Source organism: Lithobates pipiens, unplaced genomic scaffold, assembly GCF_037356315.1.
Source record: "Lithobates pipiens isolate NorthernLeopardFrog02 unplaced genomic scaffold, aLitPip1_a1.2 Scaffold_25, whole genome shotgun sequence".
NCBI classification, from domain to species: domain Eukaryota; kingdom Metazoa; phylum Chordata; class Amphibia; order Anura; family Ranidae; genus Lithobates; species Lithobates pipiens.
In genome coordinates, this window is record NW_027507787.1 from 133,581,223 (window position 1) to 133,653,311 (window position 72,089).

General features: G+C 44.9%; 1 long non-coding RNA gene across 1 annotated transcript; it reads left to right on the forward strand.

Annotated features, from left to right (window-relative positions):
- Positions 1 to 6,279: 6,279 nt before the first annotated feature.
- On the forward strand, positions 6,280 to 57,631 carry LOC143929938 (uncharacterized). The gene is made up of 3 exons (XR_013262655.1): positions 6,280 to 6,496; positions 54,868 to 54,946; positions 56,583 to 57,631. It is a non-coding gene; the product is annotated as an uncharacterized LOC143929938 (long non-coding RNA).
- The last annotated feature ends 14,458 nt before the right edge of the window (positions 57,632 to 72,089 follow it).

The following is a 72,089-nucleotide window of genomic DNA, read 5'->3' on the forward strand; positions in this document are numbered from 1 at the left end:
TGTATATTATTTAGTCTGTAGTAAAGTTATAGCTTCCACAAACGATGGTATATATATTTGAAAATTGATCAATCATTCCTTGAGGCCCTTAAAATGTCAGGATGGTACAAATACCCCCCAAAATGACACCTTTTTGCAAAGTAGACAGTCTGAGGCATTTAGTAAGAGACATGGCAAGTATTTTTTTAAAGTGAATTTTTTTTGTCACAATTTTTTGGAATATCAAGAAATGAAATGTGTTTTTTTTTTCAAATTTTTTTCTTACATACCGTCACCAGCGCTGTACAACATCATGATATGACTGGATGTGACTGATAAATGAAGATCATTGTACTTGCAATGCTTTCAACTGTCATAAATGGGTAAAGTTCATGACAGCTGTGAATATTAGTGATCTGTGATTGGCTACAGCTAATCACATGGCGGTCCACACATGGGACAACTATGGTTATGGTGGTATAAATCAGCTTTGATAAAGTGTGTATCACCTTTGAGTAGAGGCGGTGTGGAACCCTTGGCCAAATATCCTAAATGTTAGTGGAGGTTTTGTCATTGCTGCTCTCACATGAATTCAGACCCCTGGTAGACACCTTGGTAGGAAACGAAACTCATATTTGATCACATGATAAGGGGCCAGGACCGGCCCCTTACTCGAATTGGTGATCACCCGAGTCTCAGTGACTCAGTGATCACAGACAACACAGGGAGTGTGCACAGGGGAGGCCATCATATGACAGCCTCCCAGAAATTCAGGTCTGCTCTGTGGCCGTCATTTGGCTATAACGCGGACGTCAAGCAGTTAAACAGACTGAAAACACCAATGACTATAGAGTGTCCTGAATCAAATGCAGTTAAATATCTGCAATTTACTCAATTTTCCACCTGTATAAATATGGGATAGAACCAAGATTTGTATGGAAGTAAGCAGATTTTTCGATATAAAAAAAAATGTACTACCAGTTGAACCAATCCATTAAATTCCTATCTACATGCATGCAACCCAGCAATAATCGCACTGCATTTCTCAAGGCAGGGTTTGTGATGGTGCCACAGTGGACCATGCTTGTGTAATGTTTAATTGGAGAAAATAGAGTTTAGGGACTTTTACAAAATTATTTATTATTATTATTTATATTTATGGTCTTATATCAACATCAATTTGGTGTACTGTGGAAAATTTTCTTGTGTTCATATCATAGTGTATAGTTGTTCCATTATTTTTACTTCATTGTACAAAATATACTCTTATACAGAATTGTTAATATTGTATGTATACTGTCTATATGTAAATTTTATGAACCAATCAATAAATTTGGTCACCAAATTCTACTTTATTGCATTCACACACTTCATGTAAATTCCCACTCTTGTTGCTCTCCTTAATTGATCACTAAAGGGATGGAAACATATGACACTACCAAATCAATGTTTCACTTAAAGTCCCATGGGATGGAAATAGGTGGCCTTACCAGGCCCTAATTTCGTAAAAGTCCCTAAACTCTATTTTCTCCAATTAATTATTGAATAGGGATGGAAGCATGTTTTTGCTCTATCTTTTTTATGCCCAGGTAGAACCTCTGCTATGCATTGACCTGCTGTTTATCCTTTTGAGATACATTTTTTTATTATTTTTACTTATTTTACCAATTCTTAATTGACAATATTTTGTTACCATTTCAAAAGTTATTTTTCTTGGTTTCATTGTGATGGTGGTGTAACTGATCAGGTGCCATGCCGGTCTTCAGACTTCTTTCCCTCCGGGAGCTGTGACGCGTCTGGTGCCCCCTCCCCCTTTTTAAGGGTGGAAACGTGACGCATCAGCGTCACGTTTCCCTTGCCAGGCGTGTGCGCCCTTCTGGATGCCGGTGCGCCTGATCAGGTGATTTTTCCACACGTGCATATTCTGGGGGCGGGGCGTTTGCGCCGATTGGCCGGGCGCTATTGTGCCCATTCAGCGGTGCCTTTCCCTCCCCCCTCACGTGTGTGGCATGACGGTGATAGGCAGTCCTTGTGGGGATGCCTATAAGGGCATCTTCGGCAGGGCTGGCTCTCGAGGCTCCTAACACACTGGACGTTCTATTTGCTGGATGATGACACTCTTCTTCTTTCAGGATTACTTCTTTTACTTGGTGCTGCTTACTGCTTCAAACCCCCCCACTTTTCTTTTTCACTCCCTTACATTCTTTCTTATGGTACTTTTGTGGCGCCTGGTTTTCCTTTTCCAATATCAGCAACTCTTTTGCCCTCACTCCTGGGTATCCCACCCATGTTTCCACTCTCTCTCTTCCCCCAAATTTTATTTATTTATTATATATATATATATATATATTTTTTTTTTTTTTCTCCTCATTCCTTCTCATCACCATTAACACACACCTTTTCAGTTCACACAGTCACTTTAGCTCACTCTTCGGTGACACTGTTTGCTTTGTATTGACACAAAACTATTCACTTTACATGCAGATTTTCCTCGTGAGTTCATGCTGGCCGGATGATGCCTTGTGGGTTACCTCCGCTGACCTGTCCACCTCGGCTCCCGGGGAGGGTGCCTCCGAATGGCTGGCGGCAGCCGACATCTAGCCACTGCAATTTTTTCACCATTTTGCGTAAGCATGTACTCTGGGTGGGTTTTTGTATTATCACCCCACCTTTACCTTATATCTGTCAATAACAGACTATTTCTATACTATTTTTATTTTAGAGCAGACACGCGCTTGCTCCTGACGAGTGGTACCTCAGCCACGGAACACGTAGAGCTACCAACTGTCCTGTTTACTTCCAACTGTATCTAACTTTTTTCATATATTTCATCAATGTTTTTTCTACTGGATATCTGAGCTAATTGTCAGGCAGGCACTATCTTATATTTATGGTCTTATATCAACATCAATTTGGTGTACTGAGGAAAATTTTCTTGTGTTCATATCATTATGTATAGTTGTTCCATTATGTTTACTTCATTGTACAAAATATACTCTTATACGGAATTGTTACTATTGTATGTATACTGTCTATATATTTATACATTTTATGAACCAATCAATAAATTTTCCCAATTGCTCACCAAATTCTACTTTATTGCATTCACGCACGTCATGCAAAGTCCCACCCTTGTTGCTCTCCTTGTGTAATGTTTGCCAAAATCAATACTTGTAGCCTCGATCCAGAAGTGTGACAGGTTGACCATGCAGGAGCACAATTAAAAGACAAGGACAGAGAGTTAGTTGCTGTTCTATGCAAGAAAGGCCATCACTCTTCACTGGAAGAAATTAGCCCCGCCCACAAGCATATTCTGGAAACAACTAGTGAATAAGAACCTACCACTTTATAAAGTAGTCTGAACCACTTAGCAAGTGGTTCAGACTACCACTTTATAAAGACACATACTCCAACAGAGGATGTCCCAAAAAATACCAAAAAGTGGGGTCTAAATGGTTAGCAGAACCATCCACAGCATAATATAAACCTCCACAGGTGATCTGAGATAGTCCTTTCTGAAATACACCCCTAATCACACAAGTCTACCATTTACTTGGAGGTCTGAGTAGACTAACCTTCTCTCTCAAATATGAGTTTAGTTTCCTACCGAGGTGTCTACCATCGGTCTGAATTTGTGTGAGAGCAGCAATGACAAAACTTCCACTAATATTTAGGATATTTGGCCAAGGGTTCTGCACCGCCTCTACTCAAAGGTGATACACACTTTATCAAAGCTGATTTATACCACCATAACCATATTATTTGTTTGTTGTCCTTACCAAGTTACATGCTTCTGTATACTCTATACTACAATCTTTTCTTTTCGTAACATTTTTAAGCAAGATTTCAATATTAAGAGTTCTGTTCATATGGCAAAACTGAAAGAGTTGCAGTACCAGCAAATATTAGGAAAAGTAGATAACACTTGCAAAATACATTACGGTAATTAAATTTTCATTATGTGTCTTAATTCATCTGCAGCTCATAAGACCTAGTAATTCACTGCAATCATTTTTTTCTATGAATCCTGTTTCTGTGAAAAAGTAAAACATATTCTATATTTGCTAGAATGCATCCTGCAAATAGAGAAGGGAAATCAATTTAGACCTCACACCAGCAGACTAATGCTGCTCTGACAAATGCACATTTGCAGATATGACAGTGCAGACCAAATCTCAATTACTAGTTACAAATCTAAGATGAAATCACCTAGCCTACAGCCTTAGGCTCTTCTGTAAAGAGAAAGGCTAATAGAACTCTCACTATGCTGTCATCATGCACATACTAAGATGAAACCCTGAAGGCCACCTAGAACAACGTAACTAGGTTACAGATAAAATTATATGATGTGCATGAGTCAGTGGCTTGTGTTAAATCAAATGATCTGCATTTTTTTAAACAGTTGTACATATGACAGTGTTGTGTGTATATCATGCATCCCTTCTATGTATTTACGAAGAGAAAGATCTGTTTGCAGTGCCAATCTTAATGCCTTATATTAATATACATTATTGGTGCTAATAAACCACTTGTGTATATAAAAATAAATTCAGGTGGCCTGGCCTGACTGGAAGATGGACGCTTAGTTCCATAGCTCCTGCCGACTCACGATAAGCTATCAGCCTAACGGAGATATTAGCCACCCAAAGCGCATTTTCTCATGGGGACTGCTTCGCGGAACTCGTCGGCATCCCGTTCCCGTTCTCCCAGAAGGAATTCAGGGAACCTCGGCAACACAATCCCTGACTTGTTCCGCGCTAATAGAGGGAACATGGCGACCGCAGCTAACAGGCATCCACAAGATCAGACGTCTGCCCCAAGGGGCCCACAATCATCTTCACCACCTTCCTCAGCATTAACTGTGGAGGACGACGGTACACAACAAGCTCCTCCATCCTCTCAGCCGCAATTAAGCATGCATGATCTGAAGACAATTGCCGCAGACATTAAAGACACGCTTTCAGCGGCCATTTCGGAGCTACGCCTGGACATCCGCTCCCTGACTGACAGGGTGGGAGTAATGGAAGATGTCGTAGCTAAACAGGACTCGCAGCTCCGAAAAACAACCCACCATGTTGATACTCACACCTTGCAATTGAGGGCAATACAAATTCATTTGGAGGACCTCGATAATAGAGGAAGACGTCATAATCTCCGAGTCAGAGGCCTTTCAGAAACCGTTGATGGAGATCAGATCATCCCCTCAGTGACTGAAATCTTTAATACCCTATTGAACAGGCCTCCTCGGACCCCCATACCCATGGACCGGATCCATCGAGCCTTGAAACCAAGAGGCAGAGACTCGGATCCCCCACGAGACATTGTATGCTGTCTCCCGGATTTTAAATTAAAGGAAGAAATCCTCAAGCAAGCCAGGGGGACACCACAGATTACTCATGCGGGCTCAACAATCCAGATCTACCAGGATGTTTCCAGTATTACCTTGCAACATCGGAGAGACCTGAAACCCTTACTGGAGGTACTCCGTAATAATGGCATCACCTACAAGTGGAAATTTCAGTTTTGCCTTTCGGCAGCGGCTACGGGTCGCACTGCGCTCCTAAAGGTGCCTGAAGACTTACCTCAGTTCTGCCGCATCCTCAATATTCCACTTGTGGAGGTGCCCAACTGGTTCGCTGATTTCCGCCGCTCGGCGGTGAGGAAGGACACACACCCAGTGTACCCCATGGAAGCCCAGGAAAGTGGCCTACGCCGGCGCAGATCGCCTTCTGATTCCGATGCCCGCGACACATGCGGGGGATCCCGCCGCAGCCATAGCCCATACTATACCCAGAACTCCCGGAGGGCCAGACGGGACCGCTGAACGAGTCTCCGAATATTCCTCTCCTGACTCCAAGCAGCTTCATTCTCCTTAGATGAATCTCATCTAACATCCGGGTCTCCTTCTTCATTTTCTAGTTTATCTTTTATTGTTTTCCCTTAAACCTGACTGAGATTCCTGACACACAGGCTCTAATTTTTCTTTAAACCTTTTGTTCGTTCGCACTGTATTGTTACCTACGGTAATGTTCTGCACTTCATATAGAATACAGGTTGCAAGGCAGGCTGGGGCGCCATTTATAGCACTTTTACCCTGTATAACCCGTGTGTTACTGTTACTGTTCTCGATTCGATAGGACTTGATATCTTGCTCATTTTTTCTGAGACTCCGCTACTAACATCTTATCCTACAATCCCCAAAATCCTTTGCGGCTGCACTTCCGCCTCCTGCAGGATGTTGTCTCCGGACATTACATAGTGACTATCTGAGGTACCCCGGAAACACAATAGCCATTAGGCTTTCCCCCTGATACATATTCATGGTCAAGGTCCCGATATCCCGCTGTAGTGCTGCACTAAAGTATTAAGGTTCCGACCGATCGATATTTGAACACTTCGCTATGCAACTATACCCACCTTACCATGGATTGCTCTCACCCCTGATTGGATGCTCCGGAAAGCTGATGTTATAATGGATCCAGCCGTTACGGTTGGTGCAGATTCTATAGCCCTACAGGTACTTCACTTCTACTGTTGCACCAACTCCCCTTACCTTCCATTGCGAAACATCTTTTATCCTTTGCTACAGGAACATTTGATCTGAGCCTCTTTCCTGCCTAGCAACAGTCCAAATGCCGTTTGCTGACATTCTGATAGTTGAACATAACAACATTCTCCTACATTGTTCTGTTCTTGGGTTGGGGGATAGAGTTTCCTTTTTCAGATTGTTAGGACTTTTTACAGCCTCTGACACATATATCTTGTGTTCATAATGCATTTGCCTGGTTCTCTACTTGTGAGGTATCCATGGTTCTCATGACACTTCCAATCGAGTATTTAACCAAGTCTTTCTTGCTAGTTCACACTGCTTATTTCGTTTGCAAAGTTAACTTGTTGATCAGTTAGTCGCTTTTCGGCTCCACATTCTTACTGAAATGTCTCTAAAGAATTGTACCCCGGATGAGTCGTCCGGATCCCCGATTTTGGGGGTTCGCGGGACTCCTCTGGAGACTGGTTCACCTCTCTCCATATGTTATTTGTTCAATATCTGCATAATGTTATCAGTTTACGCGGTACTATTGTATACGACTGTGCTCTGTCATAGCGTCCCTCCCCCCCTGCACTCCTGTGCTCTCAGATTGTTTACAAGATGCTTTTATCCCTGCTTATACTCCCCTATGCTACACATCTCCCCCCTCACGCACTCTGATGTCGTGAGTCGGCTTGTCAGCAGCATCATATATTCCTTGTTTTCCATCATAGTTAGGTACCAACCCCCATACGGCGGCAGTGATTGGTAAGCCTGTCCGGTATAGGATAGGCTTGCAGTCCTTGCGCTGTACTTATACCGATTCCCCCTTTATTGAGACAGCGGGACTCCACCCTCTCACTGTCTCTTCGGTTTTCTTGTAGTTCACTCTACACGTAACCCCCCCCCCCCCTCCTTCCCTACCCCTAGAAGCATTAGACAAGTGCCTCTATTACTATACATAAACTTCCTCCCAAGTTATCACAATGCCCGCTTCACCATCACTGCAACCCCTAGCTCCCCCCCAACGAACGCTTAAGTTATGCTCTATCAATATACAAGGTCTCAACACACCTGAGAAACGGAAGCTTCTGCTATCCTCCTTACAGCATTGCAAATACGATATTGCTCTTATTCAAGAAACACATTTTAGAGCTGACTCCGTCCCGAAATTATATAACAAACATTTTCCTACGGTCCACCATGCACCCAATAGAGAAGCTAAATCCAAAGGTGTCTCTATACTAATTTCGAGACACTGTCCCATCCAAATTCTTGATGTCCAATCAGATACGCAGGGGAGATTTCTATTTCTAAAAGGCTTATTGCACAATAGGCATATCACAATTGCAAACATCTATGCACCCAACACTCACCAGGTCACTTTCTTTCTAAACACTCTACAAAACCTCACCGCGTTTCAATCCGGTACTCTAATAGTGGGTGGAGACTTTAATGTCACCCTAAATCCCTCCCTCGACACTTCTAATGGATCTTCCGCTTTGACATACAGGGCCCTTCGCGCAATAAAAACTCAGTTCCAAGACCTATTGTTACATGACTCGTGGCGCACACTTCACTCAACCGAAAAAGACTTTACCTTTTTTTCCTCACCCCACAATAAATATTCCAGACTTGACTATCTTTTTCTGTCCCAAAACGACCTTTCTTTACTACTCAAAGCGACTATAGAACCACAGCTCCTATCAGATCATAACCCGATCTCTATAACCATATCAGTCCCAGATTTGGTTGCTCATCCCCACATTTGGCGTCTAGACAATTCCCTCCTTACTGACCTTGATAATGTCCAAAAAATATCCCAAAGTCTTTCTAATTACTTCTCGGAAAACTCTTCAGTGGATTCCCCTCCCATTATGCTTTGGGCAGCACATAAATGTGTTATCCGGGGAGACTTTATTTCCCTGGCCTCCGCTCGACACAGACTTAGACGGAAACGCATAACGGACTTAACCAATAAGATATACACTCTGGAAAAAGCTCATAAATCCTCCCTAGCTGCAGATGTTTTGGCAGATCTGACAAATGCTCGAGAAGAACTTTTGGGTGAATTGCACAAACGAATGAAACGTAATTTCGCCCTCTCCCGGAAGTTCTTCTATGAATATAGCTACAAATCCGGGAAATTGCTAGCCAGAGCCCTTCAGGTTAAAAAAGCGTCCCATACTATTCATACCATTAAAACCGCTTCAGGAGAAACTGTGTCTAAAACGGAGGACATTATGAACAAATTTGTTCAATACTTTTCTGATCTATATAATCTCCCCTCCGACCCCCACCAACCCAAGCTGATTGATCGGAAAGCTGCTATCCAGTCTTTCCTTAGTGAATACTCCCCCGACCCCCTTACTAGTGAAGATATCACTGGTCTTGATGCACCACTATCAGTGGAAGAAACCCTAAATGCCTTGAAACAGATGAAGCCCGGGAAAAGCCCAGGCCCTGACGGCCTCACAGTAAGCTACTACAAGTCTTTCCCAGAAATTTTACTTCCCCACTTGGTTAATGCCTTCAACGACGTCACGTCCTCCCCTGGAGCCCCAAGAGACATCCTAGAAGCCCATATTACTCTCATCCCTAAACCCGAAAAAGATCCTACACTGATCACCAACTATCGTCCCATTTCACTTCTCAATGTGGATGTGAAAATATTTGCCAAAACTCTAGCAAACCGAATCTCGCCCCTTCTTCCACGTTTGGTTGACCTAGACCAAGTAGGCTGTGTCCCTGGTAGGGAAGCCAGGGATAATACTACCAAAGCTCTTAATATACACCACTGTTGACTACCACATCTACCCCTGGCTTCTTTTTATCCCTCGACGCGGAGAAGGCATTCGACCGTGTGGCATGGGATTATATGGAGCCGGCGCTCCAGATGATGGGATTGCCTCATCGCCTGCTACAAATGATCATGGTTGTCACGTTACCTGGTAGGAGAGCCCAGAATGCAGGGAGCGGCGCCTCGTAAGCCTCCGGCTCGAGAGCCCCTGGAGGTGGAGACAGGGATTCAAGAGTTCGGAGGGCACAAGTGCCAGGCCGGGTTGCAGCAACGGAGATCCATCACCAGCTGGTGCAGGAGGTCAGACTGGAACGGGAGGTAGTAGACAGCGGGCACAACAGGAGCAGCTGGTACTGGCAGACAGGCAGGAACAGCAGGAGCAGCTGGTACTGGCAGACAGGCAGGAACAGTAGGAGCAGCTGGTACTGGCAGACAGGCAGGAACAGCAGGAGCAGCTGGTACTGGCGTTCAGGTGGGTACAGCAGGCGTGGTCAGGAACGAGCCGGGTCGGTAATTAGCGGGCAGCAGAGGTACACAGCAGAAGGCAGGAGCGTGGTCAGGCAGGCAGAGGGTCGGAGGCAGGCAGCAATCAAACAAGGTCAAAACAGGCTGGGTTCAGTATAAGGAACAGGCAGGAGCAAGTAGCAGAAGTCACGGGAACGCTGTAGACAGGACAGCATGGGAGAACAGGAGCTGATTCCTTAAATAACCTGTTGGGCGCCAAGAACGGTCGCACGGTGAGTTTGCGTGCCCCCGCGAGTAACCGTGCTCCCGTTCGTGACCCCGCGTCCCCGCGTACGCCCGTTCGCTTGGTCGCGCACCCATGTGCGCTCGCTCGTGTCAACGTGCACCCACGTGCGCCTGTTAGGATCTACACGCACACGCGTGCGTTCGTTCGCGCCAACCTGCGTCTGAGGACACCGACGAGCTTCTTGCAAGGGGAACCTGGGCGGCTTAGTGGTGTAGTGGTTAGCACTCTTGCCTAGCAGTAAGAAGGGTCGCTGGTTCAAATCCCAACCACAACTCTACCTGCCTGGAGTTTGCATGTTCTCCCTGTGCCTGCGTGGGTTTCCTCCGGGTACTCCGGTTTCCTCCCACAAACCAAAGACATGCAGGTAGGTTAAGTGGCTTCTGTCCAAAATTGGCCCTAGTATATGAATGGGGACCTTGGATTGTGGGCTCCTTGAGGGTAGGGACCAATGTGAGTGTGTAATGTACAGGGATAGGGACAATTGTAGACACTCAGGTTGAACTGGATGGACTGGTGTCTTTATTCAACCTTACTAACTATGAAACTATGAAACTATGAAACCTGCGGGTGAGTTTCCTATGTACGATCGGAACAGTAGGTCGATCGTGACATTGCCCCCCCCCAAGGGGCAGCCTCCGGATGCCCAACCGTGCCATCTTATCCGGATGAGACCTCTTGAAGGCAAGGATTAACCTCTTCGCATGCAGGTTGGATTCCGGTTCCCAGGAGTTTTCCTCAGGGCCATACCCCTTCCATTTGACCAGAAACTGAGTCCGATTCTGTCTTCTCCTGCAGTCCAGGATGGATTCGACCTCGTATTCCAATTCTCCATCAATCATCACAGGTACCGGAGGGTTGGCATTCCGATTGGCAAAGGGGTCCGGAACAGTAGGCTTAAGCAATGAAGCGTGAAAGACCGGGTGGATCCGAAACGACTCCGGGAGCTTCAATTCAAAAGCCACGTCATTCAGCTTCCTCACAATAGGGAATGGGCCCAGCTTCTTGGATGGGCAGGCCGATTTTTCAGGTTTAGAGTGGACAACCAGACCTGGTCCCCGACCTTGAGGTTGAGCTCCCCCCTTCTCTTCTTATCGAAGACCTCCTTGTTGTGTTCCTGTGTTTTAGCCAGAGTCTCTTGTGCCCTAGAGGTCCATTGAAACTTTTGACCCTGTTTGGTCAGCTCGGTGATGGGGGAGATGATGGAGGAAAATCCCTTGATGAATTTCCTGTAGAAATTAGCAAATCCTACGAATCGTTGGACCCCTTTCTTGTCAGAGGGAGCGGGCCAGTCTAGGATAGCTGAGATCTTCTGGGGGTCCATCTCTATTCCTTTCACTGAAATAATTAGACCAAGGAATTGAATACTTTGTTGTTCAAAGACACACTTCTCGGGCTTGGCGTACAGACCATGAAGACGGAGTCGGCCTAGGACATTCTTCACATGTTCCCGGTGCTCGGCTAAGGAAGAAGAAAGGATTAAGATATCATCTAGATACACTATAACAAACAAATCAAGGTAATCTCTGAAGATATCATTTACGAAATGTTGGAATGTAGCAGGAGCATTACATAGTCCGAAGGGCGTAACTAAATATTCAAAGTGCCCGAAACGAGTACGGAAGGCGGTCTTCCATTCGTCTCCTCTACGAATGCGGACAAGGTTGTAGGCACCCCGAAGGTCTAGTTTAGAGAATACTTCGGCCGACCCCAGTCTCTGAAATAGTTCGGGCACTAACGGTAGGGGATAGCGTTTTTTTATTGTGACCTTGTTAAGTGCCCGGTAGTCCACACATGGGCGTAGGGAATGGTCCTTTTTCTCAACGAAGAAGATCCCTGCACCTGCCGGGGAGGTGGACGGTCGAATAAAACCCTTCTCCAAGTTCTCGTCCAGGTAGGTTTTCAGGGTTCCCAGTTCGGTTTCGGATAAGGGGAAAATTCTTCCGAAGGGAATCTCTGCCCCCGGGAGCAACTCGATAGGGCAGTCATATGGCCTGTGAGGGGGTAGAATCTCGGCACCCTTCTTGCTAAATACATCCAAGAAGTTGTGGTAAACCTTGGGCACAGCCTGTCGGATCTCGGTGTCCGTTTCTAAGCAAAGCAGGGAGGAAAGGTCCGTGTTAACAACTGGGAGACAGTGCATGACGGCAGTAGGCAGACGGGAACTCAATTCCCCCGGTGGACCAATTGATGAGGGGGTTGTGGGCCTTCAACCAGGGCATGCCGAGAATAACGGGAAAAAGTGGAGACTTAATGATGTCCAGACACAGGAGCTCCTGGTGGGTTCCGGCGATGATGGCAAAAAGAGGAGACGTCTCCTGGGTCACTGGTCCGGACTTAAGGGTGGAACCGTCGGCCAAATAAATTGAAAGTCCTTTTACCCTAGGCCGAAGAGGGATGTTGTTTCTTAAGGCAAAGGACAAGTCCATAAAGCCGCTGCAAGCCCCAGAGTCAATAATCGCGTTGGTTTTGATAGTCCTTCCTGAGAGCTGCAAAAGAAGAGGCACAGCCAGATGAGAGGTGTTACTAAGCAAGGCAGGAGAAGAAGCAGGAGGAAGGAGGAGGCACTTACGCAATTTGGCAGGGCAAGTGCGAACATAATGTCCCGATTCTCCACAGTAGAGACACAGATTGCCGGCTCTTCGATGTTGGCGCTCCTCAGGCGTCAAAGATGGGCGAAGGAGTCCCAGCTGCATGGGCTCTGAAGAATCTGGAGAGGGTGGAACAGGAGCAGAGGGAACCGGAGGGTTGGAACTTGGAACCCGTGGTAACATCCAGACAGGGCGAGAGGTAGAAGAAGAACGCTCTAGGCGACGTTCTCTTAGGCGCCTATCAATCTGGACAGAGAGGTCAATGAGCGCTTCTAGGGTTTCAGGGATACCCACGCGAGCCAGTTCGTCTTTTAATGATTCAGAGAGGCCCATCCGAAACTGGTAGCGGAGGGCCGAGTTATTCCAGTCTGTGTCGGAGCTCCAGCGTCTGAACTCAGACACGTAATCCTCCACCGGCCTGCGGCCCTGTTGGAGCGCATGCAGGGCTGCTTCTGCGGTGGCAGCAAGCTGGGGGTCCTCATACAGCCGAGACATCACTTGGAAGAAAGTATTTAAAGTGTCCAGAGAGGGATCCTTCCGTTCCAGAAGACGATGCGCCCAGGCCTGGGGCTCGTCTGTCAGTAGCGAAATGACGAACCCCACTTTAGTCGCCTCGAGGGAGAAAGTTCGGGGCTGTAGAGCGAAGAAGAGCTCACAGGAGTTACGAAAGGCCCTGAACTTGTTTCGGTTGCCGGAGAGACGATCTGGAGTGGGGACCCTTGGTTCAGGCGGCATCATTACCACTGAAGGTGGAGCTGGAGGTCCGGGAACAGCTGATGATGAGGCAGATAGGGCCTGGACCTGTTCTTCCAGACGACCGTAGCCTTCCTGCAAGTTCTTCACAGCCTGGGTAAGACCGGCTAGATGGCGGCAAAGCTCGTCCATTGGAGAGGCTCCCTGCGTGGGCTCGGACATGGCTGTCCTGTACTGCCACGTTACCTGGTAGGAGAGCCCAGAATGCAGGGAGCGGCGCCTCGTAAGCCTCCGGCTCGAGAGCCCCTGGAGGTGGAGACAGGGATTCAAGAGTTCGGAGGGCACAAGTGCCAGGCCGGGTTGCAGCAACGGAGATCCACCACCAGCTGGTGCAGGAGGTCAGACTGGAACGGGAGGTAGTAGACAGCGGGCACAACAGGAGCAGCTGGTACTGGCAGACAGGCAGGAACAGCAGGAGCAGCTGGTACTGGCGTTCAGGTGGGTACAGCAGGCGTGGTCAGGAACGAGCCGGGTCGGTAATTAGCGGGCAGCAGAGGTACACAGCAGAAGGCAGGAGCGTGGTCAGGCAGGCAGAGGGTCGGAGGCAGGCAGCAATCAAACAAGGTCAAAACAGGCTGGGTTCAGTATCAGGAACAGGCAGGAGCAAGTAGCAGAAGTCACGGGAACGCTGTAGACAGGACAGCACGGGAGAACAGGAGCTGATTCCTTAAATAACCTGTTGGGCGCCAAGAACGGTCGCACGGTGAGTTTGCGTGCCCCCGCGAGTAACCGTGCTCCCGTTTGTGACCCCGCATCTCCGCGTACGCCCGTTCGCTTGGTCGCGCACCCGTGTGCGCTCGCTCGTGTCAACGCGCACCCGCGTGCGCCTGTTAGGATCTACACGCACACGCGTGCGTTCGTTCGCGCCAACCTGCGTCTGAGGGCACCGACGAGCTTCTTGCAAGGGGAACCTGCGGGTGAGTTTCCTATGTACAATCGGAACAGTAGGTCGATTGTGACAATGGTTCTATACTCATCCCCTTCAGCCAGACTTAGAATAAATGGTCGCCTGTCGAACGCCTTCTCCGTCGCCAATGGTACTCGTCAGGGTTGTCCCCTTTCTCCATTGCTCTTCATTCTTACCATGGAACCCTTACTCCGAAAGCTTAGGGATAACACAGACATTAAAGGCCTCTCAATTAATCACAAAACATATAAGATAGCAGCTTATGCTGACGACATTCTACTTTTCCTATCAGATCCCATTATTACTATCCCCAACCTTCTTAAAGACTTTACCCTCTTCCAAAACCTATCTAATTTGAAAATCAACTTTTCCAAATCTAAAGCACTCAATATTTCCCTTGCACCTTCCATAGTCAATCAATGCAAACAAAATTTTCCCTTTGGCTGGGAATCAGAAGCCATTAAATATTTGGGCATACACATTCCAGTCAACCTTAAAGATTTATACGCAAAAAACTTCCAGCCAATTCTCCGCAATATCCAAACTGACTTACACAAATGGCAAACTGGTCCCTTTTCATGGTTTGGCAGACTGGCTATCTTGAAAATGAATATACTCCCTCGGATCCTTTACTTGCTTCAAACGATCCCTATATCTCTCCCACAGTCCTTCTTTGGTACCTACAATAACCTATGCAGACACTTTATATGGCGGTCTAAAGCACCTAGACTTAGCTGGGAAAAGTTAACGCTACCTAAAACCATTGGAGGTCTAGGGGTGCCTGATATCTATAGATATCAGTTGGCGTGTCACTTGAACAGGATAGTCGACTGGCACTCCCAAGCACTTCATAAGGACTGGATCCGACTGGAGCAGGCATTTACTCGGCTCCCTCTGGCCCACCTGCCATGGATACCTAAGTCACTCATTCCGAAAGATTCATTAACTAATCCGTTCATATATGCCACTATAAATAGATTTAGAGAAGCTTGCAAATTTCTACAACTGACACCTACCCCGGGCCCACTAACTCCCCTGGATCATAATCCAGAATTTCCAGCGGGTATATCCCGACGTCTACCTCATACCGACTCCTCTACACTCAAACCAAACGCACACAGTTTCTTCCAGAATGGGGAACTCCTCTCACACTCACTTATGTCCTCAAAATTCTTGGATTACCACATCCCCTTCTTCAAATATCTCCAAATTCGACACTTTCTCCGAAACCTAAATAATAGCGGGCATTGGCACAGAAACCTCACACCCTTCGAAACCTTATGTAACAGTCAAGAACCCCAAAGACATGTTATATCTATGGTTTACTCACTTCTTTTTTCCTCACATGTTATTAAACAGGACGCATTAGTAAAACGTTGGGAATCCGACCTCAACATAAACCTTACCACTGACGACTGGGAAAATATTTTTCATAACATCCACAAAGCCTCGGTTAATGCCACAATTCAAGAAAGCAGATTTAAAATATTCGCACGCTGGTACAGAACCCCAGATAAAATTCATAAATTTCATCCCTCCACTCCCACCAACTGCTGGAGATGCAACGGACCCGTTGGGACACTTCTCCACATCTGGTGGGAATGCCCACACATTCATACATTTTGGACTGAAATACATAAACTAATTTCTCAAATCACAACATACACCCCAGACTTCTCTCCTGCCCAATATTTACTACATCACACTCATACCTCCAAACGAGCTTACACTAAATCCCTTACCATACACCTCATCAATGCAGCCAATCAATGTATTCCTGTACACTGGAGAAGCACAACACCTCCTTCTATAGCTGAATGGATGAAACGAGTAGACACTATAGCCGAAATAGAAGAACTTATACACCAGGCGCATCACAAGCCGACCGCTTATGGTTCAACATGGGCGTGTTGGACACACTTCCGTAACTCCACATTACCCAACAACCCTGGGAACTTGGGGTTGGCCAACTCGCTGAACATTCCACCACCACCACCCCAATAGGTTAATTATTTTTCGGTGTTCACTCACAGTATTGCGGATGACGCCCTTCGGACACAGCTTATACTGCCTCCTTATACCCATCCTTGTTTGTTTCTCACTGCACACTCTCCGGTCACAGTCAGATCCCTCTAGGGGTGACCGGAGACAGGTATATATTCAACTAGGCTTTCCCACAATAACCAATTCTCCTTTCCCTACCCTTCCCACTTCCCTTACCATTACTTTGGCTCCTATATCTCTTAATATGACATGTCTCTTTGACCGCATCGTATATGTTCACTATTTTCATTGTTTATTTTTCCCTATATTGAGGCATCAGTATTTTACTCGATGTTTATCTTGTTCAGATCCACTTCTGATAACAGTCATTATTCTGTTTTTGGAACTTTGGCTCATGTATGCATTACTCTGTATTTTGTGATAACTCAATAAAATATTTTGGAAAAAAATAAAAATAAATAAATTCAGAGACAGTGTCTATGTGAGGTCAATGCAAGTGCAGTAAGGTTAGTGCAAAAATCCCCGTCCTACACATTTTATTCCAATGGACATCCTCAGGAGCCTTTTTCACCATAAAAGGACTGTATAAGGACTTGATCTGTGGTCTATATATCTGAACATTTGTAAATGTATTTCATGATTTTATATTATCTATTTATTTTTATATACACCTATGGTTTATTAGCACTTGTTATGGATATTGATATAAAGCATTAAGATTGGTGCTGCAATCACATATTTAAAGTCAAACTTTAGTAAACTCGGCTTTGTAACTATTACCTACCATATTTGTCCCATGTGTGGACCACCTTTGTAACCTTGTTTGTTATCTGTTGTATGTGTTTATAACACCAAAAAAAAAGACAAGGGCAGAACATTGTCATTAATTTATCGTAAGTGAAGGCAGTTATTAGTTGAACCATTTAAGGACTGGAAGGTTTTACTCCCTTAATGACGAGGCCATTTTTTGTGATACGGCACTGTGCCGCTTTAACTGACAATTGCGCAGTCGTGCGACGTTGTACCCAAACAAAATTGACGTCCTTCCCCCCCCCCCCCCCCCCCACAAATAGAGCTTTCTTTTGGTGATATTAAATCACCTCTTCATTTTTTGTGCTATAAACAAAAAAATAGCGACTGTTTTGAAAAAAATATATTTTTTACTTTTTGCTATAATAAATATCCCCAAAAATGTTTTTAAAACAAATTTCTTCATCAGTTTAGGCCAATATGTATTCTACATATTTTTAGTAAAAAAAATCGCAATAAGCATATATTGATTGGTTTGCGCAAAAGTTATAGCGTCTAAAAACTATGGGAAAGATTTAGGCCATTTTGTTTCCTTTTTCACTAGTAATGGCGGTAAACTGTGGTACTACGATACTGCGATTTTTAGCGGTACTGCAACATTGTGGCTGACAGATCGGACACTTTGACACATTTTTGGGACCATTGACATTTATACAGCGATCAGAGCTATAAAAATGCGCTGATTACTGTGTAAATGTCACTAGCAGGGAAGAAGTTAACACTAGGGGGCAATCAAGCTATTAAATGTTTCCTTCTTACTGTGTGGGGATAGGACTGACTGGGGGAGGAGACATATCACTGTTTGTAATTACTAATAACAGCAGATGTGTCTCTTCTCCCTTGTTAGAACAGGGTGTCTTGGTTATGCAAAACAGTTTGTCAGCCACTCTCTCCTGACTGCTTTTATAATCTCTCCTCTAAGCATGGCTCTACCCCAGCTCCTATCAGAGAACTCTATATTAACCTGCGCACTTCAGGCCAGCCGTGCTGATCAACATCGTGTGTTGGCTTCCTGTTTCCTGCTTGCAGTGTGCTCTTCATTTGTTTATGTTACCGACCTTAGCGTGTTCTCGACTATTCCTGTCTGCTCGTGACCCTGACCTTTTGGTGTGTCCTCTGTTTGCCTGTGACCCTGAACCTTTGGTGTGTAGTCTGTTGTCCTTGTCTGCTTGTGGCCCCGACCTTGGCTTATTCCCTTACTATCCGTATCCCCCTGTTGCCTACTGTGGGTGTGAGCTAGGGGACCCTGGGGGTCGTGACCTGGAGCCAGTTGCAGCCCAGTCCATCCTCACCACCAGAAGCTCTGGTGAACACCTGCTGGCTCTTGGACTCTGCGCCCTAGGGAATCTTACGCTCTAACCCCGGTGGGATCCATGTTGGTGTTCCAGTGGTCCTGCCTTCCTTTACCACCCAGACTCCTATCCGCAGTAGTCAGCCGTAGGGTCAAATTCATTGCGGTGCACTCCTGACCCCAACGGTGTGCATCTGTCACCTCGCCTCAGGTGGTCTGACAGTTTGATCAGCTATGGGTCTGGCTGAAGTTCAGCTTCCTGTAGCTGATCCATTGCAGGACATAGTTCACAACCCTCGAGACCTGGGAATCTAATCACTCAGGTAATGCGATTCCTTCAAGATCTGGCTTCCCACTTCAAGCAGCCTCAGGCCTCCTTTGGAACCCCCGAACCCGAAGCCTCGAGTACAATCAGCAGCTGCACCTATCACACCAGTCACAGCCAAGCATTTGTTATTACTGCCAGCTCCGTCCTGTTTCTCTGGGGACACCAAGGCCTGCAGGGGCTTCCTCAGCCAATGTACCATTCATTTTGAGCTCCAGCCTCAAAACGTTCTGTCTGATCGGGCTAAGGTAGCCTATATCATTTCCCTCCTCTCCGGTGAAGCTTTAGCCTGGGCTGCCCTCCTGTGGGTGAAGAATGGTTTCCAGCCTGTCTGACTTCTTGAAGCTCGTTCGTAACATCTTCGAGGAGCCAGCTTGGGTATCTTCAGCGGCTAGTACTCTTTTACGCCTTTGCCATGAATCTTGTTCAATGGGACAATATGTGCTTCAGTTCCATATCCTCACAGCTGAATTGAGCTGAAACAATGAGGCACTGGTCGCAACCTTTTTACATGGCCTCTCTGACCGAGTGAAAGACAAATTAGCAGAAAGAGCCATCCCCGCTGGTCTGGATGATGTAATTTCCCTGTGCAATCAGATTGACATTCATTTCCAGGAGAGGTTCCTAGAAAAAAGACACCAGCACTCCCTGGGCCTTAGTCAGCCTGAGCTCTTCCCACGTTGACCCGTGGAGCATCCTCTGCCTAGTGAGGAACATATGCAGCTGGGCGGGACCAGACTAATCCCCGAAGAATGCGCTAGGCACAGAACTCTGGGCTTGTGTCTTTATTGTGGGGGCAAGGGTAATTTTTGTGACTCCTGCTCTCTTTGTTTAGGAAAAATGGGGTTTAATACATTTAGAAGGTGGAGTATTGGACCCAGAAATATTGCCTTCTCGTCTTCTTCTTCTTCCAGTGTTCCCCCATATAGGCTCTTCTCCCCAATCGGTCCTAGCATATCTGGACTCCGGGGCTGCTGGCAATTTTATGGACTGGAGAACTGTTTACTCTTTCTCCCCTCGCTACACCACTGGTAGTCTCGGAAATTGATGGCACTGTGCTACCAGGGGGCCCTATCCACTTCCAGATGCAACCCTCTGTCCATTCCAGAGACCCAGGCCATGTCTGAGTATGTCGCCAAGAATCTGGAGAGAGGTTTCATCCGGAAATCCTCATCGCCTGCAGGAGCAGGGTTCTTTTTCTGTATCCTGTGCACAGTGTGCAACTTAAGCTAACTGCAGACAATTGCTGGTGTTCTCTTCCTAACAATACCACAGGCAGGCGGCTGCAGTATTTTCAGTCAGTGTACTGTATCCTGTGCACAGTGTGTAACTAAAGCTAACTGCAGACAATTGCTGGTGTTCTCTTCCTAATAATACCTCAGGCAGGCAGCTGCAGGATTTTCAGTCCGTGTACTGTATCCTGTGCAGTGTGAAACTAAAGCTAACTGCAGACAATTACTGGTGCTCTCTTCCTAATAATACCACAGGCAGGCAACTGCAGTATTTTCAGTCAGTGTACTGTATCCTGTGCACAGTGTGCAGCTAAAGCTAAGTGCAGACAATTGCTGGTGTTCTCTTCCTAATAATACCACAGGCAGGCAACTGCAGTATTTTCAGTCAGTGTACTGTATCCTGTGCACAGTGTGCAACTAAAGCTAACTGCAGACAATTGCTGGTGTTCTCTTCCTAATAATACCACAGGCAGGCAGCTGCAGTATTTTAAATCAGTGTACTGTATCCTGTGCACAGTGTGCAACTAAAGCTAACTGCAGACTAGGAATGAGCTTCGAGTTCAAGTCAAACCCATGCTCGACTCGAACATCGTCTGTTCGGTTGTTCCCCAAATTCTGAACATTATGGGCCGCTCACGCCAGATTTGAGTGGCGCGTCACGGCCCATAATTCACTGCGGCATCGCAGTGCATTGCTGGCTGCTGATTGGCCAAGCATGCACTATGACCCACATGCTTTGACTAATCACAGCGCAGAAAAAACGGAGAGCCATAATTGGCCAAAGCCAGGGTGGCTTCGGCCAATTATGTGTCAGGGGGTTAAGTACACGCCCCACATTATATAAAGTCGCCTGTGTGGCGGCCTTGTGTAGTGTATTGCGGCAGTGGTTAAAGACAAAGAGAGAGAGAGACAGTGTCATTTTTTTTTTAAATCAGAAAAGGTTTTATTTGAAATACCACATTACCACAAACATAGGTATAGTACTGTGTATTACAACAGATTACAAAACTCACAGCTTAGATTTATCTTTCAACTACTGGTATAAAAGTTACAGTAACCTGACTGAGAACATCCAGTCATATGAAAGAGTTTTAGATTACTAGTGGCTCTGTGAATCGAGAAGAAAACAAGGGGGTGGTGGTGGAAAGAGAAAGAGAGAAAGAGAACAAAAAAAAAAAAAAACCCGTTCAGACTACACATTAGGTTTACAATAAGGGGTTGAAACAATTCCAAAAGCCTTGTGATCGTAGAACATCTTTTCAGGCTGCACAGTCTGTTTTTTTGTGTTCTATAGTGGTCGTATAAACAGCTGTGGGTCTAGAAATTTCCATTCTAAGTTGGTTGTTACCCCTGTAATAATCTATATTTGACCAACTGATGAGGAGCTAGGCCTGGGACCTCTAACCAGTCCCGCCACATGGTGTAGAATTTTTGAGATTTCTATGCTAGTATCTTCTTGAGTGAAGTCAGCTCATGTGCAGAAAGAAAAACATATAGAGGAGCGCCAAGTCAGTTTAAAATATTTATTTAATAATCAGAAAAAAGTCTCACTTACATCAAAGAATTGAGAGCTGTGCGAGTATACCGTCTGCTTTTTAGTCCCATTATCTGGCAGGGCTGTAGGTGAAAGTGTCAGCGATATCAGCGGCAAGACGCTGGACACATAATCAGCTGTGTTACAACATCCGTGGAGACCCAATCCAGCCAGTCGGGACAGCATGTAGAAATGCAGCAGCGTGTGACATCAGAGGGAAACACCAAGGATATGACCCGTTTCTGAGCATGCGCCAAGTCACAAAACAGACCTGCGCGCTCCTTTGTCAAATGTGGGTGTGCAGGGAAGTGCAGTAGAACGGCATTTAAATAAAAAGCTATGCACACAATGGGCTTAACCAATTGTGTGCGTCGTTTGGCAATCCTAATAGTGGCAGGACAATAGATTCAAATGTAAAAAGACATTTAAAAAGGTGAAATTAATAATACTGAATGATTAAAAGAATTGGCATTAGGAAAATTAAACATAATGAATAAAAAACAGGAAAATGGGAAAAAATAATAAGTAATGAAAAATAATAAAATAAGTGATCAGATTAGTAATAATAATAGAAAAATAATAAAATAATAGAAAAATAATAATAGAAAAATAAAAAAATAATAATAAATAAAAAAATAAAAAATAGGAAATAATAAATGAAAACTAAATAATAATAAATAAAAAAAAAATAATAATAAATAATAATAATAATAATAATAACAAATAATAAATAATAAAATAAAGATCAGAAAAAATTTAGAAAAAATTGAGAAAAAAAGGGGGGATAATGACATTGATAAGAAAGAATTCAAATTGAAGTACATGACAATACACTTACAAATACAAATAGTAATACTTATAGATATGAATCATTGAGTAGCTACATATGATTATGGAGAAAAAAAAATACTCACTAATTGTCAACCATGAATTGCTAATTATTTAAAATTTAAATAAAATAATAAAAAAATAAAAAAAATTATTGATATCATATAAACAATATATATATATATATATATATATATATATATATATATATATATATATATATATATATATATATATATATATATATATATATATATATATATATATATATATATATATATATATATATATATATACGATATAGCAAAATAGTGGTAAAGGCCTAAAAGTTTCATGAAATTAATTCAAAGAAGATTATATCATCCCACTTAAGGGCAATTAAACACCAAGGTATTTATAAGAGATGGAAGGGGAAGAAGGAAAGGACCAGATAAAAAGAAGGGACTACATTTTCGGGCGATTAGAGAATAGTGTGAATCTTGATTTCTTCATCGAGTCCATTTGGGGCTAGAGTGTCCAAAGAGAAAATCCAATAGGTTTCACGCTCACATAACTTGGAGAAGCACTCTGCCTCGGACAAACCTGCCGGTATGGACTCGATGACCCAAACCTGAAGACCCGTAGTAGACCGATTATGAAATTCCAGAAAATGCCGTGGCACGCTATGTTTATCAGAACCTAGTTCAATTAATCGGCGATGTTTTCCAAAACGCTGTTTAAGTGGACATATCGTGCAGCCTACATACAGCATTCTACATGGGCATGTGAGGCCATAGACAACATAATTGCTGGAGCAATTATGGAATTGGGTAACTGGATATGTAATGCCCTTATGAGAGAAATTCTTCTGGCCATGACTGAATTCACAGGTTTTGCATAGGGATTTATTACACCTATACATGCCGACAAGTGGAATAAGGCAAAGTGGACCAGTCTCCTGTTTATGTTTTAGCTTGCTGGGTGCAATCTTATTTTTTAGGGTGGGTGCCCTTCTATAAGTGACTTTGGGTCTGTCACCTAAGGAAGAGATTAAATGTGGGGGGGGGGTGTGGCTTGCCTTGGAAGAAGATGGCTGCTTAGCTCCTGAGCTCCATCTTGCCTGTGGCCTGTAACGCCAGATTATTGGGGATAACCACGACGATCTCTCGATCAATAATGGGAACGTCTTCCCGTGGTCATTCAGCATCCCGTTCGTGCTCCCCGAGGGACCTGGGAACCCGTACAACTCAAACTATCCCGGAGCTCTTCAGAAGCCAGGGATCTAACATGGCGGCCAGCTCTCCCGCCCGAAGCCATATCAGGATCACCCTCACCCCCACGGATCAGACGCTGGTGCCAGGAGATAGACCGCAAACCCCTCACCAACACCCGAGCCTGAGCGATGGCGGAAGACATCAAAGACACTCTCGCGGCCCCCATTTCGGATCTGTGCCATGATATCCAAGCGATCACTGGCCGGGTGCAAGCGGTGGAACTTCAGACGACCCAACAACAACAAGCGCTCCGATAGACCAACCGTAAGCTAGATACCCACACTATACAACTCCGTGACCTCCAGCGCCACGTCGAGGATATCGACAACAGAGGCCGCAGGCACAAACTCAGAGTGCGAGGCCTGCCTGAAACAGTTGAACAAGACCAGCTATTGCACACTATCACATCCCTCTTTAATCAGCTACTTGACAGGCCCCCTCAATCGGCTATAGCTATGGAGCACATCCATAGAGCACTCTGTCCTAAAGGCAAGGATGTGGACCCACCAAGGGACGTGATATGTTATGTCAATGACTTTGCTATCAAAGAAGAAGTCCTCAAGAAGGCCCGAGAAAAAACGCGCTTACATTTTGAAGAGAACATTATTCACATTTACCATGATCTATCGGCGATCACGCTTAGACACCTGAGGGATCTCCGCCCTTTGCTGGAGATACTGAGGAGCAGAGAGATTCGCTACCAATGGAGATTTCCTTTGCTCTCCAAGCCTCCCACCAGGGCCGTACGGCCACGCTAAGAGTCCCGGAGGATCTAGATCTCTTCTGTCGCACGCTGAACATACCGTATGTTGACCTTCCGGGCTGGTATGCCGACTTTAGAGCCTTCACACACAGCGGTGGCAGTCCAGCGGAAGACCACATGGAGATTCAGACCCCTAACTACCGCAGACGAAGATCACCCTCCACGAACAGACCAGGTGGGGGTCAACGCAACAGGCACCCACCTCCAAGCCCGACAGCAGCCCGCTATCGCGCAGAGCACGCAGAGACCGTTAAAATGGAGAACCCAATTCAAACTCGCACGTTCGCATGGACTAAGCTGAACCCGCAATCCCCTTGCACCATTCCTTACTCTGACTAGATTTATGTTCTCATGCCTGGCTTTCCCCTCGGCCCTGTTTGCTGCCTGGTGAACGGGCTCGCTCGTTTGCACACAGGATGCCTCAGCACCACAAGTTGACACTCTCCGCCCACAGACAGAGGATGCATACACTTTTGGACCTCCGGCCCCCTTCAGGACTCGGGGACCCAGACCCACCGATCTATTCGGCTTTGAGCCTAGCCGATAGCGAGCCTCCCGCGGACATCGTACCTCCACTGGACTCTATGGAAAGGTCCTCTGATGACACCAGCTACATTTCCATCCATGGTCACAGCCCTAATGAAGCAACGGAAGCAATGTCGTACTTCAATCGGGTCCCCATGGACAGTCTGTTAGACACAAGCTTTGAGAAGGTATGAAACACAGCTCTAACATTCACCTGTCTGTCGAGACTTAGATCCTAAGCAAGGAACACACAGGGGACACGCTTCCCCTTTTTTCAAACGAGACTGACAAGTCAGGTGAAGGAAAACGGAGTGAACAAGCAGCTCTTCGGATCTTTTGTTTATTCAGGTTGTACGCTATAGGTCACTAGCACAGGGATATGATGGTCCTGGTACACCCTTACTGTCCTTACCCCCAACCCCTCCCAATGCTAACCCCCCTTCCCCCTTTTTTTTTCTCTTGGGCCTCCCCCCAGGGGCTCACCTTCCCCGTCTTCACCCCTACCCTTCACCCATTCCACCCCGACACCTGGTCCTCCTGAATATTCCCTCCTGGGCATATTTACTTTCTTGCTATTATGTTAAAGCTGTATATAATAATGTAACAAGGCACTAATGTGTTTAGACACCATGGCCCTAGATCAATCTGGAGGGTTATAATACAGCCAAGCCTCTGTATGTGTAATGCTTAGCCACATTATCAACTTTTCCATGGCTGAGGTCTAGACCCCGGTGAGATACCTGAGTGTGAGTTGATCTGACACCCACGTACGGCTTACCCGGGGAGAGCTCACTTTTAGGAGGTACACCAAATTCTGCTCATCTCCAAATTCGGCACGGCCCGACCTACGCCAAAAAGGACAGTAGGACCCAGAGATTGGCACCCCCTGGTTTTTGGTTGATGGGGGCAGCCAAGAATTTCCTGTTTTAATGTTGGGACATAGAGGCATCACCGGGACTATTTGAACTCATCTGCAATACGCCCTAACATGGGAAACGCACCAGAGCCCAATTAAACGTGTGGTGCATGGGTTCCTCTTTGTACATGTGAACATGAGTTTTCTATCTCATTGTTACCTACCACCCATGGGGCTGGAGAGGGCTTGCCCCCGCTGGGGGGAGCGCTCTCCATTAGACCCTGCGGGGTTGGTGCCTGTACTTATTAGAACAGTTTAAAGGTTATACGTTCCACTGTTTGTCACTTTTGTGACTAGTTACGGTTATCATTTTCTCTGTACTAAGTCATTGTGTTAATAGTCCAGGAGCTGAGGCTTCATGGATTGATGACATATTATTAGCTCGGAATACCACACCACCTCCCTTGCTACAGGAATACTTACTGATCTCCCAATCCGCCCATATTCTGACATATGATACTGACGATACCCCCCAATCATAAACACATTCTCAAAGATCGATACAGCTCAGGCTGCAGGCAAGATAGCCGTACTGAAAACCTTTGACTAATCCTAAGAAAAGTTAGACAAACTGAATATAAAATCAATAACAAACAATAACGAACAAACAACTAGATTGAACCTGACAAGTATAATACGTACTACAAAAAGCATTTGTCTTTTCCACGGTTGAGTCAACCTCACCACAGTGGTATCAGACTGCACCGACGTACGCAGCTATCATTTGACTGGCATATGTACATAGGTAAACCCCTCCGTACCTAAAGTGGTATACAGGGGTTCCCCTTCGCCAGTTTATCACACATTCGACACCCTTCCTTATACGGTACTTGTTCTTCTTCTTCCTTTTCCTTATTTCCCTAAGCGGTCGATGGTAAACTACTTACCAAACATCCTCCCTTCCCTCTTACTACCCCACCTCCCATACCTACAGACTCAGATCCTAATACTATATTGGTATCCCCCAGACCATACGGTTGAAGATGCCCCCATCCAACGGATCAACCAAACCCCTAAGCCCTAAAATCATATCGCTTAATGCCAAAGGCCTAAATATACCATAGAAACGATCTAAACTCCTCCTTACTATGCACAGGAATAAAGCAGACATTATATTTCTTCAAGAAACTCATTTCAAGACGAACTCAGTTCCGAAATTACACAATCACCGTTACCCCACAGCTTATCATGCAACATCCCCCTTGACCAAATTGAAAGGCGTGGCTATCCTTTTCCACAAGAATTGTCCCTACCAACTTATGCATCAACTTACGGATGACAAAGGCAGGTATTTATTTCTCAAAGGCCATTATGCGGGCACGAAAATCACGCTAGTCAATCTATATGCCCCTAACACTCATCAAGTTACATTCTTCAGGGACATAACAAACGCCCTTATTTCCTTCCAAGAAGGAATTGTGATCCTAGGCGGGGATTTTAATGTCCCTCTCAACCCTATTCAAGATACATCCTCCGGCACCTCCTGCCTCCCGTACAAAGCCCTGAAGAAAATAAAGTCATGCTTGACAACCCTATTGCTTCACGACACCTGGCACATCCTAAACCCAGACGGCAAAGATTACACCTATTTTTCGGCCCCCCATAATAGATACTCACGCATAGATTTTCTCTTCTTGACACCAAAAGATCTACCCCTTCTTCAGCACGCGTCCATCGACCCTATGATCTTGTCAATCCACCACCCGAATTCGATGACACTAACATTTCCTGAAACCAGATCCCCAGCACCTACTTGGAGACTAGACCCCTCCTTACTTACGGACCCCACTGTAGCAGCCGAAATTTCCTCCCAGCTCAAATTTTTCTTTGCGGAAAACCGTGGGAGACCTCCCCTTTAAATTACTGGGCATTCCACAAGTCCGTTATTCGGGGGTCCTTATAACGTTCGGCGGTTGGTAGTGTTGATGGAATAGATTCTATCACCCAGACACGTAAACCTATGGTGGATTGTTTGTGATATTCTTTGAAGTGTCTATAAACGTCTATGTGAACGAGAAAATTACTGGATTTACAAACTGGATACCTTAGCCCCTGGGGGCCTAAACGAGGGAATTGAGATTAATATCCTCCTGTAAAATGTTTTTATATATCTCTCTACGTCTAGTATGGTTGTCTTATTACACTTAGCTTATGATCCTTTTTTTATTATTTATTAGTGATATGTTATTTCTTCCTGCTTTTTGGTTCATACCATCATCAGTGTATGTTTGAAAAAATATGTATATGTACTTAGACCTCCGTAGCATTCTGTATGTATATATTTAATTTGTACGTCTATAAGGTTTACCGGATTGGTCCCTATCCTCAAACACACACGCGTCTACTAAATCCAAAAACCCCCCACCGTCCATCCTCCGTTCCCTTTAGCTAATCCTTTTTACTTTAATTTTTTTTTTATTATTGATTTTTATTGCTATTTTTCTTTATTATTGATTTTTTTTGCTATTTTTATTTTTAGTATTATTATTTTATTTTTATTTTTTTCTTCTAATAATTTTCTCACAATTTTTACATAATGTTTTCATAATTTATTTTATTTTTGCTTTTAATTTTAATTTTAATTTTCCTTTTATCCCTACCATTACTTTCCCTTTCTTATTTATCACTATATAGCCTGTTCCATCTCTTTTTATCTTATTCCCACAGTCCTTTCATTTCTGCATTTGGTTTCCCTTTTATTTTATTTTGGTTTCCCCTCTCTTTCAATGTCATCTGTCCTCCTTCTCCTATACAGCTACTTAGTTGCCATGATCACCCTGACGCTATTCCGATGTCTCTATTGAGAACCGCTCTTACCCATTGCGCATGTCCGGTTCTCATTGCGCAGGTCTTGTCACCATAGTTACCTTCCCCTTCACATCAGATACTATGGTGACGCTCACGCCATACTTCCCTTTTCTTAGGGAATTCCCGCCGGCCACTGCGCACGCTCCATCACCATGGTGATTCCCCTTCATACAGCGCTTTACTGTTTGAATCACGCTGCTCGTCGGCGTATATACAAAATCCTCTGCACACTCTGCAATTATACTGCCTTCATTCTCATTATGATTTATCCGGCCCACAGTACACACTCCTCGTTGCTCTCTACCCACCGCCCAATCTCCCGGTACCGCCCCCCCCTCCCCTTCTCCTCCTTCCCCCCCACCATTCAGTACTTAAAGGGGCCTCTACCCACATGGCCACTGTCAAAGTCATTACCAAAGCCTGATGAAGGAGCATGCATGCTCCGAAGCGCCGCCTACCTCAGCCCGTCGCTTGATGACACAGACTCTCTGAAAGATACTACTCAGGGCACTACAGTGACCAGCACCTCTCTGACCATCCTGAATATCATCCACAGGAATGGACCGAGTATGTAGAGTGGTACTGGGTATTATATACTTGGGGTTAAGGCTGGGAGTAGTATGCGATGGGAAGTGGGTCTCCTGCAGGCACACAACCCCCGCTTCCATAGCCTTAAGGTGTCTCAATATTGCAACTCTCTTTATAGGATTACTTAAACCTCTAACATTCCATGAAACAATCTTAATGGCTGCCATCATTTAAACGTATTATGAGTATATATATGGCCACACTGGGATCCTTTCCCAGGGGAACAATGCATAAGGTAACCATGTGAGAGTATAGGAACAACCAAGATACACCTGGCTTCAGGGATACTGGAAATACCTGTAGCCAGTACATAAATGTCCATTCTGGTGGAAGGTCACAGATTAATAGTAGGCCTTTCGGGTCGGCCGCCGTAGTCCCATGGTATTCCGAGGAAAAAGAAAAGAAAAGGGAAAAAGGAAAAGAAAAGAACAACAACTCGGTAGAGCCCGGTAACAATGTTGATGGCTGAGGGGCCAACTGGGCTCTCAGCCTTTTGGGTTGCAGAGTAAACGACCTCCAGGTCCAGGACCTCCAGGTCTCTTGCCCTGGGGGGAGGAAGGCAGTGAAAACACCCGTAGAAGTGACTTCTAGTTGGTGGGTGGGGTTTCGAGACAGTGTCATTTAATTTGAGTTAGCCCTTGTACACACGGTTGGAGATTCCGACAACCAAATCCGTCTGATTTTGTCCGAAACTGTTGTATACACACGGTTGGACAAACTTGTCGGAAAATCCGACGTAATGGCGTTATTTCGTTATGACGGGACTATGTTCACGCTAGTAGCCAATAGCTTTGGTGTAGGAATTTGATCTGAGCATGCGTGGCACTTTGTCCGATCAGAATTATCTACACATGATCGGCGTATGTCCGATCGGAGCATTTTGTTGGAAAATATTTCCGGCAAGTTGGAAAAGTTGGTCCGATGCAGACCACACACAGTCGGAATATCCGACAAAACACTCCAATCGGACACATTCCGATGGAATCTCTGACCGTGTGTACAAGGGCTTAGATAGAGTAGGCAAGCGAGTCAGTTAGCTTCAGTTACAGTGTGTAGAGGATATATATGCATCCCAGGTGTGTTGTGTATATATTTATACACTGTATTCAGTTTAGCTAGATCCGTTCCTGTTATTCTCTTCATAATATACTGACAGGCAGGGAGCTGCAGTATTTTCACTTGGTGTACTGTGTCCTTTGCACAGTGTGCACCTAAAGCTTACCTGAATACAATTGCCGGTGTGCTCATACAAATACAGGCAGGGAGCTACAGTATTTTGTTTTAGTGTCCTTTGCTCAGTGTGAACCTAAAGCTTACCTTACTACAATTGCCAGTGTTCTTATACTAATAATACTACAGGCAGGCAGTTGATTCTGCTAGCTGCAGTATAATCAGTATATATAGATACGTCCCAGCTTTGTGCAGCTACATCTCCCTGCAGGCTATTAATATGTCTGGAAGGCCAACAAGGAGAGGCAGACAGTCACAAGCCAATAAAAGAGAGCAAGCAGGCTCTGTGTCTAGAGGCAACAGTGCTAGTCATGAACACAGTACATCCTCATCAGCACGTGGCTGTGGGACACACTTGTCCTTTCTTTCAGCAGCTGGCCATGTTGAGTCGCAGCATGCCGAAGACTTGGTAGAGTGGGTGACCAAGCCGTCCTCATCCTCCTCATCCTCGCTCACCAAGGCTCAGGGTACTTTGTCTGGCAAAGCAGCTGCCAACACGGCCTCTTCCCTCGGTTCAATGGCATCAGTCACTCCTTCCCTAGCCCTACCATGTCCACCCTGAGGAGTCCCCCGAACTGTTTGACCACAGTGTTGGGTACATGCTCCAGGAGGATATCCAGCGTTTTGAATGCTCTGATGATGGTATCCAGCTAGAGGAAGGCAGTAACGTGAGCCCAGAGAGAGGGGGTACCCAAGAAGGACAGCAATCTGGCAGTCATGTTCCCTCAGCTGCAGCATACTTCCAGATTTGCTCCAGTGACGAGGAGGGAGGGGATATATGAGGTCACTGACTCCACGTGGGTGCCTGATAGGAGAGAGGAGGAGGAGGCGGCACATCTCCAATGAGGCAGGATGCCCTCCAGGGGCCAGCTTAAGGCAGCACACTGACTGCATCACACCACAGAGCTCCACGTGCAGGGCGCTGCTGTCTCTGCACGTTATTCCAAGAGTTCTTTGGTGTGGGCCTTTTTTGAGACAAGTGCATCAGATCGCACTGCTACTATTTGCAACATATGTCTCAAGCGTATCTTGCATGGCCAAAACATCAACTGCTTGGGCACTACATGCTTGACCAGACATATGTCGACCTGCCATGCAATTCGCTGGCAAGCGTACCTAAAAGACCCACACCAAAGAACAAAGCAGTCCTCTCCTTGCTCCTTATCAGCTGGGATCTCCAACCCCACTATACCTTCAGTCTTCTCTGAAACCTGCACTGAGAGGAATGAAGGTGTAGAATTAGGTGTGTCACAGCAAAGTACTTGCAGGCAATCTGCTATCAGTACACCAACGTCAGATTGTACCATGCAAATTTCCCTGCCCCAGCTGCTGCACCGCCAAAAGAAGTTCACTCCCAGCCATCCACATGCCCAGCGGTTGAAAGATAGCTTGGCAAAATTGCTAGCACTTCAACTGCTGCCTTTTCAGTTGGTAGACTCTGCTCCCTTCGATGAGTTTTTGGAATGTGTGGTTCCTCAGTGGCAGGTTCCCAAACGCCACTTTTCTCACGGAAGCGATTCTGGCTCTCTACCGGCATGTGGTAGGCAATATCTTGGCCTCGCTGGACAGGGCGGTCAGCGGTAAGGTGCATATTACCTCTGACTCATGGTCTAGCAGGCATGGACAGGGACTTTACCTATCTTTCACGGCACATTGGGTGACTCTGCTGGCAGCTGGGAAGGATACAGGACAAGGTGCAGTAGTGTTGGAGGTTGTTCGGCCACCACGCCTCCAAAATGCTTCTAGTGGTGATTCTAACACACCTCCCTCCTCCACCCCCTCCTCTTCTTCTTCCTCCATGGCCTCTTACTGTGCTTTGTCCTCGGAACCAGTGGTGCTCTGTAGGCGTTCAAGGGGCTACGCAAGTACTCAGGCAAAAAGATGCCATGCGGTGCTTACACTGGTGTGCTTGGGGGACAGGAGCCACACTGGGGCAGAGATTCTGTCAGCTCTGCAGGGGCAGGCTCAGAGGTGGTTAACGCCATGCCAGCTTAAGCCAGGAATGGTGGGTTGTGACAATGGTATCAACCTCCTCTCCACCCTCCGACAGGGACAACTGACCCATGTGCCCTGTTAGGCTCACATCCTTAACTTGGTGGTGCAGCGGTTCTTGGGCAGGTACTCAGGCTTACAGGCTGTCCTGAGGCAGGACCGGAAAGTCTGTGTGCATTTCCATCGGTCATATAATGCCAGTGCTTGGCTGGCTGACCTCCAAAAGGAATTTAACCTGCCCAAGAACCGCCTCTGTTACATGCCCACCAGGTGGAACTCAACATTGGCCATGCTGCAGCTGCTGCACATGCAGCAAAGGGCCATCAATGAGTACCTGTGCGACTATGGCACCCCCACGCCATGATCAGGGATGCATGCACTGTCCTGTTACCATTTGAGGAGGCCATGCGGATGGTGAGCTGTGACAGCGCATGCATCAGTGACACTGTCCCTCTTGTCCACCTGTTGGAGCCCACGCTGCGTGGAATAATGGACAGGGCACTTGAGACAGAACAGAGGCAGGAAGAGGAGGACTTCCTTGCCCCTCAAGGCCCCCTTTATCCAGACAGTGTTCTTGCTGTCCCACCCATCACACAGGAAGAGGAGGAGGAGGAGGAGGATGATTGTGTCAGCATGGAGATGAAGCCTGGCACTCAGCATCAGTCGTGTAGGAATGATAACATAAAGTGCTAGTGCTTGTAAACATAATTCGGTATAAGGTGCTGTAAGAACTGGATATCCCATGCAGTCCTGTGTGGCAAGTATATGGGTGTCCTCTTACCTTACTGCTGTAAGGTTACAGCGTAGATATATGTATCTTTAAGGTCCTTGATGGTCTTTCCCTTTAAGACTCCTACTGTGGTAACCCAGGTTCTAGCTGGTGTCCCAAGTTAAATCCAGCTAGCATGTCAGTCTGTGGTATACTGCAGTCCCACCAGGAAGTGAGATGAAATCTACCCCTAGGAAGGGAAATTCTCTCCTGTAAGAGTTGATATGGAAAAAACGTGTCATCTCTCCACTGATGCTTTATCACCAGTCTTTGTTTCACTAAAAACCCCAAATTTTCAAAAAACATTTGTCATTGGGACAGAAAGTGAGGCGAAATATTCTGAAGAGGTCAACAGACAGCAAAACAAATGTTACAGGGGTGATAACAATTCTTGATATAATGTTTCACAGCAGGGCCCGTTCTAGCTCACACCGAGAGTAACTGTGAGGACTTAAAGTGTTGTGGCACCAGCACCACCACAACCACCAAAGGCCCAATTTTTATACCACTGTTCAGCAATGGCATGTAATTACAATTCTTGATATAACAGTTCACAGCAGGACGTTCCAGCCAAAAATTATACAGGGGTGATAACCCTTCCCTATGTTTTCCAAAAAGCTTAAAAATAGATTTTTTTGGCTGGAGCTACACTTTAAAAATGTACCAGTTCAAAACTACAAACAGATTCTACTTAACAACAAACCTACAGTCTTTGTCTTGTTTGCACCGCCTGTATACTGCTGTTCAGAGTATATAGGGCCTGGGGGCCCCAAGACTTTCCTTTTTTTAATTTGGGTGCGGGGTTCCCCTTAATATCCATACAAGACCCAAAGGGGCTGGTAATGGCCTGGGGGGGGGGTCTCAATGATTTTCATCCATATTGCTGGGACCAGACATGACATTAAAGCTGCAAGCAGTTTTAAATGACTTTTTTCCTTTAGAAATGTAATTTTGAGCAGGGACTGTTCTAAACACGGGAAACATGTGCCACTTTACAGGCATACTATAGACACCCCCCAGGCTCGATATTTAAAGGAATATTTCACTTTTAATTTTATAACAAACTATTAAACATGATTTTTTTTTTTTGCATCTTTTTTTGTTTGTTTAGCAAAAAATAAAACTCCCAGCTGTAATTAAATACCACCAAAAGAAAGCTCTATTTGTGGGAAAAAAATGATAAAATTTTTATTTTGGTACAGTGTTGTATGCCCGCGCAATTGTCATTCAAACTGCATCAGCACTGAAAGCTGAAAATTGGTCTGGGCATGAGGGGGGCTTAAGTGCCCAGTAAGCAAGTGGTTAAGTAGCAAGCTTTGAAAACTGACAGCTCTTATAGCTAGGAATAAGTTAGAATTTGTTGCAATTACAGGGACATGGTTCAGGGATTCATATGGCTGGGAACTATTGTGACTATACCATTGTACAAATTATATAGGAAGGATCGAATAGGAAAGAGGGGAGGCTGAATTCAATAAACAAATTAAATACTTAAAGCCCTCTGAGTATGTTTACAAACCAAAGAGGACGTTTCCCCCTTTGAATTGTGCAGTATATAACCCCCCAGGACAGTCTGAGGATTATGATAACCTTTTGATTGTTTATTGACAGAATAACTCAAATGACAATGAAGGGGGATGTTTTAATCACGGGAGACTTTAACCTGACAGACATTAACTGAAATTTTTAAACAGTGCTTACAAGCAGCAGCTGCAGAGATAATACAAGGGGTTGCTCTAAAACATTAAAAACACAATCAGAGAATACCTGGTACTGACAAATAGTGATGGCTCATATATACTTTTGTTCATTTTGAGCAAAGTTCAATCCATGGCAATCACAATTAGGGATGAGCTTCCAGTTCGAGTCTAACTCATGTTCGACTCGAACATTGCCTGTTCACCTGTTCGCCGGACAGTGAACAATTTGGGGTGTTCGTGGCAAATTCGAAAAGCTGCGGAACACCCTGTAAAAGTCTATGGGAGAAATCAAAAGTGCTAATTTTAAAGGCTTATATGTAAGTTATTGTCATAAATAGTGTTTGGGGAACTGGGTCCTGCCCCAGGGGACATGTTTCAATGCAAAAAAAAACTTTTAAAAACTGCAATTTTTTCGGGAGCAGTGATTTTAATAATGCTTAAAGTGAAACAATAAATGTGTAATATTCCTTTAAATTTCGTACCGGGGGTGTCTATAGTATGCCTGTAAAGGGGTGCATGTTTCCCATGTTTAGAACGGTCCCTGCACAAAGTGTAATTTCTGCAGGAAAAAAAGTCATTTAAAAGCACTTGCGGCTATAATGAATTGTCGGCTCCCCATAATACAGAGAACAGTCATTGAAAGTCATTGATAAAAAAAAATATATAGGGTGGGGTTCCCCCCAAATTCAATTACCAGGCCCTTTAGGTCTGGTATGGATAATAACGGAAACCCTGTGTCAAATTTTAAAAAAAGATGTGGGGTTCCCCCCAAATATCCATACCAGACCCTTCAGGTCTGGTATGGATTTTAAGGGGAACTCCATGCCAACTTAAAAAAAAAATGGCTTGGAGTTCCCCCAAAAATCCATACCAGACCCTTTATCCGAGCACGCAACCTGGCAGGCAGCAGGAAAAGAGGGGGAATGAGAGAGCGCCCCCCTCCTGAACCGTACTAGGCCACATGCCCTCAACATTGGGAGGATGTTTTAGGGGTCTGTGACCCCTCAAAGAACCATGTCCCCGTGTTGATGGGGACAAGGGCCTCATCCCCACAACCCTGGCCGGTGGTTGTGGGGGTCTGCGGGCAGGGGTCTTATCAGAATCTGGAAGCCCCCTTTAACAAGGAGACCCCCAGATCCCCCCGTTTGAAATGGTTTGTATTTCACAAAGAAAGTGTAAAAAATTGTTAAAAAAACACACACACCGTTGGGAAAAGTCCTTTATTAAAAATAAAAAAAATAAAAAAAAAGATTCCAGTGGTGGTAATCCACTCTTGCTATCCAGCGATGGCTGATCTCTTCTCCGGGGTCCAGCGATGCCTGATCTCTTGTCTGGGGTCCAGCAATGGGTGATCTCTCCCGATGATCCAGCGCAGTGTATCCATCCTGTCTCCTCCGGAGACACTGCAGGAATCCTGGCAGCCTGACATTTTTTAGCTGAGGAGGATGGGGCCACCCGTCACCTGACCCCATCCCCCTCTGACGCAAGGGGAAATCCAGGCTTCCCCAGTGACATACGGGGGACACCGTCCCCCTCTGATGTAATGAAAATCTGCATTACATCAGAAGGGGGCAGGTTTTTTTTTTTTTATTTGACGCAGGGTTCCCCTTAATATCCATACCAGACCTGAAGGGCCTGGTAATTGAATTTGGGGGGGAACCCCACGCTTTTTTTTTATCAATGACTTTCAATGACAATTCGTAAGCTCTAACGAGCAGGGCCCTCTGATTCCTCTTGTACCAAATTGTAATGTAAATGTAATGTCTGCCCTCATGTTGTAAAGTGCTGAGCAAACTGTTGGCGCTATATAAAACCTGTATTATAATAATAATAATAATAATAGCTGCGAGTGCTTTTAAATTACTTTTTTTCCTGCAGAAATGACACTTTGTGCAGGGACAGTTCTAAGCACGGGAAACATGCATCCCCTTTACAGGCATACTATACACACCCCCAGGTACGAAATTTAACCACTAGAGATCTACACTATAACCGAATGACGGCTACAGCGCGGACCTGCTTTGCCGGGACTACGTCTATTGAAGTTGTCCCATGCACTTGTGGCCTGCGCGCCCCCTGAGGTGCGCTCTGTGATCAGCAAGTCTATGAGACTCACCTGATCACAGATTGGAGCAAGGGGTCGGTCCCGACCCCTTACCACGTGATCAGCTGTCAGCCAATGACAGCTGATCATGCGATGACAACAGAGCCGATAATCGGCTATTTTTCCTCCTTGCGCTGGTAGCGCGAGGAGAAAAAGAAAAAGCCGATCACCGGCGGCCATGAGAGGGACTTCAGTCCCAATCACGGCGAGCTGGAGTCAGCTCATCAGTGCCCACCTGCCCCCTGCCAGTGCCACCATGTGTAGGAAAAGTGCCACTCATCAGTGCCACCCATTAGTGCCCATAGTGCCACCCAATAGTGCCCATAGTGCCACCTATCAGTGCCCACAGTGCCAGCTATCAGTGCCCACAATCTGCTGCAACAACAATGCTGCACCTCAGTGCCACATATCCATGCCCATCAGTGTCATTTACCAGTGCCCATCAGTCCCCATCAGTGCCGCCCATCAGTGCCACCTATCAGTGCCACCTATCAGTGCCCATCAGTCCCATCTATCAGTGGTACCTATCAGTGCCCATCCGCGCCACCAATCCGTGCCACCCATCCGTGCCATCTTATCTGTGCCCATCTTTGCCCATCAGTACTGCCTTATCTGTGCCTATCGGTGCCACCTTATCTGTGCCTATTAGTGTCGCCTTAACTGTGCCTATCAGTGCCCACTGGTGCAGTCTATCAGTGCCCACCAGTGCCGCCTCATCAGCACATTTCAATAAAGGAGAAAAATTACTTGTTTGCAAAATTTTATTTATTATTATTATTATTATTATTATTATTATTATTTATTATTATTATTATAAAAAAAAAACTATTAAACATGATTTTTTATTTATTTTTATTTTATCTTTTTTTGTTTGTTTAGCAAAAAATAAAACTCCCAGCTTTAATTAAATACCACCAAAAGAAAACTCTATTTGTGGGGAAAAAATTATAAAAATGTATTTCAATTTGTTTTTATTGAGTTTTCAAGATCAAACAGAAAGTTACAAGGCTTCACTATAGGTATGTACTTGTTATCAACTTGTTACTTGTTATCAACTAGCGTAACTATACAGACAGTCAAATTTACATTGTACAGGTACAGTCTCATACAAATAGGTTCGTTTCCCAGCTGTACACCATCACTCACCATTCTGGAGTGGCGACGCCCTCCCCACACCCAGCACCCCAATGGGATCTAGCTGTGCCCTGGTGTGGAGCATGACGCCCCCCTCTATCATCTTCAAGGGGATTCCTCCCCCAGGGAAACCTCCCCTCTCCATAGACCTGTAGGTGCCTTGAGCCAGTCAGGTACAGACCCTTGCCAGAACTGCAGATGTATTATAGAAAGGTGTTTATTTTTATTTTCCACTATGGTGGACCTGTATACTTCCTGATAGGTAGTATCATTGAAATATTTAGCAATAAGGGATAAATCATAAAGGGTAACATAAAAAGAACAAGTAAGAAAAACGGTAACTATTGCTGACTGCCTTCTCCCCCCTCACCTCACTCCTTCCTGGAGACTCTTACTATTAAGTAAATAAGCTTAAATTATACTTCTAGAAGTGGATATTCATTTAACCAATATTTCCAGTTATAAAATTTTTGGATAGAGTTCTGGTTACGGGCCAGGGTTTTTTCGCATTGTACAACACTCTGTATTCTTTTAATAGTATCTGATACGTTAGGGGCTTTATTCAACTTCCACAAGTATGCAATAGTCATACGGGTTGCAGTGAGAATCTGGATTACCACAGTATGAAATTGTTTAAGTATGGTTCCTATACTCAAGTGAAGAAGGGCTAAACCCGCTCTTGGAGAGGTAAAGAAACCTGTAATTTTGGATATGAGGAAGAATATGCTGTTCCAGAAGCTACGTAGGCATTTGCAGGACCAAAATATATGGTACATGGACCCATACTCCCCACATCCTCTCCAACACTTAGAGTCTGCAGCTGGGAAAATCTTGGATAGTCTAGAGGGAACTAAATAGCTTCTATTAGACATTTTCAGAAAGTTGTCCCAATGGTTGACACATTTGGAGGCTCTAAAGGTTGCTTGTCTGGCCTTTTCCCAATCCCCAACCTCAAAGAGTGAATTGAGATATTTTTCCCACGTTAGCATGTAAGATGATTTAACACTGGTCACACTAGTCTGTAGATACGCATAGTATCTAGAGATGCCCCCCCCTTTTATACGATTTATTATTAAGGCCCCGCCACACCTCTTCGTCCACCTTTATGCTATTCATGGGAGTGTATTTAAGCAAGTTGTAGCACAGTGGGGTAGTGGTTAGCACTCTCGCCTAGCAGTAAGAAGGGCCACTGGTTCAAATCCCAACCATGACACTACCTGCCAGGAGTTTGCATGTTCTTCCTGTGCCTGCGTGGGTTTCCTCCCACACTCCAAAGACATGCAGGTAGGTTAATTGACTTCTGTCTAAAATTGGCCCTAGTATATGAATGGGGATCTTGGATTGTGGGCTCCTTGAGGGTAGGGACCAATGTAAGTGTGCAATGTACAGGGATAGGGACGATTGTAGACACTCACTCAGGTTGAACTGGATGGACTGGTGCCTTTATTCAACCTTACTAACTATGTAACTATGTAACTATGTAAGTGTCTGACCTGGAGCGTTTCATAGTGGTTATAAGTGTACAGGTCCGAGACATATCTAAGTCCCTTCTGAATCCATGGGAGAACCTTAAGTGATGGGATTAGATACTCTAAAACTGAAATTGGGGTTGTAACCTCAAGGTAATCTTGTTGTGTAGCCTGAGCCCGATGGGCTGATTCCCAAGCATGTATGGAAGCCTTAATGGCTGGTAGATTTGGCATGTGCATCTGGAGGCCCATCCTATTAGCTAATAATAGAGAGGGAGATCCCTCAAATACGTGAGAGCTTCCTCCAGACCCACCCACAGTTTAGTGGATAGCTTATCGAACCATGAGTGGAGCTGCTCCAGGAGTACTGCAGTATGGTATAGATGTAGAACTGGTAGACCTATCCCCCCGTCTTTTTTTTGGTTTTTCTAACAGTGAGAATGGGATTTTAGGAATCTTTCCTTGCCAGATTAATTTTTTAATAATTGGACAATCTGCTTAAAAAAGGTAGGTGGAAGCACAGTTGGCACTGTCCTAAACAGGTAAAGTATTTTGGGAAGTATTAGCATTTTAAATGCCGCTATGCGCCCTAGCCAGTTGAGTTCATATTTGGCAATACGTTGGGTATCTAGGGTGATATTGTGTATCAGTGGTTGGAAGTTGACCTTAAATGTGTTGGAAGTAAGGGTTGTCAAGGTTATACCTAGATAGGGTAATTTGTAGCATTCCCATACATAGGGAAATTGTTTCTGTAGGTTAGTTAACTTAAGGGCTGAGATGTTAATTGGTAATATAGTAGACTTGGCTGCGTTGAGTTTAAATAGGAGACACCACTAAATTTAGTGAGAATGGACTGAACCGCAGGAAGGGACACCTCTGGATTGGTGAGGGTCAGCACCACGTCATCCGCAAAAAGGCAGATTTTGTGATGCTGACCATTATTCCCGTAACCTGTGAAAATGATAGGGGACAGTGGGCACCCTTGCCTAGTGTCGTTGGTTATTTGAAAGGGTGTAGATAAAGCATTAGAGGTGTATATATATGCCGAAGGGTTAGAATAGAGTGCCAAAATAGCAGACTGCGCCAGACCCTGTATGCCGAACTTGTCCAGGGTAGCTCGTAAATATCCCCAGTGCACCCTATCAAACGCCTTCTCGGCATCAAGGGCCAAGAAGGTCGTAGGCATTTCCCGCAATTCCACAATGCAAATTAAATCAAGCATGCGGCGGGTGCCATCTGAGTCCTGTCTACCCTGGACAAATCCTACCTGGTCAGCTTTGATCAATTTAGGAGTAAGAGTAGCCAGTCTATTTGCCAAGACTTTGGCATATATTTTGAGGTCGGAATTCAATAACGAAATGGGGCGGAAATTTTGTGGGCAGTCCGGGGATTTACCTGGTTTAGGGAGTGTTACAATTACTGCTCTCAGCATTTCAGACGAAAACTCCCCCCTCGATGCTGCTTGGTTGAATAGTTTATCTAAGTAAGGAATCAGACTGTTATGGAACATTTTATAATATTCTGCAGAAAATCTGTCTGCTCCCGGTGACTTATTGTTAGGTAGATTTTTAATAACAGCCAGAATCTCATCTTTTCCCAAAGGAGAATTTAGCATTTCAAGCTCCTCTGTGGACAGCTTTGGCAGAGATACCGAGTCTAAAAATTCAGCTATTAACGAATCCAAGGGTTGAGGGGTTTTAGGGTCTGTAGATAGATTATAGAGATCTGTATAGTATTTACAGAAGGCCTCAGCTATATGATTTGGGTGGAAGACTTTGGTGCGGGTTACCCGATCAATAATAGAGGTCAATTTGGATTTTAACTGCCTTTGTTTGAGGTAGTTAGCTAAAAATCTGCCTGCCTTATTACCTTGCGAGTAATGTAAGGCTTTAAACCTCCTCAGGGCATTGGCATGGGAGGTCCCTATTAATTCTTTGAATCGATTTCTAAGGGTGGTCAACTCCTGTAGTTTATCCACTGCCAAGTTGGATTTATTCGTCAACAGTAAAGACATTTCCATGGATTTGTGTCTTTTTTCCCTGGCAGCCATTTGAATCATTAATCCCCTAACATAAGCTTTGTGAGCACACCAGACAGTGGAAATAGGCACGTCCGGTGTGTCATTAGTTGCAAAAAATTCCTGGATCTTCAGTTCAAGATCTTTTTTGAAAGGCTGCTGGGAAAAAATATTTACATTATTACGCCAGAGATAAGCTGGTTTGGAGGCCTGAGCTGTTATAGAAATACAGTAGGTGCATGGTCCGACCATAAAATAGAGTGTACTGTATCTTCGCCTCCGTCACTTTGGATAAAAATTGGATATCAGTAAGAAAAAGGTCAATCCGGGTATAAACCTTGTGTGGAGCTCAAACAAAGGTGTAGTCCCTCTCAGAGGGATTGAGACATCGCCAAATGTCGTATAGATCTTCCCTATGCAGAAGTTGTTGCAGGGTGGTGCGCTTATAGGAAGTAGCCATGGTGTCCAGGCGAGCATCAAGTATTGCGTTGAAATCCCCGCATATGAGAAGTGTCCCTTTACACACTCGTCGGACCCTCTTAAGCAATTTCTTCACAAAAGCAATTTGGTGCGTATTGGGTGCATATGCATTCACTATCGTGTACGTAACATTATTGATATCACATACCAAAATGAGATACCTCCCATTCTGGTCTGGGATACAAAGGCGTAAAGTGAAAGCCACTGAGTTCCTCACTGCTATTAAGGTACCTCTCTTCTTGACAGAAGCATTAGAAGTAAAAATGTGCGGGAACAGCTTATTTGTGCATTTAGGAGGTTTAGCGGAAGCAAAGTGGGTCTCCTGTATACAGAGAACATCGCCATTCAATGGTTTCCTGCCACATCGCTTTCCGATTGAACAGACTGTTGAGGCCATGGGCATTCAATGAGATAAATTTAAGAGACATATGGTTTGAGGTGAGAGACTGAGTACCTGGTAGCTAAGAAATCTTCAGTGTTCTGCCAGCAGCAGAGGTGCAGGCCTGCGTTCCATAGGTTTTGGGCGCTTCCGGAGATCACAGATGGGGTTGAAGGTGTCAGCACGAGAACTTGTGAACAAAAGGGAAAAACAACAAAAATAAAAATATGACATGGTAAGGGTATAAAAAGAAACAAGAATAATAGCAGCGGTGTGAACTGCTAAATCAATTGGGGGGTAATAGCTCGTATGAGCCACTGGGTTCCCGGTTTTAATGTTTATGCACTCTCCACGTAGAGCAGGCGTGAGGGTCACTCAGGAGTAGTATTCCAAAGCGGGGCAATTTTTGGTGGTGAGGTACCTTTCGGTGCCGCTGGCTGGTCTGCTGGTATTAGTCCCCAGGCCTCGGCCAGTTGAAATCCCGAATCCACTTTAGTGACAGTGTGGATCTTGCCTTTCCAAGTAACCAGTAATTTGTCAGGGAAGCCCCATCGGTAGACCACCCCGTGATTTCTGAACAACTTGGTGAGTGGGACTAGCTTGCTGCGTGCCTGCATGCTGTATTTCGATAGATCAGCAAACAGTTTAATGCCCGTATAGGGTTCAGGCAGAGTAGGGTCTTTCCTGGCCTTTAACATAAGTTCCTCCTTCACGCGAAAAAAGTGTATACGGGCAATAACATCCCTGGGTACTTTCTCTGAGAGGAAGGATGGCTTGGGTAATCTATGCACTCTGTCCACCACTATTTCTGCTGCAGGTACTTCAGGGAGAAGGGAGGTGATCATTTGTTGAATAAAGTTTCGCAACTCCGCAGAGGGGACCTTTTCCCTCTGAACTTAACATTGTTCCTCCTGGAACGGTCTTCCAGGTCCGCGAGCTTGGATTTAATGTTAAACATTTCATCCTCAGCTTCATTATGGGCGTCCACTAGTTCATTATGCGCCACTGCAAAGTCTCCCATTTTACTTTCCACGTGTTGCACTCTGTCCCCCAGGCCATCTATATCTCTCCTGATATGAGTGAGCACAGACATCATGTCCTTGTGTAAAGACCCCCACAGAGACACCAATATGTCCTTCAATGTTTTATCAGATAGGGGCTATCCCACCGCAGGGTAGTCGTCTTTACATTCATTGAATTCTCTTGTAGAATCTCCTGATATGTCCCCATGTTCCTCTCACCTGCATACTGATGTGATGGTGATGTCTTGGGGTTCATCTTGAGAGGACTCCCGCTTGGGGATTCCTAGATTCCTAGATGGCGAGGGCGTCTGCTCCCTCCCGGCGCCATCTTTGTCCGAGCAGGCCGCCGCGTTGCAGAAATAATTAGTATGTTTCCGTGGACCGGAGGAGGGTTTGCGCTTCCCCATGTTGCTCGGTGGGTTGTCCGTGTAATACGGGGTATCGGAGAGTGCAATTGTGCCAGTTTTGTCGCTGCAGATGACCGGGAACCGCCGTGAGTCTCAGGAGCTCTCCTCCCACGCGGCCATCTCCTTCAGCTGCCGGCTCCGCCCCCCAATGATAAAAATTTAATTTGGGCACAGTGTTGTATGGCCGCGCAATTGTCATTCAAACTGCATCAGTGCTGAAAGCTGAAAATTGGTCTGGGCAGGAGTGGGGTTTAAGTGCCCAGTAAGCAAGTGGTTAAAGGAATATTACACTTTTTTTGTTTCACTTTAAGCATTATTAAAATCACTGCTTCCAAAAAAATGGCCGGTTTTAAAACTTTTTGTTGCACTGATACATGTCCCCTGGGGAAGGACCCAGGTCCCCAAACACTTTTTAGGACAATAACTTGCATATAAGCCTTTAAAATTAGCACTTTTGATTTTGAACGTTCGAGTCCCATAGACTTTGATAGGGTTCTAAAGTTCACACGAAGTTTAGGTCTGTTCACAGATTCTGGTGCGAACCGAACCAGGGGTGTTTGGCTCATCCTTAATCACAATGCCAAATACTGTATGTACATTAACATATTTGGTAGATAACATCATCGGTACCATGAGATGTCATTGATCAAATATGATCCACGAGCCATGATCAATAACTGGAGCTGACAGTAGCTGGCAAACAGCCATCTGGGTCAAATGTGTGTTGGCATTTGACATTTTTTATCTTTCAGTGGGTATCAGGCATCTTGATTGCCATGAATCTACATCTCTATATAATAGTATCTCTTAGGGCCCGTTCACAATACCGAGACACGACTTGCGCGCGACTTATATAGGCGACTTCAGCGTGACTTACAACAACTTACAATGCGACAACAAGTCGCCTCAAGCACAGGCCAACCAGAGCTAATCATCTCTTGTGACATCATTGTTGTTCCTGTTCTCTTCCTGCTTCCTTGTTCTGTGTCCTGTCACCACAATGTTATCTTTGCATTAATCACATAATGGGGAAAGGGAAAGGGGAAAATTTGGGACTTTAAATGAGGTCATAGCCTCCATCCCTATCAAATGTAAGGCAAAAATTAAAAACAAGAGCTGGGCGGGACTTTATATGAAGTACGGGGTTAAAAAGAGACAAAATGGCTATTGAATAGATTATTTATTAGTTTTTTATCTAGCAAGGCATGATTACATGTATATTGGAGAGGTGCGCGGGCAGACACATCATTGACATCAACATTTCACTTTATACAATTGTAATGACCGATACAGAATAAATTATAAAAGCGCACCTCAATTATATACATAAAATAACCAATAATAATAATAGAATGGACAATTCATAAAGTATGGCAACTACAAGAATCTATGACTTCTTGGTTGTTGCAGTGAATTAATGAAAAAAACATGATTTGTACAGTATTTCAAAAATCAATGCTGTTGGAATTGGGGTACCAGAATACACGGCAACTAGTAGCTCTACGCGTTTCGCGGCTTACTGCCGCTCATCAGGAGCAAGCTCGTGATTGGTCTGAAAATACAGAGTAGTAGTAAATTAATAATTGCAATGATGGAACATAGGGAGGTTGAAAAACCCACCTAATAGTCACTTACACATAGCCATGCAGTCGTAGGCGCAGTATCGGAAGCCACAAAGCACCCAAAGAGATGGTACGGGAGCTGAGGAGGCCCATCCAGCGGCAGTAGGGCCCACAGAACGCACACACAGGCAACCACCGGGACAACAAGGGCATTTGACAAATGGGAACGAAATCAGCGTGTAAGTATAAACCTAATGGGTGGAAAAATACATAATAAGATCTACAGGTAGTGTGTAAAATATATGGGGGAAAAAAGTGCGGTGAAGAGAGGTAGGTTAAGTGTGTGTAAAAGTGAGTAGAATTAGCAGGGGGGGGGGAAGAAGGGGTGGTCAATATATACCATCCCCCAATCTAACTAACAAAGACAAAGTGATAATAAATGGGAGATGAAAAGAAAGGGGGAAACTAGGACACCCATGCGATCCGATTCTGCTGCGGACCAAAAAAAGGGTCCCGTGCGAATTTGCGGCGGGTGCGGCGGGTGCGGCGCGAATTCAGCCATACTATCTGTATGGCTGAACTCGAATCGCACAGAGATCGGATGTGATTTGCACTGCAGTGCGGTGCGAATCACATTCGTTCTCATAAACCGCTGCAATGTGAACCCAGCCTTAGTGACACTGGCGACGGGGGGTGATCACGGGGTTAAACCTTTATTGGGGGGGTTAGGGGGGTACATTAGAACTAAAGGGGGCTAACCCTAACTGCCCTAACAGTTATTAGGCCCCTTTCACACATGCTGACCGTACATTAGATCAGTTCAGTCACGTTTTTTATCATCAGTTGTTGTCAGTTTTCATCCTTTTCATTTCAGTTTTTCATCCGTTTTTCATCCGTTTTTCATCAGTTTATGTCCTTCTTCATCCATTTTTTGTCCGTTTTTCATCAGTTTTTGTCAGTTTTTATCCGTTTATGTCCGTTTTTCATCAGTTTTTCATCCGTTTTTCATCCGTTTATGTCAGTTTTTCATCAGTTTTTGTCAGTTTTTCATCCGTTTTTGTCCACTTTTTTAGAACTGTATGCAATCATTTTTTCATGAATTATGTGGATTTTCCCATGATTCCTTGTTTTCCCCAGCATGCATTGTGCTTCCCATGCTGCTTTGTGGTTTCAGCTGGCTTTGTGCTTCCTGATTCCTTGCTGTAGTGTATGTGCTTATTTAGCAATGGATTTGGACAGATTTTTTGAGCATGTGACATTATTTGTCATGCTATCTTATTTGAGGAGACAGAAACGCATGAGCAGGAACAAATCTGCAATAAGACGCAGGTACTGGACACATCCCATGCTGCTGAAGAGGCCCACTGAAGGGTTTTTTGCTCTGCACTATGCAGATCTGCGACGGTTCCCGCAAAAATTAATTTTTACGCGAATGTCTCTACCAACGTTTGAATTTTTATTAGAAAAGTTGCAACCCCGTTTGGAAAGGATGAACACGGATATGAGACGTTGTGTGCCTCCTGAGGAGTGACTTCTACTTACACTGAGGTAAGCCAGCCAGCCTTTCTGCTTATGTCCAGCATAATGTAGGGTTCCTTTCATTATTTGTTCTACTCTTCCCAGGTTTCTGGCATCTGGAGTATCCTATACGTCCCTAAACCACTACTTTTTTTTGGGAATCTCTACAATTTCTGGAATTGTGCACGACACCTGTCCAGCAATATGGGAGGAGCTTCGGTGTACTGCAATGCCTGTTCCAGATACATCTATGTGGCAAGAAATTGCAAATGGGTTTTGGAATAAGACCCAATTCCCTAATTGTGTTGGAGCCCTGGATGGGAAACACATCCGAATTCAGATGCCACCTGGATCTGGCTCACAATATTTTAACTATAAGAAATACTTCTCCCTTGTGCTTATGGCAATCTGTGACAGTAATTATAAGTTTGTAGCTGTAGATATTGGGGCGTATGGATGTACTGCAGACTCAAGAGTGTTTACATCATCGAAAATAGGGAGAAGACTACTTGAGGGCCACTTCCATTTGCCATCAGACAAACCTCTTCCAGGAACTGTGGGGCCAGATATGCCACATGTACTTGTAGCTGATGAGGCATTTGCACTTTCTATGAATCTCCTAAGGCCTTATGCCAGGCACAATCTAACTCCCCCCAAAAAAAATTTTAACTATCGGTTGAGTCGCGCAAGGCGACTTATTGAATGTACCTTTGGCATTTTGACCAGCAAGTGGCGCATATTCCATACAACAATTCAACTGAGCCTGAAGAATGCCGAACTAGCTATACAAGCATGTTGTGTCCTCCATAACATTATACGTGAAAAAGAAGGAATTACTGTTGAGGAAGAGGACGAGATCGATTTACCTTCTGTACGGTTTACTGGACTGCGACCCAACAATTCAGTTGTTACCATGCGTGATACGTTTGCAAACTATTTCATGTCCCCAGAGGGAGAGGTTCCGTGGCAGTATCAACATGTGTAAAAACACTCACCAGGCACTTTATTGGGTATACCTTTGTTAGTACATGTTTGACCCCCTTTTGGTACCCTGCATTGTATTTGTTTTCCCACATAAACTGGAAATGCAATAGTTTTAAGAAATAATGCATTTTCATGTTAGCAGTATAGCAGTCTTGTAACTGCTATCAGTGTATAAAGCTTGTAGTTTTCATTCTCCTAGTGCCAAGATCAATCACCATTGACCCTATGACCATCACATTCTTTTGTATCAGTTGTTTTTGTGTTATATAGAGTACAATAAACACAATAAAATATTCCATACAGTCCATTATGTTTAATAATGTCAGTGACGACAACATAGAAATGCAAAAAAAAATTCAAATCGAAAACCATATTTACAAAAATATATATAACCCAAAAAAACAAAAAATTGCTGCAGTGCAAACTGGGTGGCCAACTAGAATGGGGGAGGCAACATAAAATGGGGGTTTTTTAAAGGTCTTGATAATAAGGACTGTGGGAAGTGGGATAGGGATTGGATGACTGGGGAGAACTAAGGTAAGAAGTGGCCGGGGAACTGGAGGGTGCCACTTGAGGTGGGGTTGCAAAATTTTGGGCAGTGGGGGCTGGAGCACGTTGGTGATGGGGAATAATGCCTGGGTGGTGATATGGATGGGGATAAGGATGCTGCGGAGCTTGCTCACCATATGGACGTTGGGGATGGGTAATAACTGGTGGCATGGGATCTCCAGATAGTGCAGCCCTTACGCACACCAGTGAAATTGAAGATGGCCATGTGAACGTCCATTTTGCGTGCAGTCGGAACCTTTGAAAGGTGGTGATATAGGTTCTTCACAAAGCTTGCATCTTCATTATTGGGGTCTGCAAAAGGATCGTTGCTATCCGCCCGTCTAATTGCCGTCATCTCTTGCATAAAGGACAGCATAGCTCCATCCATGTCAGGCCTATGCTGTCCGTGTCGTTTGCTTCTGGAAGCAGTAGTAACAGAACGAATCTGAGGGTTGGAACATTTATTAGTACATTTTATTCTATCAACATTTCAAAATGGGACATTTTATATAGGATACTTACAGGCACACGTTGTGGCACACGTCTTTCAAGCGTGGCTGCAGATTGTGAAGATGGCATTTCCTCAGGAGCTTGCTCCCTACCACCAACTCCAATGTCTTCCTCTGCCGCAGGCTGGGTATCCACTGCACCCCCCTCCTCTTCTGTATCAGAAATGTTGCTGGTGGTACTGTAAAATATTTGTTAATAGATGGATTACAGGTGAGTACAGTAGAGTTATTACAATACATGGATCCATGTGTGTCATTAAAGTGGACCACTTATACATAAAGGTAGGTGCAAGAAATATCCCCTAACCCTACACGGTTTGGAGATATTAGCAGAAAACCCGTAGACAACGGCGCCTAAGCGTGCCGTTTCTGAAGACGCTTGTGCCATGACTGGTGGATCCCACGTGCATGACGTGATTGTGGCTAGGGCCAGTCACAGTACCGAAGCCATGATACGCAGAAGTCACTCAGGGAGTGATGGCGGCAACGGAGGAGGGGAACGGGGACCACAGCGGGGGCTTCCATCACAGGTAAGTAATTCATAATGAGCTAGCATGCTTGTACTTTTCTGTACTTTTGTACTTCCTCTTTGGAGTATATCATTTTTTTTACTCGGCCAAATAATTTAATATAGGGGAGAAATAATGTATTTACTTACTTTCTTAAGTTCATAACACTTCTCAAGAAGTCCAGTGAATCAAAAAAGGGGCTTTTTTTTTGTTGATGGTCCTGCGCCGCTCCGGCTTTCTCTTGCCTCCTCCTTTAGCTCCCGTCTGTAGCGGTCTCTAAGGGATCTCCACCGTGTGATGATTTTATCACCTGTATAGGAACAGTAGACACAATGAACTGATAAAACTCCAACATGACAATTACATATAATATGAGGCCACGTGGCCTCATGATCATGTGGCCACGTGACATGCCACATGAAATGCCACGTGACATGCCACATGAAATGCCACGTGACATGCCACATGAAATGCCACGTGGCCACGTGCATGCCACATGGCCATGTGACATGCCACATGGCCACGTGACCACGTGACATGCCACATGACCACGTGACATGCCACATGGCCATGTGACATGCCACATGGCCACGTGACCACGTGACATGCCACATGGCCACGTGACATGCCACATGGCCACGTGACATGCCACATGACCACGTGACATGCCACATGGCCACGTGACATGCCACATGGCCACATGGCCACGTGACAACGTGACATGCCACATGGCCACGTGACATGCCACATGGCCACGTGACATGCCACATGGCCACGTGACATGCCACATGGCCACATGGCCACGTGACAACGTGACATGCCACATGGCCACGTGACATGCCACATGGCCACATGACCACGTGACATGCCACATGGCCACGTGACAACGTGACATGCCACATGGCCACCTGACATGCCACATGGCCACGTGACATGCCACATGACCACGTGACATGCCACATGGCCACGTGACATGCCACATGGCCACATGGCCACGTGACAACGTGACATGCCACATGGCCACGTGACATGCCACATGGCCACGTGACATGCCACATGGCCACGTGACATGCCACATGGCCACGTGACATGCCACATGGCCACGTGACCACCTGACATGCCACATGGCCACGTGACCACATGACCACGTGACATGCCACATGGCTACGTGACAACGTGACATGCCACATGGCCACGTGACATGCCACATGGCCACGTGACCACATGACATGCCACATGGCCACGTGACATGCCACATGATCACGTGACATGCCACATGGCCACGTGACATGCCACATGGCCATGTGACCACGTGACATGCCACATGGCCACGTGACATGCCACATGGCCACGTAACAACGTGACATGCCACATGGCCACGTGACATGCCACATGGCCACGTGACCACGTGACCACGTGACATGCCACATGGCCACGTGACATGCCACATGACCACGTGACATGCCACATGGCCACGTGACATGCCACATGGCCACATGGCCACGTGACAACGTGACATGCCACATGGCCACTTGACATGCCACATGGCCACGTGACATGCCACATGGCCACGTGACATGCCACATGGCCACATGGCCACGTGACAACGTGACATGCCACATGGCCACGTGACATGCCACATGGCCACATGACCACGTGACATGCCACATGGCCACGTGACAACGTGACATGCCACATGGCCACCTGACATGCCACATGGCCACGTGACATGCCACATGACCACGTGACATGCCACATGGCCACGTGACATGCCACATGGCCACATGGCCACGTGACAACGTGACATGCCACATGGCCACGTGACATGCCACATGGCCACGTGACATGCCACATGGCCACGTGACATGCCACATGGCCACGTGACATGCCACATGGCCACGTGACCACCTGACATGCCACATGGCCACGTGACCACATGACCACGTGACATGCCACATGGCTACGTGACAACGTGACATGCCACATGGCCACGTGACATGCCACATGGCCACGTGACCACATGACATGCCACATGGCCACGTGACATGCCACATGATCACGTGACATGCCACATGGCCACGTGACATGCCACATGGCCATGTGACCACGTGACATGCCACATGGCCACGTGACATGCCACATGGCCACGTGACAACGTGACATGCCACATGGCCACGTGACATGCCACATGGCCACGTGACCACGTGACCACGTGACATGCCACATGGCCACGTGACATGCCACATGGCCACGTGACCACGTGACATGCCATGCCATGAAATGCCATGTGTTTAACTATGCCAAGCCACAAACTGCTTACCACGTATCCGACGGTGCTTATTTCTAAGCGACATCCAGTTCGGTGTGACCTCCTCAAAAATCTCCTCCCACTTCATGCTGGTGATATGGCGGTCACTGTATTCAGCACATGTTTTGTCCCATAAGCCAGGCCTGGCATGCACGAGCTGAATAAGCCTTTCATGTGAGACATCTCTGGCCATTTTTTCTCTTCTCTCCAGGCTGCTCTCCTCTCTCTCTCTCTTGGCAGGTCTCCAATCTCCTGGCAGGTCTCCTCTCTCTTGACACGTCTCTTCAAAACACACAGGTTCAGGCAGCTCTCTTTCTATACACTCTCCTCTCCTCTCTCCACTCTCTCCACTAGCAGGATGTGGTTGTACATGTGACTGACCACTACCTGGGTCAGAGGTCACCTGTACATTAATATATATTTTTTGCTCAAAAACGGATGTCCGCGGAACGGATCGTCCGCAAATGACCGTTTTACGTCCGTTCCGTATTTTGGACGGAAGAGAAAATAGGGTTTTCTTCCGTTCGGAAAAACGGAGCTGAACGGAACGGACGTAAAACGGTCGTTTGCGGATGGTCGTCCGCAAACGTCCGCAATGCCATTGACATGCATTGTGCTCCGTTTTCATCCGAAAACGGATGTAGAGAAAAACGGATGAACGGTCCGCACATGTGAAAGGGGCCTTACAGTCACAAATGACACCAATGCAAAAAAAAATAAAAATAAATGCAATTGGTGTCACTGTGACTGGGGGGGGCAGGGGTAATTGGGGGGGTGATCGGGGGGTGAAGGGGGGTGTGAGTGTGCCTGGCATGTTCTACTGTGTAGTGTCGTGTTGGTGCAACTCACCGATCCTCTCTCCTCGGTGCCGGAACGAAAAATACCGACACGGAGGAGAGATTACATCACTTCCTCTCCTGTGTTTACATTACAGGAGAGGAAGTGATGTCACGGAGCATTTCTATTCGTCGGGAGTGATCGCGAGGGGGTGGTCATGAATGAATGGCCGCCCCCTCATCCCGGATCGCTCCCGAACGAATACCGACTGCCGCAGGCACCGGGGGGGCCCGATCGGGCCCCCCACCCGCGGGAAGGCAGGGACATATATATACGCCCATATGCCTGCCCGTGCCATTCTGTCGACGTATATCGCCGTGCGGCAGTCGGCAAGTGGTTAACCACTACAGATCCGCGCTATTGCCAAATGACGGCATTAGCGCGGACCTACATTTCCGGGACTACGTCTATTGACGTCGTCCCGGATACGAGCGGCCTGCGCGCCCCCTGAGGGGCGCGCGCGGCGCGCTCTGTGATCGGCGAGTCCGTGAGACTCGCCTGATCACCGATCCGTGCAAGGGGTCGATCCCGACCCCTTATCACGTGATCAGCTGTCAGCCAATGACAGCTGATCATGTGATAGAACGGAGCCGGTAATTATTATTCCTCCTCGCGCTGACAGCGCGAGGAGAGAAAAAAAAAGCCGATCACCGGTGGCCGTGATCGGGACATCAGTTCCGATCACGCCCAGCAATACAGCTGACCACCTGCCCCCTGCCAGTGCCCACCTGCCCACCGCCGTGCCATCCTGAATAAAAGTAAGTGCCCCCCATCAGTGCCCCCCATCAGTGCCCATAGTGCCCACAGTGCCACCTACAGTGCCACCCACAATGCCACCCACAGTGCCATCCAGCAGTGCCACCAACAGTGCCACCCACAGTGCCCACAATCTGCCTCAAAGGTGCTGCGACCCAGTGCCGCCCATCAGTGCCCAGCAGTGCCGCCCATCAGTGCCCAGCAGTGCCGCCCATCAGTGCCCAGCAGTGCCACCTATCAGAGCCACCTATCAGTGCCACCTATCAGTGCCCATCAGTCCCATCTATCAGTGGTACCTATCAGTGCTCATCCGTGCCACCCATCCGTGCCCCTTATCCGTGCCACCCATCCATGCCATCTTATCTGTGCCCATCTTTGCCCATCAGTGCCGCCTTATCTGTGCCCATCGGTGCCGCCTTATCTGTGCCTATTAGTGCCGCCTTAACTATGCCTATCAGTGCCCACCAGTGCAGCCTATCAGTGCCCACCAATGCAGCCCATCAGTGCCCACCAATGCAGCCATCAGTGCCGCCTAATCAGCGCACTTCAATGAAGGAGAAAAATGACCCGTTTGCAAAATTTTATAACAAACTATTAAAACATGATTTATTTATTTTTATTTTTTTGCATCTTTTTTTGTTTGTTTAGCAAAAAATAAAACTCCGAGCTGTAACTAAATACCACCAAAAGAAAGCTCTATTTGTGGGAAAAAAATGATAAAAATTTCATTTGGGTACAGTGTTGTATGCCCGCGCAATTGTCATTCAAAGTGCATCAGCGCTGAAAGCTGAAAATTGGTCTGGGACTGAGGGGGGTTTAAGTGCCCAGTAAGCAAGTGGTTAATGACAGCTGTAGTAACAGCTGGTGTGGCAGTATTAATGGAAGAGGAGGAAGAGAGGAAGCGGAGGATGAGGATGAGAAGAAGACGCCGCTACTGGATCCATCCAAATATTGCTAATGGAGATAACCAAGGCCAATTTTGGGCCATCTATGAAAATTAGCGTGTTTTTGAGGACAAGTTTCACAACTATACCCGGATCTCGATTGCAAGGCAAGTACATATGCTATATGTGGAGCTACACATATGAACTAGACTATTTGTCACACTTTTTATATATATATATATATATATATATATATATATATATATATATATATATATATATTGTAGCATTTAACCTAGAGAATAAAATGGCGAAGATTGCTATTTAGCAGAATTGTTTGTTATCTACCTATGCTAAACATAAACTGTTTAGTGTACTTTACTGGGGTGATCGGCAAGCTTGCATGCATCACCCCAACAGAAACCCTTCAATTAGAGGCATCATATTTGCATATGGTATTACAGCGGTAATAGTGTAGCTACAAATGGCAGATATTTCTTATGTAGAATATAGTAAATTAAATTTTTTATTCATTTTACAGTTTTGATGAATTGCTTCCTCTAGTTTACATCCATCTGGAGCGACAGAACACATCATATAGGAGGAGCATCTCACCTACTGAAAGACTGATTATTACGCTAAGGTAAACTATCTATATTTTTGATGCACATTACTATTATCACATTAGTATTATATTTGCAACAATCCAGTAAAGTCCAGCCTGAGCTCATTTGTCCCGGCTTCTCCTATGGGTCACATGAGTGCAATTATTTTGCACTCCTGTGCCCCCTTTTCATTGCAGAGTGAGCAGAAGTCCACTTTGTGCCGATGTCACAAAGATTAGTTGAGGCAGCGCATCATCCTGACTTCCAAAGTCCATTTGCCAGCAGCTGGCTGGACTGATGACAGTGGCAGACTCTCAGCAAGCTGGTATCCGCCCCTCCACATTGAGCGTGGGGGAGCAGAGCAGCTGACTGACAGACAGCAGCTCTCATCTTGGGGAGAGGAGAGAACAGAGACATAGACAATGTATGTTGACTCAGTTCTGTGTGAAGAAACAGCAGTGGACAGATGTATCATTGCTGCGATGTTGCATCCACCTAGGTACATATGATTATTCCAAATAAACAAACCGTTGAATAAATATTGTAAAATGTACCACACAAACATCCATTCGTTTTTGAAAAGACTTGAATTTTTTTATAACAGGATATAGCAATATATCTACAAAACAGATTTTTTTTTATTCTTACAAATTTTGGTATACTGGCTCATACGGTGATGTTGTAGAGCTGGTGGAAGGCCTTGGGGATGGTGTTGGTGGTACATTTGAGAAATGAGGACCGTATGGTTGGTTCCCTGATGCGGTAGTTGCTGATGGGATTGGGGATGGCGACGGATAGGGTATTGGTGGATGGGCAGGATTCAGGGCATTTCCATACTCATCAGAGTAGGGACGGAAGCGAGGGGGATAGTAGGGGTGGGTTCTGGGTGGCGGAGGGTTTGGGTAGTTGTAGTAGGGACCAGATGATGGTGGTGGTCCAAACATGGGGGAGGATGGAATTGGTGGATCATTCCTGATACTAGCTTCCAGGAGATCCATCACTGCCTTCTTGATGTCATGTTTCCACTCCTGCGGAACTCTTTGAGGCATTCCGGCGACCATGAGTCCAAACCCATGGTCTTCGGAATGTAGTTCCTCTAATTTCTGATTCATCCGATCGACCAGTTCGGAGAATCTGTCAATGTTTTGAGTGTTACTTCCCCTTGGCGGTCTACTCCTTCTTTGACTTCTGAGCTAGATAGGCTCAGCTAGCTGCTGAATATTGGAAGCCTCTCCCTGGTTGCTGTCTTGTTCTTCTTGCTGTTTTTCCAGCAGCAAAGGATGATCCAAGGACAGCGAGCCTCCTACTTCTAGTGATGCTGCCTCCTTTGATGCATCCTGCCCTTCATCACCAACTTCCCAACTGGATTGTGTTCTGCAATAAACATATAAAGGAACAGTTAGGCACCTCCTTCTTTGTAGAATTGTATAGTATCACTTTACAAATATGAAACATGTTATCTTACTCTCTCAGATCCAGAAAAGGCCGCAGAAACTCCAGTTCAGCTGCATGCACATAGGGTATCACTCGTTTGCCTCCAGACCCACTCCTGGCCTCATTAGTTTTGCGAAGGTAGCGGTTAAAACAGTCGCGCAAACCCTTCCACCGGATTTGTAATATGGATACTGCAAAACATAAATAGGAACATAATGGTTTATGTATTTTGTCTTTCAGATACCTGGCAACCGGTCATTCCCTCTACATTATGAGTTCATGTTGGGCAGATCAACAATCAGCTACATTACCCAAGACGCCTGCCAAGTCTTATGGGATGTGCTTAACATCATGGTTATGAAGCGGCCTACACAAGATAATTGGCGTGATATAGCAAAACTATTTTGGAGTCGGTGCAATTTCCCAAATTGCATTGGAGCTATAGATGGGAAGCATGTGCGTGTCGTTAAGCCTGTTGGTAGCGGAAGTATGTTCTACAATTACAAAAATTTTTGTTCATTTGTACTTCTTGCTGTTGCCGATTCAAACTACTGCTTTACCTATATAGATATAGGATCCTACGGCAGTAGCTGCGATTCACGTATTTTTTTTAAATTCCTCCTTTGGTGAAAGTCTACGATATAATCGGCTAGATATTCCTGAGAACTATCCTCTTCCTGGCACGACTGAACCCCCAATACCCTATGTGTTTGTCGCAGATGAGGCTTTTGCATTGTCGCAACACCTAATGAGGCCTTACTCCAATAGAAATCTGACTACTCCTAAGAAAGTCTTCAATTATCGGCTGACAAGGGCAAGAAGGGTGGTTGAGTGACAATAAATGGCGTTTGTTACATACACCTATTGCATCAAACATTGAAAATGCAATTACTGCTGTCAAAGCAGCTTGCGTGCTGCACAATTTTGTCTGGCAACGTGACGGGTACCGTTTTGTGGATTGCCTTATGCATGACTTGGAAAGTGCACACCTCACTGCTACAAGGGGATCCTGTGATGGTGCCACTGTTTGAGAAAAGTTTGCATCATACTTTCTTTCACCGGACGGTGAATTAGAATGGCAATTGGATGCCATTTCCTAACTGCATTGCTCACTTCTTGACATATAAAAATTGCTAATGTTTCTTTTTCTTTAAAGTTCTATAAAGCCTGACGTTATTAAGGTTATAATGTTTTCATGCTATGTAATCTGTCCTTTATGTGTTAAAAACTATATTTTGGTTAATTTTTTCATAAACTAGGATAATAAAAGCAATCATTATTTTTGCGGATATTGATCATTCATTATCTACATTTATTAACACTAGCAGTTGACATCAGTGAAAGAATGCACCAGGGTTCTCCATATTCTGGTCCTCCACTTGTTATAGAACTAGTGTTGAGTGAACCCGAACTGTAAAGTTCGGGTTCGTATCGAACTTTTGGGTTTTTGGGTCCGGAACCCAAACGCCAAGAATTGACTGTATGTTTGGGTTCGGTGTTCGGTAATGATGGAAAATGAAGAAAAACCATTAAAAAAATATTTTAAACAATTGCAATTGCAAGTGGAAAATCCACAACTTGTGGCAAATGACATGGCAGGTGGCAAGTGGGCAATCCACAACTTGGCAGGTGAAGTGGCAAGTGGACAATCCACAACTTGTGGCAGGTGACGTGGCAGGTGATGTGGCAGGTGACGTGGCAGATGACGTGGCAAGTGATGTGGCAGGTGACGTGGCAAGTGACGTGGCAGGTGGACAATCCACAACTTGTGGCAGGTGACGTGGCAGGTGACTTGGCAGGTGACGTGGCAGGTGACGATGCAGGTGGACAATCCACAACTTGTGGCAGGTGACGTGGCAGGTGACATAGCAGGTGATGTGGCAGGTGACGTGGCAGGTGGACAATCCACAACTTGTGGCAGGTGATTTGGCAAGTCACGTGGCAAGTGGACATATATATATATATATATATATATATATATATATATATATATTGTTTTATGTTATGTTATTTTAAGTTACCGTATATACTCGAGTATAAGCCGAGATTTTCAGCCTCTTTTTTGAGGCTGAAAGTGCCCCCCTCGGCTTATACTCGAGTCATCGCTGTCTGCCCGCTCGATCAGCGTGTCGAGCAGACAGACAGCGGCCATTCTATTCAAAAGCCGCGCCTCCGGCTCCGCCTTCGCCTGTGATAGGCGGAACACTGAATTTCCCAGCAGCCTGTGTTCCGCCTATCACGGACATCGTATCATCCTCGTACTACGGACGAGGATGATACGACGTCTGTGATAGGCGGAACACAGGCTGCTGGGAAATTCAGTGTTCCGCCTATCACAGGCGAAGGCGGCGGCGCAGCTTTTGAACTTTACAATGGCCGCCGACGAAGAGGGCACGGGACGGAGGCAAGGGAAGGCACGGCACGGGACGGGACGGGACGGCGGCGGCAAGGCACGGCACGACACGGGACGGATGCAAGGAGGCAAGTCACGGCACGGGACGGAGGCAAGGAGGCAAGGCACGGGACGGAGGCTCGGGACAAAGGTAGGCTGGACACACACACACACACACACACACACACACACACACACACACACACACACACACACGGATGGAGACACACACAGGGATGGATGGATGGATGGATGGAGACACACACACACACAGGGATGGATGGACGGACACACAGGGATGGACGGACACACAGGGATGGACGGACACACAGGGATGGACGGACACACAGGGATGGACGGACACACACACAGGGATGGACAGGCATGTCTCACCCTCGGCTTATACACGAGTCAATAAGTTTGCCAGTTTTTTTGGGGGTAAATTGGGGGCCTCGGCTTATATTCGGGTCGGCCTATACTCGAGTATATACGGTATTTGTTTGGGTTTGGGTTTTTGGGTTCAAGTTCGGTCCTGAACCCGAACTTTTTTCCAAAGTTCGGCCAAACTCGTCAAACCCGAACATCCAGGTGTCCGCTCAACTCTATCTAGAACTACAATTATCATTATGCCTATTCAACTATGTCAGTGCAGAACACATGCATAATAAATAACAGAATAACAGAATAAATTAAATAAAAAGGATAAACTTACATTTCTCACTACGGTCGGTCGGCAGCATTGTTTCCCAATCTTCTATGGTCAGCCGACATATTTCCAGCCAAGCGATATCCCTCTTGGATTGATCCTTGTAGTTGGGATCTTGCTTATTATATATGCATGGTCGTTGCCTCACAAGTCTGATTAGAGACTCGTTGTCCACTGGCTCCCTGTGATGCACTTCTCTGTGGCCTCTGGATGACATGATGCACACACAGGCTTTTCTCACTTCTCACTTTCACTTCACACCTACTTCACACTTCACTTCACACTTCCCTTCACACTTCCCTAGAGATAAGGTTAGCCAGGAAGTGATCTGTGTGTGGGAAGGGGGAGGGCTGCCTTAATTCTGTTCTTCTTCGTGTTAAGTCGCTTGCTTATACACGATGATCCGACTTGTAGGCGACTTGTATTGAAATCTATGGGTACAAGAGGCCTATAAGTCGCCTTGAAGTAGTACAGGAATCTTTTGTGAAGTCGCTCTGACTTGAGTAGCATTCATTAAGACGGTTCTCATTCACGTGAATGTCATTTCTAATGTCAAGCGACTTGGGGCGACTTGGGGTCTGACAAGTCGCATCACAAGTCGCGGTAGTGTGAACGGGCCCTTAGAATGGGACTTTTGAAAGGCAAAGATAACAAAATTATATTATAAATATTATAAAAATAGATTTTATTAATATAATTTTAAGTCTGCTTTCACACTGGGGCCGTACCAAGTTAGCACTTAAGCACCACCCATTTTAGCGGGGCTTTACTGTAGTTTTAGTGGCGCTTTTTTAACCCCCACTAGCCGCTGAAGAAAGAGTTAAAGCCACCTCTGTTTGGGCACTTCTGAAGCATTTTTCAGGTGCTTTGGAAGCACTGCCCATGCACTCCAATGTGCAGGGGTAGTTTAGGAGCGCTGTATACTATTTTGTAATGTCCCGCAAGCGCACCTCCCTAGTGTGAAAACACTCAGGCTTTTACACTGGGTTGGCATGGGAGGCGGTTTTCAGGTGCTTAACAGGTGCTATTTTTAACACTAAAATGCCTGAAAAATGCTTTCAGTGTGAAAGGGGTCTAAAAATTCCTCACATGAGGCATACGTTTAAGAACAAACATTATGTCAAAAGTGTTCAAAATAAAGCACAAAACATAAAAGAAGTGGTGATACCCATGAATGGCTGTATGATCAAAGGTTCAAAAACAGCAGTACATTGAACAGGCTATCCCAAATGAATCTACATCACTGGATGTCACTGGATGACAAGGGATGTACATTGTGGGACTTTTTTTTCTTTTTAATTAAATATCTTGTCAAAAACGTGTGTGTGTGTATTTATTTACACTTTCCTTTGTGAATTAGTAGTGATATTATGTACCTCTTACTTATTCTTATGGGGGGGGGGGGGGGGGGTGGTATCTGGGTGCTCCCTTATTGTTAAAGGGAGCTTCCAGATTATGATAAATCCCCTGTCTGAAAACCACCAGGCTAGGATTGTTGGGAAGAGGCCTTTGTCCTCATCAACATAGGGAGAAGAACATATTGTCTGGTATGGTTTTGGGGATGTGTGTGGGGGGGGGGGGGGGGTAGAGTAACTAAAGTGTGATAAGTGTGTCCGCCCACACATTGGTATGAAGTGACACAATAGAAAAACTAGGCTTTTTGCCTTGCCAATACTTTGGGTCTACATTGGCCTACATAGCTCAATGCATGCAGTGTTAAAGAGCCCTAAGTATTTTGTCAGCTGTTCATAACCGTGTTTTAATCAATGTAAAATACCATTTTACACATGTTCTCTTATTAGTGTCCCTGAAACAAGCCCAGTGTATATGAAATTTTGGGATGAATCTTCTGTTGCCTCATTTTATGAAATTTTTTTTCTGCAATGTGTCAAAATTATATGCCCCATATACAGGTTTAGTATCTTATCCAAAAATAGATATTCAGTAGGTTTAGATCTTAAAACAAAAAGTACATTTTTCCTCTTCCTGCTTGATGTCTGTAACTTGTATTTTGCAGCCTATGTCATCATGATGATATAGTTAATAATTTTGCAGCACAATGGTGCATAATAATAATAATTCTGCAGCAAAACATAGTAGCTGTAAAAGTAATTTATACATGATCAAATGAAATTGCTTTTTTTCTGATGCAGATACAGATTATTTTATGCTTTAACTGCTCTTGTCATCTTACCTTCAGAAGTAAAGTCAATAAATGGTGCACTTGATCCTATGTAACAGATAAAGGCTTTTTTTTTTCTAATTAGGTACATAATCATCTGCTTTTTTTTTTTTTTTTTAAACCAGTGGTCAGACTGCATTATCTAGAGAACATATGTCGCCCCCAGCCTTGCTCAACAGTCAACAGTAGGGATGGGTAAACGGTACGGCCGAGCATAAGTTTTGGCCAAACTTTCGTTTGTTCGGACGTTCCAAACAAACAGGTTTTTAGACTGAACCCCCGAACCGACCACAATGCATTGCAGCGCTGAACAGTGCATTGCAAGCCCTGATTGGCTGAAGCATTGGAAGCTTCAGCCAATCAGGGCACAGAGCACTGTCAGAGTTATGATTGGACACTGTCATAATGACTTTATCCAATCATGGCTCATTCCCGCCCCACAGTATAAAGGTATTCTTTCAATTCAAACTATGTACGCATGTGCCAGGAGATCCTAGACAACAAAGAATGGTATAAGATCATCCCGAGTACATCAATACAGACTTTCTATAATAAATTTTATAACCTGATAGATGCAGCCCTGGTTCAGGGTGGCATCACAAAGGACCAACATGCCTTTATTGGAATCAAATACCCTAGGGCCGCCACCTTTTACAGTTTACCGAAGATCCATAAATGTCAAGTGAGACCCCCTGGTCGGCCGATCGTTTCAGGGAAAGGGGGAATAACTGAAAACCTTAGTAAAGTCATTGATTCATTCCTACAGCCATTTGTTTTGAGTATGCCCTCATATGTGAAGGACACAACGCATCTATTACAGACCATTGAGAACTATACTTTAACTGCAAACTCCATCCTAGTGGCAATCGATGTGGAGGCATTGTATAGCTCGATCCCACATGAGAAGGGGATCAAGGCCATACAAAATCTACTTCAATTAAGTGGGAGATACAAATATGAAGTTGACAAATTTATAGTGGACGGACTCGATTACATTTTACATCACAACTTTTTCCTATTCAATGACTCCCACTACCTCCAGGTGCAGGGCGTGGCCATGGGCACTTGTTGTGCCCCGGCCTACGCCAACCTGTACCTGGGGGAGTGGGAGAAATCCCTCCTGGCTGACGAGGACCTCCTCGAGTACACGCGCCACATCGCTATGTGGCGGCGGTATATCGATGATGTCCTCGTCATCTGGGAGGGATCGGAAGCTGCCCTTTTGAAATTTATGTCCTGTATCAACACAAACACATATAATCTTAAGTTCACTGTGACATATGACACCCAGAGTATCACATTCTTGGATGTCACAATAGGACGCACCCCAGATAATTCAATTTTCACCTCTCTATACCGTAAAAGCACTGCGGGCAATACGGTATTGCATGCAGATAGCTTTCACCCTATGGCCTTAAAACGTTCTATACCTTACGGCCAATACCTCCGCCTCCGCAGAAACTGTTCAAATGACAGTCTCTTTAAAGAAGAGGCACAGAAACTTCAGACCAGATTCCTCGTACGAGGGTATAGTCGCTCTTGCCTCCATAGGGCCTACAACAAAGTTGCAGTGTTACCCCGTAGGGACCTCCTGTTTTATAAAAAGGAACGTAGTGACCCCACTGCGGATCCACTGAGGATTATTATGCGTTTCACCAAACAACACAATACCATTTTGGATATTATCCAAAAACATTGGTCGATCTTAAAAGACGATCCCAAGATCGGTTGTTTGGTGCCAATACGTCCCTCTATTTCCTTCAAAAGGGCCTCTTCGCTATATGATAAACTGGTACAGAGCGAATATAGGAATGAGAACAAAAGGTCCAAACACTGCTCAGTTCTTGGCTCCTTCCCCTGCAATCACTGCTCGTGTTGCAAATACATTAGATGTGATAAGATCTTCCGTCTACCAAACGGTGTCAACTTTCGACCTACCCACTTCGTAAATTGCCAGACACGAGGCGTGGTTTACTTTTTGGAATGCGAGTGTGGGGCGTATTATGTGGGCAAAACGAAACAAGAATTCCACCGCCGCATGTCTAAACATGTGTATAGTATGGAAATAGGTAACTATTACTTGCCGATTGGACGCCATGTCGTGCAAGCACACAACTATAGAATGCCTAAATTTACATTTACTGCCCTAGACCGTATACACATACCTGCCCGGGGGGGCGACTGGAATAAGACCTTATTACAACGTGAACAGAGGTGGATACATAAATTGGATGCCACCTCTTTCCCAGGTCTTAACGAATCGGTCTCCTTTGCTCCCTTCCTAAAGGGGTTTTCCTCAGGAAGGACACAGTAGAGACCGGGTGTACCTGCCCCATTATTCTGTGAGCTCACTCTCCTCTATGTTCTTTTCTCTAACTCCCTAGTAAGTGTCTAGGAACATTCCCTGACCATGCCTCCCTTATAAATTGTTGCTAGTCCTTAATTACTGTGATTACAACTAAATAGGGCACCATGGTACAGTACCCGCAATAGAACACCATATTTTTGTGTGATCGACTGTATAATTATGTTACTACTTTATATTTGCTTGTTTCTATATATTCATTGTAGTTATATACTTACTTTGTCTGTCCTTGAATAAAGACATGCGTTTGCATGTCGGGACATGCATGTCATATTTGTATATGTATTAATATGAAAAGGATTTTATTTTTATTTTTTTCTTTGGTTAAATAAACAGCTTTCTTAGCTAGTGGTGTGCTGGGATCTGTCGCCTGTCCTCTCCCCCCCTCCCCCCCTTTTTTTTTTTGCCCCCCCTTGTTTCTCACTCATACACCCCTACCCTTTTTTTGTCCTGGGGGTCTGGGGAGGTATCGGACAGTAGCGACATATCTCCGCATTGATTTGGCCTGGGTTTATGCTCATCCCCCACTATTATGGTCCCTCTGCATATTGCCTCCAATGTCCCCCCATTTTACGGGGAGGAGGTGTGGGGGGGTTGGTTGCCTTTTGGCGCGACTCCCCGACAAGGGTAGGAGGGACCCCTGTTTGTGCACACACAGGGCTCTCTCCATAGATGTCCCCCTGTATGACTGGCGCGGGCTGGCTCCGCCCAGCTACGGGGGACACGTATCTCCTTGTCGGCGGCATCCCTGGACACTTCCGGACGTGCCTCACGTTCGCCTGACCCTTCGTGCGGACGAACGTGACGCATTAGCGTCGTGCATTTGCGTCGGAAGTGACGTCGTTTCGGGGTCGTTTTACGACCTTCCGGGACGCCGGGGCGGCCACACGTGGTCGACCTGTTTAGGCGACCAGGCAATAATAGGCAGTATTGGCCAATGGATGGGCGGCCATCACCTGTGACGCAATCCCGGGGCACTATATAACACAGCACACTTGGCAGTAAGTGTTAGCTCCAACTCACAAACAAGGACTCTGCTATCCCTGAATCCCTGGTTTGTAAGTTTGACTATTTCCTGGCTTGGCAAGCATGTCCCCATTGTACTTAATTAATCGCCTTAAACTAGCTTTCTTAATAGCAAGCTCGTTTTTTTTGCTCTACTTATTTCTAGATGGGGTGACTTTATGGATTAGGAGTCAATGACCGTGTCTGGTACTCTTCCCGGGATAGTTTTCCAGTAACAGTCCCTCCTTTCTCCATTTTGGGAATCCCCTGCCCAGCCCAGTAATCCAGGTAACAGTCATTACTCCTAGTATAAACATGGTTTACTACATCTGGACAGTTTAGTGTTTTTTTTTTTTTTTATCTCTATGTCACTTTTCACTAGTCCCTTATTAGCACCTTATGTATTTCCATTTTTACTTGTCACCAGCATATCAATGCACTTATCTTACTGTCACCCCCATATCCCAGCCGTCACCTTTCAAATTCCTTTTACTACACACAGACTTACACCTTTCACCTTCATACCTTACCCTTTATGTACACCATTCACCCACTCATTCACTCCAGTCACCCATTATTTGGATGTCATTACATACACCATTCCAACCACATGTCATTTCACGCCTTTTCCTTTTTACTTGAGTTTTGGTTTGTTTTGTTTTTTTCAGTTTTTGGCGTGTGGTGGCTTTTGAGTTTTGTCCCCTCCTCCTCTTTTTTTTTATTTTTTATTTTTTCCTGATGTAGATGAGGATATCTGGGGATATTCCCTTTATATACATATAAATCATGTGTATGATATTTTCATACCACATATGTGGGCTTATATATGAAACATATATGTCTAATTTTGCTTATGTTGGGATTTTTGTCACAGGCGTGGCTTACCATACGGGCAGGCTGCCTACATTTGCACCTACTTCCTACAATTTCTGTGGGGCATAGGGCTCTCGTGTGACCGCTCTGGAGCCGCGCTTTTGGGCCTCCGACCCCAGCCCCTCTGTTGGATTCTGTGGTGAGACGTATGGACCACGTACCTTCTTTAATATGTGAGGGATACCGAAGCATGAACCTGGGTAAACTCCACCATTAAGCATTATAATTTACGTGAACCTTTCGGCAATAATATACTGGGTAAACCATACTAACAAACTTAGAATATTTTTGAATATTTGTAAATAAATATTATTCGATAGATTTATTAAGTTTTATTTTGTTTCTCTATCAACAGACTATCTCTGAAGAAGACCCTAGTGGTTGAAACGCGTTAGAACTATTTTTTGCTGTTACTAATTTTATACAGTATATCTATAGTTAGGTCTGTTTAGTGTATGCCCATTGATATCATTGTATTTTTTGTATATAAGAGCCTAGCTCTATTTTTTGTTTTAAATACCTAGGTGAAGCTCATATTTTTACCATACAATAAAATAATCTTTTTACATTATGCTACGCTTATTGTTTATTGCTGCCTAAAAACCCCGTTGGTGGGGGAATTTGTTTTATTTTTTCTTTCAATGGCAACCATTTTCAGTGTGATTTTGGCATGGGTAGAGATAGAACAGGGCTCTGTTCAGTGCTATTAGTTAGTGTGCTATACTGTACTGTGCTATTTTGCTTCAATTGTCAGTGTAGAATATTAGTTTAGTGTTAGTCTAGGGATAGTGTGAGTGTAGTGAGGACCATCATTCAGTTTTGCATAGTGTGCAGCTAGAGTAGGGACAGCTCAGATAGTTTCAGTGCAGTGTAGTGAGACTGAGACTGTCAATAATCTTGACATTAGTGTATAGCTAGAAAAGGGACAGTTCAGATAGCGCCAGTGTAGTGACAGTTGAACACTGTCTATTTGATTGTGTTACTGCCAGTTTAACGCCATTTACTTCTGTGTGTGTTACTGACAGTTTTACTGCACACAGAACTATATGGTGTTAAACTGGCAGTAATGCACACTGAAGGAAATGGCATTAAAAAGGTGGGGGTTGGTGCTGCGCTGTTCAGACACAGAAAACCAAATAATCAAGGTATACTGACAAGGAGCAATGTGTTGCTAAAGGTAGTGGTACAAATGCAAATAAATTAATAAATAAACAAAACAAAATCAATAGTGTAAAAACTCTCCACAATACACTATAAAGTGACTGATTCCAAAGTGCAGAGTGCAAAATATTGTTAAACAAGTGCTGAACAATAAAATTAATCTTCTACAAATAAAGATATGTGCAAGTTCAATAAACTGTGCAAAAATACAAATAAACTGTGCAAAACAAGCAATAAAGTCTCTTTGTGCAAAGTGCAAAAACTGTGCAAAGCAGCAATACAATCCTGTCTTCTTGTGCAAAAAATGTCAAAGTGCAACAAGTGCCAGAGAGCAAATATCTCCTCTTCGTGCAAAACACACACACTAGTGGGAATGGCCTCTTACCTTGCAGTAATGAGGTAACCGCATGTGTATAAAAATTTGTATCATATGCTTCCTCCTTGCACCATAATCCTGGGCCAGTGATATGGATCTGGTGCCTTTCCATCCCTACATGTGGCGTCACAGTCACGTGACTTCATCAGGGGATAATCGTAAGGCACTGAACATGTCTTTAAATAGTCTGCATCATTGAGTGTAATGGGTGACTATTTTCTTGTAGCCCAATGCAAATATATCATAGTGGCCATGTTTAGAAAGATTGTTTCTATGATCCAAGCACAGCCATTTTATTGGTGGTATCCTACTGCTGATAGAAAGAGTAATTTATATATATAATATCGCGGCTATTATATTGGTGGGGTCCTGCTACTAATATAAAAGAGTATGCACAAATTATATGTTCAGAACAATGCATACATACTAAAACCAATGGAGGTAAATGAATTTAAGAAAAAATAGGTAAAAGTTACCGAGCTAAAAAAGAAGATAGATTAAAAAAATAACAAAGGAAGATTTATAATGGATGAATATTACAATAGGGTGGGATGAACACCAGAACTGACATAGGCATAATGGTATTATTAATGTAAAATAATAAAATGTCCTATTATACGCATAAAGCGAATGACAAGTAATTAATAAATAATCAATATATGATAAAAATTACGCATGACATAAAAATGTAAAAAGATATTCAAATATGTAAAAAAAATAGGCATAGCATAATGATGTTTTAAATGATACTAAGAGAAATGTATGTAGAATAGGGGTCGGGCGTATTAAATATGGTACTATAACACACTGAGAAGCAAATTTAAAAAGGGATATTAAAATAAATGTCTAAAAAATTATACCAAATAATAATAATAAAAAAAAAAAAATCACTAAGGATGCAATTAAGATCGAATTCAACACTCAGGCCTCGAGGTGAGAAAGTATCTAATGTGAAGATCCATTTAGACTCTAGCCGACTGAGGGTCCTCACTTTGAGGCCTCCCCTCCAGTGTTTAATGTATGGTTCGATTCCCCAGAATTTCAAATCACTGGGGTCTTTATTGTGGCATAACAGGAAATGTTTTGATACGCTGTGCTTGTCCTATCCATTGAGGATATTTTCCTTGATGCGCATCTTTTAGGGGTCTTTTGGTGAACCCAATGTACTGTAAACCACAATAACATTGCAGGGTGTCTGCAGCCCCTTCCGTGTTACAGCAAATAAAATCCTTAACCTCATAGGTATCATCTGTACTCGCGGATGTAAAATTCTGTATCTTTTCGTTTGGGCGTTTCGTCTTCATACACACTAAACATCGTTTACAGGGATAGAAGCCTTTTCCCGTAAAAAAAGTAAAACCTCTCGTTTGGGTCTAGTACATTCTTCTTTCCAATAATTTTTATTGAAGTTATATTTTTTCCATCAATAACAAGGGTTCACTTCTATACATATTTAGTTCACTTTCATAGTACAGTTGTGAATCTCAGATCCGTACGAGAGAAGCCATAAGTATTCATATTAAAACACATATCAACAAACTGGTAAATTATAGAACAACCAACCTTCTCCTGCCAGGACTATTCAATGAATATCAGACAATATTAACAAAAGCCTTTGTGATTTACCATAGAAAATTGTCGTGAGTTGGAGATCTGTAAGCCAGATCTGAGTTGTAGTAGTCATGTAATAGTGAGCGCTTGCTGTTTTAGACGCTCCATAAAGTCCACTTTCACACATTTGAGATCCAAACTATGGGAGCAAAGTGGCCCTTTTCGTAAAAGATAGAGTAAAAGAAGAAAAGAAACAAAGGAGAAAAGAAAAGAAAAAAGGTAGAGCGGGAGAAGAAGGGAAAAGAAAAAGGAGTAAAAGAGGGAAAAAGAGAGAGTGTATAGACGATCCCCACGCTCCAGCCCACTAACCCCCCCCCCCCCCCTTACGGTGACTGAAGATATCTAACCCAGGGATTCCATGTCTTTTCAAATCGGTTTTGTTGGTCTCGGAGAATACTAGTCAATTTTTCATTAATCATGATCCAGGAAATTTTATTTTTGACAAGCGCCAGGTTTATTTGAGGGGTTTTCCATGCACGCGCTATGGCAATCCTAGCTGCCAAAAAAATGTAAGAAATTAGGGATCTGAGGTGTTTAGACAGGTTACTTGAGAGGTCAGAAAATAGCGCTGTTTTAACATTTTTAGGTATATTCACTCCGGTCACCGAATACACCAAATTAAAAATTCTTATCCAGAATCTATTGACTTTTGGACAGGACCACCATATGTGGAACATTGTTCCCTCTTGACCGCACCCTCTGAAGCAGAGGGGTGAAGCCTCTGGGTGTATTTTGGCTATCCGCGCTGGAACCAGATACCAACGCGACAGTACTTTGTAACCGGCCTCCACAAGGGAGGTGTTCAAAATTCCCCTGTGCACCCCGGCTGACCACTTGGACCAAACATCCCCGTCAATCGTCTTCCCCAAGTCCGCTTCCCAGGCTGTTTGATAAGGAAGCTTAGAGTTTCGGACTGTTAGCAAGGCGTACAACTCTGAGATGCTTCCCCGTGCCCCAGGTGCTTTGAGGCATTTATTTTCATAAAGTGTTCTAGCGTTAATATCTCCCTGACTTTGACCAAGTGATTGAATATAGTGAATAATTTGAGAGAATCGAAATGTCTCCGTCAAAGGCATTTCAAGGGTGTCCCGAAAATAAGAACGTTTTTTGATGCCTCTATGGTCTATGAAATGTGCTATCCTGAACAGGGCTTTACATGGGAGATACATTATGTGACGTTCAAACGTACACGCCTCAGCCTCGTGGTCAGAGGGACGTACGTCTCCTCTAACACCTCCCTTACATGGTGATGCAATGCGCACACCAGCGATTGGTAGAGCCGTTACGTTCGTGCCATACGTCGGGACGTAATTCCGCCAAGAGACCGGAATCTTATCAAAATAGATAGCATGTATTAACAGTCGTTATGGTAACGCACATACTGTCAGCAAGTTATCAAGATTCATCCAAACCCACACAATGATAGACCATCATCAGACATTGCCACCTTGACACGCACAGATCTACCTTGATACAATACAATTGTGAGTAAACTCTCCCAGGTGATGGATTTGTAATACAGTATATATAGCGGAATTATTTCATGTTTTGATAACTATGTTTATGTGCTTGATTCAATTTCGCACGTGTACCACTTTATCATCGGTCCCCCCCCGACCTACAAGTTTGGGGTGGCTCCGACCAATGCATGAGATTTGTTTATTATTATTGCTATTTTTTGACTTATATTTTTTCTGTTATCAAATCTAACTTGAGTATTGTATGAGAAGGTACTACCACATACGGATGACAGATTGATATCTACATTTGTTTATCATGTTTGAATATGTTTACCTTGGTTTGACATGATTGTTTACTTTACCTGTAAGGGGTTGTCCCAGACTGAAGTCTCCGCCCCTTTTGTAGGCGGAACTATCTCAGACACTCCATAAATTTGCTAGCAATGTGGTGGGTTCCAACATGACCCTGTCGAAGACATATGTGTCGAAACGCGTCGGGCTAGCTGTTGGCACCCTACATTGCTTTTATTCTCATTTTTACCTAACCTTTTTGTGATCACTAAGTCATAAAATATTTTATATAATTTTTTGACTTTTAAATAAATTTGCAGTTTTATACCGTCTGACCCGCACCATGTGGAGCCCTCTTTTTCCTTTCTCTTTTTTTGGACTAAAAAACCTCTAACATCTTTCACCCTATTTTGGGGTGATCGGAGTATCGATGTTGATCGTGCTACGTCCGAGTTGGATAAGAAACCATCCTGATGTTCCATCCGTGAAATACATCGCCTGGCACAAAGTTGGTTGGAGTTCTCTCATCAGTTTGACGGACCCTCATCGATCCACCCCCTGGCCCTAGATTGGGACCCCAAGCTTTACTGACTCAACTGTCATATGACCGTGTGAGTCCAACACAGCAGGTAAGAGTACTCATCTACTTCCTTAATGTCTACAGACAAGCTGTTTTACATGGGTATATCTGTTTAGCAAGATCCCTCTCTTTCCTTGTAATGGCCTAACCATTCCTGCACCAGTTACATCACGGAAGTTCATACTTATTCCATTGGACTGTGTTTTATGTATATGGACTGTCGCATGTGACCATTTATTTGGAATTTTGTGTGCATGTGTTGATCACATTCACTACTACCGAAGCGCTACACTATTTTTTACTTTTTGACTGTGGAACTTTGTTTGTTTTAAGTGTTGGCAGCTGTTTTTGTTTTATATTCAGTTATAGCGCAGTGTTTTCCCCCATTTATCCTGAACAGGCCTTTATTGGTCCACCAAGAAAACTGTTGCGGGTGTTGCCCTGGGGGAAAGTGCGGGTTACCAAAAATAGGAGCCACTGGGATATGTGGTGACCGTAAAGGGTATATTTTGCACATCCTATCCCATAGGTCCAAAGAGTGGGAGTGGGAAGGGCTCAGAATGGCCCTACGCTCTCTAGAAGGTAACCACATTAAAAGATCCATGGGGAGGGGAGAACACGCCTGAGCCTCTAAATTAACCCAGTCCGGTCGGTAGGTGGTAGAGTAGATGTGGTAAAGCTGTGTCAGTTGAGCCGCTCTATAGTAGTGTAAGAAGTGTGGAACCCCTAATCCCCCCTGCCCCTT